The sequence below is a fragment of the Talpa europaea genome (genome assembly GCF_964194135.1).
Source record: "Talpa europaea genome assembly, chromosome: 8".
In the NCBI taxonomy this organism is placed as follows: Eukaryota; Metazoa; Chordata; class Mammalia; order Eulipotyphla; family Talpidae; genus Talpa; species Talpa europaea.
In genome coordinates this window covers 86,910,647-86,982,735 of record NC_140075.1, presented here as the reverse complement: position 1 = coordinate 86,982,735, position 72,089 = coordinate 86,910,647, and positions in this window count along the sequence as shown.

Genomic DNA, 72,089 nt, shown 5'->3' with positions numbered 1-72,089 from the left:
TTATATATATATATATATATATATATATAAAATATATATTTTACTCCTCTATTTACTGCCTTGCATTCACCATTTCTGCTTTTAGAGCAGTTAGTTTATCCCCATAGTATTCAGATATAGAGATGCACACATGTATTTTTTCTTGCATATCTAAAGTCTTGGTGATAACAGTTGAAGTAATACAATTGACACTATTGGCAGGAAATGAAAGGGAAAATGCCTAAGTATCATCTGCTTCTCTTTAACTACCTTTCACAAACTTTCAGAGGTGCAGTCTCATGCTTTCAACGGGGGTGTCCAGTAGCAATATAAGTGAGCAATTCTCTTACTGCCTTCTTTCTGTGCAAACCTTTCTCTTAAAAGTTTATGAATAAGCACCTCCACTGGTGTGCCATACAGCATCTCTTTATGGTTGCAGTACAATCACCCCTGGAACAAAGGAGGCACCCCCAAAACAAGTGAGGCTTGGGTACCCTGTTTGAATAACCAACTGCTGCCACTGTCTCAATACCCAGGAAGTCGTTGTTACAGCTTGCTCTCCACAATCACGGCTGAAACCCCCTCTACAGTCTTGGACAACTCTCCCACTCATGTAGTCTCCTTCCCACCTGTGGGTCACAATAGAGCTGACTGTAGGACCGCCACTGCTCTTCACGTGTCTCGGATTAGGACTGTTCTAGGTCCCCCGGCATTCCAAGCACCTTGTTACAGAGGGACAGATACAGGAAAAGTCTGGCTAATGACACGAAGTGGTTCAAACAAAGAAGAAATTTGGGGGTAAAGGATGGGAATCTGGAAGCCTTTCTCCTGCTCTAGTTTGATGTCTGGAGAGACCCTAAGTATGGTATAGACATGCATGTCAGTGCCCTTTTGCATAGAAACTAGGAAATAAATTCCAAACAATACTGGAAACAGCTGACCCTTTTAGCACAATGCTTAAATATGCTAGTGCTGAGCCAAGGCAGCATGTGCAGAGTAAATATTTTAATCCCTAATTAATCACTTTGGTTAGATTGGTAAAACACAAGTCTAATGAAAATAATTTGAAATTTCCTTCATGAATAATTGCCTTGTTCGGGGAATTGTGGGAAGAGTCAACTGACTGACCTTCCATTCTTACTCAGCTGTACTGCTCTGAGACTTAATTTGTGTCCTTCAACCTCTTCCAGTCACCGTCATGAGATTAGAAATACCTTCCGTGCAGTTTAGCGGCAACTCTGCAGCGTGACAGTTAAGTCAGCAGAGAGGTGAGGAGTCCAACACCTCCATGCTCTCTCATCGTGGAGCCTCACGGGACTCAGTGAGGGGAGAATGTCTTTGCGACCCTGCATTCTTTTATTAGGTTGTGAGCATGATGGATTGCTCCAGGTTATTGAACTGTTCCTGTTCCTTTTTAATTAAAAACTTGAATAATAAGGTGCCCAGGGTTTGGGCATTTACAAAGGAGAGAGAAAGAATTTTCCAGCATGGAGTGCTGATGAATGCTATCCTGATTAGTGCTGTGCCACCAGATTTAATTACTTCTTTGAATAAATCAAATCTTTCTTAGAGGGTAATGTTCCCGGGTGTGCGGAGACTAAAGGTTAAGCCACCTTACCAGTTACCTTTACAGACATGTTAGAACCTGTTAGAGTTGGACTGCCAGCGTGCTCTGTTCCATCCTGCTTGCCTGCCCGACCTCTTTAGCTTTCCCTTTGGTGCCCCTTAACCCCCTCCCAGCAATCAATGTATTGCTTATCTGGTTGGAATGTCACTAGAAGTGATGATTGGCAGTGTGCCATATGGCTGGTGCACTCTGGCTCACACTGCAATCATTGCTAAAAATTGCCCGGTCCACCAGTTGGTTTGGCCGGTTCTGTGGACTGTCAAGGTCCACCTGGTGGACCATCTGCCACTTCCCCCTGGAGGTTCCTTTTCTCTTTTGTTTTCCAGTCTGGTCCTCCTCCCCAATCTTGCTCTTTTATTTGGAAGATTCAAATATTTGGGGGAATTTTACTTTTGCGTCTCAGCAATCAAGAGGATGTGATGCTCTTGGGTTGCTGGAATGCATTTGGATAATAGCACCTTAACTCTTTGCTTTCCCACAGTTGCCTCACACAGTGATCAATAGCTGGCTTAAGCTTGGGTATAGGGCAAAAAAATACTGTTCAAATGCAGAAACAGAGAAGCAGGCAACATGTAACCCAGGTGATTATTGAAGCAAATTTTGGAACATATTTGGTGTTGCTGATCGCAAATAGAATTAATCACATCCCATGTCAAAATGACTAGGGAGGATGTCGTTTTTTGTTTTGTTTTTTTTTTTTTTCAGAGTTGGAGGTATAAAAATTGCTTCTCAGACCCTTGGTTTGCTACCATTGTGGGCATGTGGAGGGCTGACTGCATCCAACAGCATGGTATATGGTTAAGCATGACTAGTTGAATGTGTTCTTGTGCTGGTCATCATCTTCAAAACTAGCTCGAAAAGATCTTTCCCCTGAACTCCTATCAGACCTCTGAATCAAAAAGTTGCCAGCAACAAGTCTAATTCAGGAGGAATTGGCAGAAAGAGGACACTGACTGCACAAGGCAAACTTTGACATTTCATCACTGTGCAAGTTTGGGTCCTGCTGATCATATCTACACAGCATTTTCCCCCCACCCCCTCTGCACCCCAGATGTGTGCCAGGAAATAGCAAGAGTCTTTGCTCATTCTTCCATGCTCACCTTTATAACTCACCCACCTTGCATTCCAGCTACACTACCCTGGGCAGGAGCCCTTCATAATGCAGATCTAGAATAAATTTTGGGGATGGTTTGCCTGCACTCTTACTAGTTTTTCTGATTTAAGCAAGTTCTGAAGACTCACAGGATCCACAATATAAACACAAAAATGTCCCTGTGGTTGCCTGGCCTGTATTTCTAGAGTAATTGGATGGGATTTGAATCATGGTGGTGTTAACCCCCCCACACACACGCACCAACACACACAATTTAAACCTACACGAGAGCGTGTTCTAACCATTACCTCAGAGCCATCGTTTATAAGTGTTTCATTCATTCTGAATGTTAATTGAGCATTTACTAGAGCGATAAGTATTGTACAGGGTATTGCTCTAATTAAATGTACTTCCTGGCCTAATTAAGTTTTTCTTAACACCACAATTGAATTACTTCTACCTACCTCTTCCGCTGTTTTAAGATCTACCATCCAGTTACCATTCACTCATTTCTGCCATCTCTGCATTTCTACTTTAGTTTTAAAGCTCTCTGAACCTGGAAAGACAGTGAAACAGACCATACTTCATAGAGACAGATGTGGATGGGGACATATTAGGTAGAGAGAGAGAGGGACAGACAGAAGACAGATCTACCTTCTGTTGTGAGCTGTTATATGCCACAGAAGCATTGAACTGGAAAAAATGTAAGAGTCCCTATAGTCTTTCTCTCATAAAGGTTCACAGATGTATGTCACTTACTCAGGTTCGCTGTGTTAGAGTTGAGACTATACAACTGATTTCTGACAACTGGCTCTGGCTTTTTTCTAACATACAAACCTGAATAACATACATTCTCTAACACTAACCTGAATAACTCAGGGTCTGTACTCTAATTGCACCTACTTCCATCATTTAAAAAGTTATGAAATATCAAGAAGATTCAACATTTTAATGACAACAATAAAGCATGTATGAAACCTTCTAATTTAACCTCTCTAGTATGCCCAAAATGTATTTACAAAATGTTGGAACTTTCACTGCTGCTTCCTTGGGATGGCTGTTCCAGGCACCAGCCCATAACTTGGCTGTCATCAACACTGGAGAGATTTCAGCCCTTCCTGTCTCTTCTCCTATCATGTTAATTACTTTGGTGGCGTTTCTGTGCCAGTCGAGTTTGTACTTTAAGACTGAACGCCTGGGCTGGAGTCAGAGCTGGACGAGGTAAACTTTGGGTTTGGAGACCACTATGGAAGTCCTTGTTGTCCCCGCAGCCTCTCATAATGATAACTCCAGAAAAATGGGGAACTTTCTCCTTTAAAAAGATGCCTATTTTGCAGAAATCAGCCCGTCAAATCTGAAGCAACCTAAACTCATTGGGGGGCAGGTACCTCATTCCTTTTCTTTATCCAATTCTTAAAAACAGTTCATAATGATTTGATATTTTTATCACAGTGGCTATTTTTTTTTTTCAAAAATACTGCTGTGACAACACTAATGATAAAGGACTGATCACAAAAATCTGCAAATAGCTGATGAGACTCAACAACAACAAAGTAAACAACCCAGTTAAAAAATGGGCAGAAGAGCTAAAAAAAAACCTTCTCCAAAGAAATGCAAATGGCCAACAGACATATGAAAAAAATGTTCAACATCACTTGTAATCAAGAAAGTGCAAATCAAGACTACAATGAGATACCATCTTACACCAGTGAGAATGGCACATATTAAAAAAACTAGCAACAACAAATGTTGGCGAGGATGTGGAGAAAAAGGAACTCTCCTGCACTGTTGGTGGGAGTGCAAACTGGTCCAACCACTGTGGAGAGCTGTGTGGAGATTTCTGGACCTACTAAACATAGAGCTTCCATATGATCCAGCAATTCCACTCCTAGGTATTTATCCAAAGGACACAGGAACATTAATTCAAAAAGGCACCTGCACCCCTATGTTTATAGCAGCACTATTGACAATAGCTAAGCTTTGGAAACAACCCAAATGCCCAAAAATCGATGACTGGATCAAGAAGATGTGGTTCATATACACCATGGAATATTACTCAGCATTCAAAAAAGATCATCACATGCAATTTGCAGCAACATGGATGGAGCTGGAAGGGCTCATGCTCAGTGAAATAAGCCAGAAAGAAAAAGAAAAATACCGGATGGTCTCACTCATAGCAGGAATTTAGAAAACCTAAGTAAGGGACCAGGAAAAAGACTAATTATAATAAAGTAAAAATCAACAAGCAACTATAAACCAGAGACACACTACGGGGGTGGGGTGGGGGTGGGGGTGGGGAGAAAGGATGGGGGCAGGGAGACAGGTGTAGGATCAAAACAAGGGGGGTGGGAATTGTATGGGACCCATAACCAAGATGAAAATGCACACATTGTGTAAAAATGGAAAATGATGTAAAAATATATAAAATAAAATTTAAAAAAATATTGCTATGAGTTTTGGAAATACATACTGAACACCTTGAATTGTTTAGGTCTGTGAAGTCAAGTTGCCATTGGCACAATGAAACAGGTATCTAAGGTGCATGCATCCTACTTTTCATTTTTGTGAGTCATTGGTAGAAGCCAGGATTGGGGAAACAATGCAGTGAGGAAAAATTACACTGTCAAGGTCAGGGATGCTTTGAGTGTGAACTGGGGAATTGAGGGAAGATGATATGGCAGGTGGTTTGGGGGGATTGAAAACTACTCCCCGGAGTTAGGTACCCTAGTTTTGCCATTGCTTGAAAAATGGCAGAACTTAGCTACTTTGTCCTCAGAGCTACTGCCGGGGGCGGCCAGACTCCTCACCTTTCATATTCTGGCCCCTTGTTTCTCCTAGTCTGGCCTCCATGACGGTGCCCCTGAGAATATCATTATATTTGGAAAGGTCTGAGGGATGAAGGAAAATCAGCTCCCCTGTATTTTTTTATCCCAAATGCCTATTGGATTTATAGGGGAACAAATTTGCATTGAATATGAATAGAAAACATTTTAGCGAGCCTCCCTGGTGGTGCAAGGGGTTAAGACGCAGCACTCTGAAGCTATCTGCAACTACTGAAGCACAAGTTCAATCCCCGGCCAGGGAGCTACCCACATGGCGCAGCAGACCTCTCCTGTCTTGCCCGCTGCTACCCTCAGTAGTGTATTTCAGTGGATCCATCTGTTCTGTTCCCCACTCTGTTTCTGGTGATTCTCTGACCCTCCCCCCACACCTCTGGCCTGTACCCTAGTTCTTGTAGGCATAAATAAATAAATCTTAAAAAAATAATTAAAACATTTTAGCCATTAGTGAAGATACATCAGTGAGGGATGCAACGAGTTCTTTGGCACTGGAAGTAAGAGACTTAAAGACAATCTTTCAAGGATTTGGAAAGGGGAGGGGGGCCCCCTATTTTGGGTGGAAAGTTGGAATAGAAGACTTTGAAGATTCATATAACTGAAAGGATTGTTATTCCCTGAATATCTTTAACATAAACCTATATTAAAAGTTTATGATTGTTAAAATACATAGAAGGAAATATAGGTGAAACACTACGTGATTTGCATATCAAAGACATCTTTACAGACACATCACCCAAAGCAGTGATAGTGAAGGCAAAGATAAACAGCTGGGACTACATCAAATTAAAGAGCTTCTGCACAGCAAAAGAGACAATAACAAAAACAAAGAGAAACCCCACCAACTGGGAGAACATTTTTGCACCCAACACTAATGATAAAGGACTGATCACAAAAATCTGCAAAGAGCTGATGAGACTCAACAACAACAAAGAAAATAACCCAGTCAAAAAATGGGCAGAAGAGCTAAAAAGAAACTTCTCTGAAGAGGAAATGCAAATGGCCAACAGACATATGAAAAAATGTTCAACATCACTTGTAATCAGGGAAATGCAAATCAAAACTACCATGAGATACCATCTCACACCAGTGAGAATGGCACATATTAAAAAAACTAGCAACAACAAATGTTGGCGAGGATGTGGAGAAAAAGGAACTCTCCTGCACTGTTGGTGGGAATGCAAACTGGTCCAACCACTATGGAGAGCTGTGTGGAGATTTCTGGACCTACTAAACATAGAGCTTCCATATGATCCAGCAATTCCACTCCTAGGTATTTACCCAAAGGACACAGAAACATCAATTCCAAAGAGCACCTGCACCCCTATGTTTATAGCAGCACTATTTACAATAGCTAAGCTTTGGAAACAGCCCAAATGCCCAAAAATAGATGACTGGATCAAGAAGATGTGGTACATATATACCATGGAATATTACTCAGCATTCAAAAAAGATAAACACATGCAATTTGCAGCAACATGGATGGCACTGGAAGGGATCATGCTCAGCGAAATAAGCCAAAAAGAAAAAGAAAAATACCGGATGGTCTCACTCATAGCAGGAATCTAGAAAACTTAAATAAGGGACCAGGAAAATGAATATCTATAAGAAAGTGAAAATCAAAATCAACAAAAACTATGAACCAGAGACACTTTTTGGGGGGTGGGGGCCGGGAGGGGAGGGATTGGGGTCAGAATGGGGCATGTGCAGTTACATGGGGGAATATAAAAATAAAATTTATTATTTAAAAAAAATAAAAGTTTATGATTGTTGTTTAATTCCACCTCCAAGGAGACTTACTAGTGTATGTGAAGGCCAAATAGGCAGTTGTTTCTAGGATTAGGTTTCAAGGACCTCAGGAAGATTCCACTGAATAGAAATACACACAAGTACAGCCTCACTCTTTTGTGTAAGGCTACCCCCCTTAGTCGGAAGTGACCCATCTGTGAACAATGCATTGTTGTCAGTTGTCGTGTACCAATATACTGAGGCATAATGATCCTGGAGTTGAAGGATTAAGAAAAAAATCTTTGCAACAGGTCACCTGATGTTGGAATTCCCTTGTAAATTTTGGCAAATCCTTAGTCAGGTCTGTAGAATGGGGATAAGAAAGTTTATCATGTAGGGCTGCCAGGAATATTAAATGACAATACATATAAAATGCTTAGACTAGTGCATTATAGAAAGTAAGAGATCAGGGGAGGAGATACTACCTCATTACTCCTTCCTTAATTTGAAGGATTTGTACAGACTCTTGAGTTTGGCTCTGTGCAGGTAAAGGCAAGGAAGAATTTTTGCATTAGGGAGGGAGGTTCTTCGAAGGACTGGAGATGTGAGCAAAGAAGGAAAGAAGTTCAAAGAAGCAGAGAAGAGCACACGGAAAGCCAACATCTACTTCAGAGTGTTGCCTTCATAAGTCCAGCCCTGTCTGGTTTCCTGGGTCTCCATTTGAACGAATGAAATACAGGTAGAAGTTTGGAGAACTCAGTCACCTGTCAACTCATCAGACTTAATTTACATAAGACATCTACCAGATTTGAGTCTCTAAACTTTTCCAAGTAGAACAAGTCCAGAGAGAAACAAAGCCCCCAAACAGAACGCATTTACCATAAGGACCTAATCTACTTCCCCGAAAAATACCCACCGATTTTAATGAAGTTCTTCTAAAGATGGAGAAGCTAGAGGGCTCCCAAGGAAGAGGAAAGCAGCCTGCCAAGCATCCCCCAGCTCCATGACAGATGTAGTCAGGACCAAACCTGGAAGGCGTGAATGCAGTTCTTGGAAAACCCTGCCTTTCACCAGCTTCTTGCAGAGAAATTAGGGTGAGCATTCCCAGCCTTTGTGTTTCTGTGGCTGGACTCAGCTTTATCACAACATAAAGAAAACTCATGTCATGGGATGCAGGAGGTCTTTGAAGCCTCCTCCAGTAGTCGTTCTAATAACACAAGACAGCTGCCTTGCCCTTAGTTATTCCACTCACCCGCTCCACTCACCCCCTGCTTATGTGCAGTTTAAAAATTAATTTAGAGTACACGAGTTCAGCAAGACAGGGGCATTAAACAGTGTCCCCCAGAAATGGACCTCTTGTACTCTGAAAATGTTCTTAGAAACACATGTGAGTTTCTTTGCTCTCAAATTAAGGTGGATTAGAGCAGCTAGACAGTCGTTGCTCAGTTCCTTCAGATCATGTGGCCAAGGCTGGAAGCCGTAAGTTGCTGGCATGAGCCTAAGTCAGTTGCCTGATCTCCAAATTAATTTTTGAATTAAATGATTGTCCCCCTTCCCTTTAATTCTAATTGGGACTTCCATTGAAAAATGCTTAGCAAACAGATGGGAAAACGCCGAACAAAAGGTTGTTGAGAAATAATAAAGTGCAGGTCACTTGAAATAGTTTTAGGTTAGTGTTGGGGGTGCAATTAAATCTTTCTTTTAATCATGTTTTTATTAACTATAAAACACTATGAAATAAAGCATAGGCATTGTAGTCAGAACCTAAAGAATGGTTGGAAAATGCTTAGATCATTTCATAGCCCACTGTGTGAGCTTCTTGCCAGAGACCCAGGCAGAAATGCTTTGTGTTTAATTTTAAAATAACAACGATGTTCTCTTACAGATCTTAAACAGTTTTTATCTCAACACTTGTAAAATGTTTCTATAAGGCAAAGGAAAAAGAGATAACTTTAAATGCCCAAAATAAGAAAAATCCATGTACTTAAAAGCAGTGAGGACAGATAAATGTTTGAACAGGAGGTGATTTTCTGAAAGCAAAGGTTTGATTTTTAAAAAGATATGCAAAAATGTCAATTATGCCAAAGAGATAGATTCAAAATGTTCAGAAAAAATTGTCACCTTGAAAATAATGAAATATGCATAACCATTCAATACTGCCATATCTTAAAAAGTCAACGTGACCAAAACAGACAGTCTTAAAACTATTTGGAAATTCACAACTATCACAACCTCCACCCACCTTGTCTGCTCATAAAAATGTTAACATTCTTTTAGAAAATAATTTCAAAAAAGTTTTAAAGTCTATAAATATTGGCCAACAAGTGAAGTAAAACTTTTGCCCAAATAGACTAGTCACTTTTCATCAACCACAGTAAGACTCTGTGCAAAGAGTTTGAGGTTTTACACCCGAACGGTTTACCACCTGAAGACCCTCATTGAGGATTGGAAAAAAAAAAAAGAGATAAAGGAATAGGTGTGAACAAATACTCTTTGACTTAGTGTTGGAAGGACTTTCCATGGCACTGTGTGTTATAACAAAATTCTCCAAGCTCTTAGGATAGAACTCACCTACTAGATCACAGCAACTTTATTACAGAAGAGTCATGGAATGAGAGGGAGGGTTAAGTCCTTAGAACAGCATTTAAAAACAAGAGCTGCTCAATCTGAACATGACTCATCCAAGGTTCTTTACTTTTGGGTTTGGTTTTTTTTTTTTAAAGATTTATTTAGGGCCTCCCCGGTGGCGCAGCGGTTGAGTGCTGTGTTGCGAAGCTGCCTGCAGCCTCTGCAGCTCCAGTTCGATCCCTGGTCACCGGGTGAGAGTACCACATGGCACGTAGACCTCTCCTGCCGCCCGCTGCTCCCCTCAGCAGTGTACTTCCTCACTCTGCCTGTTCTCTCCGCTCTGGCTCTGGTGAATTCTCTTGCCCTCCCACGCTCCTGATTGTACCCAGTGCTTGTATAAATAAATAAATAAATCTTTAAAAAATAAATATTTATTTATGCATAGAAGATCTGGGGTGCAGGCCAGAGGTGCGGGGGGTGAGAGGATTCACCAGAGAGAGTGGGGAGCAGAACAGGCAGATGTACTGAAATACACTGCTGAGGGGAGCAGCAGGCAAGTTAGGAGAGGTCTGCTGCGCCATGTGGATCACCTCCCTGGCCGGGGATCGAACTGGTGCTTCATTGGCTGTGGATAGCTTCATAGGTTGCGTCTTAACCCCTTGTGCCACCAAGGAGGTCCTACTTTCAGTTTTTAAAATGTTAATTACAGATCCCTTTATGATTACTTTGCACACAGACTAGTAGATCCTTAATGATTAACTTTTTTTTGTCTTGCCATATTGAAGTTCTCTCTTTGCTGGCTCAGATGTAGGAATGATCTTTACCTGATTATCTCTTTTTGCAGGAGATGACACAAAAGAGAGCTGGAGATGGGTGAAGAAATGAAGAGAATAGCCAGTTGCTCTAAATAAGTTTATTAGTGTCCTGACCTGCATTCAAACAATGTTTTTTGCATATCTAGTATTTGCCTGAAACTGTTCTAAGTGCTGGGGGTACATTTATGAAAAAAAAAAAATTCTGCTCTCCTAGATTTTATAGTCTAGTGGGAGCAAGGAGAACAGACAATACTGAATCAGCAAATACTGATGTCAAGAATTGCTAAGTGCTATGGAAATGAGGAAGCAGAGAAAGGGGAAAAAGGGAGGCTACAGAGGAGACAGACATTTTGAACAGGAAAGGCTCGCTGAGCAGTGTGCCTTCAACAGAGGAGTATAGAAGTCATCCATGTAGACTTGTGGGACCAGAGCTGTCCAGGCAGAGGACAAAGGCCATGTGATGGGGTGTGCCTGGCATGGCCTAGGGAAATCTTAGCATAGCTCAACGGACAAACCCAAGAAAGAGGGAAATTTGACAGAGAACAACGGTGGAGGGATGGTGGATGAGGCTAGAGAGGTAGACAGGCCCATTTGTATAGGGATTTTAGGCTATTATAGGGACTATTTTAAAGCTCCCCTGAGAGATTGATCAACCGCTATTTGCTATGTAAGAGATAAAATAGAAAATGGAAGAGTGAAAAGACTAGAGATGGGAAATGTCTAATATTTAGAAGGTAGCGGTAGATTCTGCAAGTTATAGACCAACGTTTCGCTTTTGAAGTAAAGGATCAGATAATAAATATTTTAGACTTGGAGAGCCATCTGGTCTTTGTCTTAACAACTCCACTCTGCCTTTAATGTATGAAAGCAGCCACAGACGATACATAAATAAATGAGGATGTCTGTGTCCAATAAGGCTTTATTTACAATAACAGACAATGGACAGGATTTGTTCTGTGAGCTGTAGTTTGCTAACCCAAATATATAGATAAATGATTTGTGAGGACTTCAATGAGAAAACAAAGGATTACTGAGAAGTTATAGGAGAACAGCCTCACTTCTTCATGTAATGGCACTATTATTCTATTAGGGTAAGTCAGATGGGGTCAAGATTATAGATCTGGGCTTTCCCAGGACACTTAACAATTTCTTATCTTATTTTCTGAGGAGAAAGGCTGAGAAACTGTCATGGAGTTCAAAACAATCCATTTGCAACTGGCTAAGCAGCCCTACCCAAGGCCGGGTATGCCAATCCTGGGCCTGTGCATGCTCAGACCCCTTCTGTCCTCTGCTCTCCATCACAGGGGCTGCCCTGAGCTGGCTTGTTTCCCAAGTTCCTGTGTCAGCTGAATTCCAGCAGGGTTAGGCCAACAGCAGGGAGGGAGAAGTTGGGTTTTCCTCCCCCTCCCTCTGTGCCCCGGTGGCAGCTCTAGTCCAGTGGCTGCATTTCTTCTCTGGCTCCACTGTTACTGCTGTGCAGGTGCCACCAGCCCCGCTCTCTCCATCCGCTAGTCAATGAGTGACAGTGACTTCTTGCTGTGGCTTCTCTCAGCTCGGTTGCCTTATTGTCCCCTGGCTGAAGTCTCAAATTTTCCATCATCTGTGAAACAACCCCCTGAATTAAAATCTCTCTGTTTTAAATATGCAGGGTGGTTCTGTTTTCCTGACTGGTTAGGGGCTAGTTGATGCATGTCAGCTTAGAAGGAGGTTTAGATGTCAATCATCCAGTCTCTCTTCTCTGCTCTTACACCATTTTTTTTTTTTAAATATTCTTTTTTTTTTTTTAATAGAGGCATGTTCCATTTATTTATTTGTCTGCTTGTTTGTTTGTTTTGTTTATACATGCACTGGGTACAGTCAGAAGCGCGGGAGGGTGAGAGAATTCACCAGAGCCAGAGCGGGGAGCAGAGTAGGCAGAAGGACTGAAGTACACTGCTGAGGGGAGCAGCGGGCGGCAGGAGAGGTCTGCGCACCATGTGGGACCCTCCTCCGGTGGCCGGGGAGCAGCTGGGGATCGAACCGGCGCCGCAGAGGCCGCGGGCAGCTTCGCAACCCAGCGCTCAACCGCTGCGCCACCGGGGAGGCCCTGCTCTTACACCATTTTTATCACTAACTAGGATGATCATGTAACGGGTATGCTAGTCACATTTGCAAATGGCCTGGAGATGACTTGTAAAGCTGTTCCTTGTATGATGGAATCTGAATCTAAAAATATATAACTAGGCCAAATCTTACAAAGGGGACTGTCATAAGAAATGTAAAGTCCTCCGCTAGGGTCCAAAACGTCAAGTATGGGATGGGAAATGGTGACTTAATAGCACAAAACTGCTGCAGGTATATAGACTGACATCAAAACCGGCAAGTTTGGGCCTCCCCGGTGGCACAGCAATTGAGTGCTGGGTTGCGAGGCTACCCAAAACCTCTGCGGCGCCAGTTCGATCCCCAGCCACTGGAGGAGGGTCCCACATGGCGCGCAGACCTCTCCTGCCGCCCGCTGCTCCCCTCAGCAGTGTACTTCAGTCTGCCTGCCTGCTCTGCTCCCTGCTCTGGCTCTGGTGAATTCTCTCACCCTCCCGCACTTCTGACTGTACCCAGTGCTTGTATAAATAAATAAATAAATCTTAAAAAAAAAAAACTGGCAAGTTTACAAAAATATATAAAAGCCACAAGGTACACTGCCTATATTAATACTTCAGGGTCGAGGGAAAAAGGAATTGGCTGGACTATTCTGTCTCTATTGGTTAGACATTCTTGGAATGTTTCATCCACCCCAATATAGTAAATGCTGGGGCAGTATTTAATAACAATATTGATTAAGCAGTTTGAGACACAGGAGAATGACGGAACAATAAAAGAAAAGTGTCAGTTATTGAAGGAAAGTAGAAAAAGCAGTCAGAGATTTGGATGGAAATAAAGGATTTCCATATTCTAAAAAGGTGCCAGGTCAGCACTGGTTACATAGAGTGAACAAATTTGCTGACACCTCCTTTTTGAAAGGTTATTGTTTCCACATTCTCCTTTTCTGGCACACTCTGCTATTTCACATTAGGGACATTTCACTTCTCTTTTCAAATTATCTCACTCTAGTGAAGTCCTGATGCTATCATCGTTGAAATGAGAACTCAATTTTTGCATCTCATCAATGACTCAGGAATCGGACATATTCTGCTTTGAGCATTGATTCCTTCTGTGACCCTGGATAACTCACTCTTTAATTACCTCTATTTCCTCACCAAAAAAATGAGAAACTGCTAAGGAGGTTCTGTTGTACACTTAGCAAATATTGGGCTTCCAGAGCTTAGTAAAGCTTCTCTTTTTTTTTCTTTGCCCACTTTTTACTGCTTACATGTTATGCAGAAATCAGAAGCACCAACATCCTGGGGTTTCAACGCAGATGTGATGAAAAGAAATGAATAAGATGACATCTAGGACAAAGTAAGAATGGCTGCCTTGATTTTCCTTACAGGAGCTGGCACCCAGCCTCATTAGAACCACTGCCATTGTGGTTAGGTTGCCATAGGTCTCTCACATGTTTTCTTCTTCTTTTCTTGGGTCGGTAGACTTTTTTTGTAAACTTGAATATTTCATCTGCATTGTGCTCTAATAGAAGAAACCTCAGGGTCTGTTTTCATGTCAGTCTGAATACCCAGCTGTTTTTTCTTTGCACTCTGATTCTGAGCTATGGGATGCCTGTGGTCTGGGCTGCTTACCTGGTGACCAGCTCCTTCTCTTGCCTGTTTGGGAAGAAATTAAGAAATTGACACTTTTTTGCACAGACTCAACTCACAAAACAAATAACTTGGAGTCAGGAATCAGCTTCTCATGTTGCCTGATAATGCTCAACTCATTAGCACTTATGCTGCATACCTTGGTGTGTTTAGCATGGATAGTTTAAAAAAAATTAATAATGCTTAACCTGATATTTTGTGCTATTTTGACGGATTTAAGAAAGAACTGTATCACTGTTCTAACACACTGCTCTCTTTTATGTCTTTTAAGAAATATGAAATGTTAAATTTTCTTTGATACATACAGTTGCTGTGTTTGACAGATTCTGAAGCTATCAATATAGTTCTATAAGAAGAACACTAGATGAATATAGTATACGCCATTGTTAACTTTCAAAGTTTCACAAGCTGCATGGATCTTAGTGATTACGCAATTTCAATTACAGGTAAGGAAACTGAGGCCCAGGGAGGTGATTCCCCTAAGGTTGTTGCCAGTGAGACTGGGACATGGTATTAGAATCCTGAGCTTCATTCTAATAGGCTGATCTTTTCCACTCTACCATCCTGAGGAAGCTCCCACCGTCCCCGAGACATGACCTCATGTGTAGATATAAAATACAGATGGAGGTTGAGAAGAACAAAGAGAGAAGGAAGCATAGTAATCTATGGTGGTGGACTATGGGTGAGTGGGTGGTGAGTGTACTCCAGTGGTAATACCTGATGGGGGTACCCCAACATTTCCTCAGTTAAAGATAAATAAAAAAGGAGGCCATCTTCCCCAAGCTCTTTGGGGAAGGACATTTGCAAAACAAGAGAATGAGTAAGGCCCACAGATAGTAGAAAGTAAATCTGAATGAGATTGGATGCCATTTGCCTCTTGATTCAGCCATGCCTGAAGCTACCCTGAACTTGCCATTTAAGTGAGCCAACTAAATACCTTATAAGACTTAAACTAACTTGACCTGGCTCTCTTTCACTAGCACCCTTAACTAATACAGGGGGAAAACCCATCCATGTTTGAGGAATGTGTTATAGATTTAAACATTTACAAGACAGTAAAAAGAAAAGCACATTAACTTTAGCTGTAATGTCTCACAATTGTCTTCTTGAATGTGGACTAAAAAGAATATTGGGAAAGCAGAAAAAGGACCAAGACATATGACAGCATTTATTAAATAAAGCAAAAGTTTTTAAATTTAGCCCGACATGTGCACTCATAAACCAAAGCCTTGTTTGCCCTGTAGAACGGAGCTCCTTCCTTCTGCAGACGCTCCAACATGGTGGATTGGTGCAGCACACTGCAGCAGAGCATGCGCAAGGGCTCAGTCTTCGAGAGCATGCTTGCACAGACACTGTCACTTGTGGGGATGACACACACCTGAAACCTATTCGCCAGTCCTGGCTAATACATGGAAAGTGATTAACATGCCAACTTGCTTGCTTTCTTCTACTCCAATCACTGCAACAACTTAAGAGGAAAGATTAGCATCTAGTTCCTCCCATCCTTTTCACAGAAAATTGTTATATGCCCTCCCTAGGGTAGCTTGGGTAAGGTATGTCTTTAAGGAAAGGTCAGGAGTTGGCCTGATAGTGACACACACATGCGTGTACACATCATATATGTGCTCATACGTATGTGTCTACTCACAGGACAGTTAGGGTCACTATTTAATTTATCCTCCAAGCCAGGACATTTTTGAGACTGAAAGGGGCACTGGGATCAAATAGTGAAGAACAAGTGTATGGAATCTGTGAAGAACATTACCTTGGATAAATGTTTTATCATTCAATGGTCTTTCCCTCATTAGTCAGCTTCTGTCATCTTCTAAATGGAGAGTTTTGGGAGAATAGATCCAGAGCTTTGTGTCATGCTCACCACTATTCTGCCTTGTCACTGGGCTTCATGTAAGCTGTTCGTATGTCTTCCACACAGTTACTTCCGGCAGGAAAGTGCACTGAGATTTCCGCAGGTAGCTGCACCCAGATTCTGGCAAGGGTCGGAGAGGGTATCTCCTTTTTGTGAGGAGGGAATACCTGCCCCCTTGTTATTACTAGTTGGGACAGGGAAAAACCTGGGTTTTCAGACAGGTTGGCTTAAAGTATTCATCCTTTTCTTCCCCTTCCCTGTGAGGTCTTTATTCAAAGAAAGAAACCAGAATTAAGTGTCCTGGGCTTCAGAGCCAAGCACACAGGCAGAGGTGAGTGGAGGAGGGAGAAACAAGTGACACTGACCCATTCCTGTCACCATCCCTGGTGGGGGGGCTTAATGTTGGGGTAGCTCCTTCCCTCCCTTCTTCCCTTCAAAGTATACGACCTCTGAGACACTTTCTACTCTGGAAAATTAACATACTTTAATATTCTGTCCTTCAATCTTCTCTTGAACTTTTTTCTCTAAGAAGGAGAAAGTAAAGTCGACAGGAGCCAGAACAGAGACTGGTGGAAGTTTTGTGATAGTCACACTCTGACCCAGCCTCACCTGAAGACGGAACAGAAGGGAAGACTCAACTGCAGTTCCCACAAGAGATGCTGGTGCCTTGTTCTAGGCAGGGTCCCCTCTGTGAGCTGGAATGGGGTGAGGAGGGTATTTCCCCAGGCCAGCATGAGGTGACTTGGCTGGACCAGAGAAGGTTAGGCAGGGGGCCAAATGGGAGACTGCTACCTGAGGCCAACAGGAAACCCAGAATTGAAAGGGTGAACCAACCAGTGTTGGTAGAGAGCAGAGGGGCCAGAGAGAGGAAGATGTGAGAATAGGTATCATGGGACCAAGAATTTGGAGGCCATGAACAAGGGACTGAGGCACCAGTAGAAGGCAGGTAGATTCGAGGGAAAGGGGCTGGGTGCTGACTTTCCTTTGTGACTTTCCTTTACAGGCGAGGAGAATGGTTTGACTGGCTTTTAGGCCCACATTGAAGAGATAATGTTGAGGAAGTTAGGGTATAGAGAATGGGGAGGAAGCACAATTTGGAAACAGGTGATGTTTTCTTGAAGGCCTCACCTCCACATTTGGATATTCCTTCATAATGTTTCTAAGTATTCACTACCAAAGTAACCCTGCTGCTAAGAATCTTCCTGCTGCTAAGAATCTTCCTGCTGCCCTTCGAGGTTAGGGTCTTGCACAAAGTTCATCTCTCTACTACCTCACACCCACAAGAATGGTACATATTAAAATGATCAACAACAAGCACTGGAGAGGATGTGGAGAACGGGGGACGCTTGTACACTGTTGGTATAAACCAGTGCAACCATTGTGGAAAGCTCTGGATTTACCTTAAAAGACTAAAAGTAGAAATTCTGTTCAAGGCAGCTATCCTATTCCTGGGTATCCTTCCAAAGAATATGAAACTATCAGCACAAAGCCTAATGTTCCACAGGGTTCATAGCAGCATTTTTTTATAAAAGTTAGGACATGGAAGCAGCCTAAATGTTCATGAGTAGAAAACTAGATCAAGAAGATGTAGAATATCCACACCACAAGTAGTAGTCAGCCAAAAGAAAGGATGAAATGCAGACATTCGCTACAAAATGGAGAGAATCAGAATTGTTTAGTAAGCAAGTCAAAATGATAAAAACAAATACTGAACATTTACATAGCAGATAATTTGATAACGTAAAATGGTTCCAAAAATCAGTGGACATCAATAAATAACAAATGGTCTCAGAGGTTAAGGAGGGAGGAAGGGACAAGGGAATATAAGGGCTGGTGGTAGGGGTGGGAGGAAAAAAAGCAAATGCTAATACTAATTTCCTGTAGGGAAAAAAAAAACACTCTCAGTCCTGCCTCTCATTCGTCCTGTTCTCCCATATATATCTTCTGGTGGCAAAAGTGTATTCAGGTTACTTCATTTACAGTCAACATTTTTAACTTACTAACATTTAGCTCTCAAAATATTACCTGGAACATAAAGATACTTGGTAGTATAAATAATGAGTCGTGGTGGGCCTCCCTGGTGGCCCAAGGGGTTAAGCACTGCACTATGAAACAATCCGAAGCCTCTGCAGCACGAGTTCGATCCCCAGCGCACCAGGGAGCTACCCACATGGTGAAGCAGACCTCTTCTGACTTGCCCGCTGCTCCCTTCAGCAATGTATTTCAGTCAGTCTGCCTGTTCTGTTCCCCACTCTGTCTCTGGGGAATCCTCTAACCCCCGGCATCTCTGGCCTGTGCCCCAGCTCTTGTAAGTAAATAAATTAAAAAAAAGAGTCGTGGAATCCAGTTCACCTGGGTTCCTATCCCCATTGTAAGGTCCTGGGCACATTATCTTCTGTCTCAGATTCTGCATCTGTGTCACTGGGAAACTGATATCTTATCATGCAGAATTGTTGAGATGCTGCTTAGCATGTGCCTGCTGTGGACATGCTCAGTAATTATCCCTCCTTTTGTTCCTTTCAAATTCCTCAAAATCACAAATCATTTTGTTCCCCATTGAATGATCAGTAGATAGGTGTTTCCATTTAACTAGAAATTCGCTTCAATGAATGAGTAATGTTGAGCTTTGGAGTGATTTTTAAAATGAAATTATTGGCAATTCTGTTTCAAATGATATTATTTTGATTACTTGGAGTAAAGCAACAGTTAATATTTAGACTTGCACTTATGGAATGAAAAATAGAATATTCTGTTTCTAATAATTTTTAATAACAAAACAGTAATTAGCAGTGCCCCGTCATACAAAGGGCCATCTGGCTGCTCTGTAGCAAACAAGCAAGCAAGGAAGGCAGGACTGCCCCTCCATGGCACAGTTCTTTTTTTTTTTTTTTTTAAAGATTTATTTATTTATACAAGCACTGGGTACAGTCAGAAGCACGGGAGGGTGAGAGAATTCACCAGAGCCAGAGCGGGGAGCAGAGCAGGCGAAGGACCGAAGTACACTGCTGAGGGGAGCAGCAGGTGGCAGGAGAGGTCTGCGTGCCATGTGGGACCCTCCTCCAGTGGCTGGGGAGCAGCTGGGGATTGAACCAGCACTGCAGAGGCTGCGGGCAGCTTCGCAACCCAGCGCTCAACCGCTGGGCCACCAGCGAGGCCCTCAATGTCACTGTTCTTACTGGAAGGACGCAGAGCAGGAATAGTGCTTGGTTCACATTTGAAGAGTTTTAGAAAATTGAAGACGGGTATAAAAGTGGTTTTTAAGATATTTATTCACAAATGAAAAATTCAAGTTCTTCAGGCATATGGTAACAGAGACCCATGAGGTCTGAACCTACAGGCCAAGAACATCTTAGATTTGGCAGAACTTGATTTTGTTGGTGTTTGGTCTTGAAGAACTCCACATCCGTGGATATATAAGTTCATTGTAGTAAAAAGAGAAGAGGTAAATAATCACTCTCCTAGAGAATTGTTCAGTTTGCTTTTTTGAGTTCATATCTGAGAGTTGAGGGAAGCCAAGGAAAGAGAGAATAAGGAAATATCACCAGGAGAGTGGTAAGGGAGAAGGCTTTTCTTTTGCCTTTCTGCAGCAGCCCTCCCCAGATGGGGAGCGCAGAAAAGCCAATTCAGGGATGAGGAAATGTTTAATGAACTTCTCAGAATATCACCAGTGCCTGAATTAACCAAATGTGCACCAAGCTGATAATAGAGAAACCACCGGGTTTGGCGGTGAGAGGCCTTGGTTCTCACCCCTTCATGTAAAACAGTTTCTTTTTCCTATCACAGTTTCTTTCCTGAGAATGTTTTCAGTGGGAGATAATGCACAGAAGGTGTACAATACCACTGGTTGTCAAAGAAAAGAAGCTGGGGTCCCTTCTAGTGGGTGGTAGGTAAGAATTACTAATCCAATCTGCTTGAGTTAACTCAAAACAAGGATTAGTGTAAAGTTCCAGAATATGTTAATCTTCCTTTATAGAAGTAAACTTTAGCAGCGCCACCAACCCCATGGTTTATAGTTCCTGGGAACAATGAGCCAATTAAACTTGAGAGGGAAAAAGGATCTTGCCCAAGTTTACTGATTGTTACCTAATACTTTGAGTTGCTTTGATTCTTGATTATTTGGCTTTGTGTCTCAGAGACAGGAAATAAAACATCATTTATTATTCATTAGAATGTTCTTAAGTACAGTATACCTCCTAATTAAACACATACTGTTGTGTGCTGGTATTTTTCATCTCCTACCTTATTAAAGAGGCTATTTAAAATGGCTTTTGTGCATAGCTGATATTACTTTGCCAGATATGTCTGTCAATACAAACACACTTTTTTTTCAAAAACAAGCCTACAGCTTAGATGATTAGTGAATGGGGCAAGTTAGAAGTTATTTAGCTACAGACCCGCCTGCTAGAGATTTTCAGATGGAGCATAGATTCTTATTTTCCAAGTAAAAACATCATAGAAAAGGCAGGAAAAGTATCTCCCTGACTCCCCATCAATTCAGCACTCTCATTTGGACAAATGTTTGCATGTAAAATTGTTGACGTTAAGAGGATTTTGATGTTTGGAAACATTTTTAAAGTATTTTATTTGTTTTCTATAAGTAATGATTGGCTTATTTTATTGAAATACTGGCTCAGAATAGAAGTTTTAAAATATCCATTACTTTGAACATTAGCAATCAAATGTTTATCTAGAAATGACCTTTGTAAATACTTATTCATTATTTAACAACATTAATAACTTACCAACATTTGGTTAATACTAGGTACAAGTCAATTTATGTATTCATTTCCTTAATTGATAAATTGGAGTCAAAGTTTAAGTTTAAAATTAGTTTGAAGTTTGTCCTGGGAATAATACTCAAGTGACTTTCAAGTGATTTTAAGTTAGAATATGTTTTCATGGAGATTTTTCAAAAGCTTAATGGTAAACTGATTTTTTTTAATTAATGAAATTTGCAAGCAGATAAATGCATTTTGGAGTTCTATCACTTTCAGGAAATATTTTCATTATTAATCTAAATTTAAGCGACTAGTTCATTTAAAATTAGTTGTATTTAGACTTACATGATTCAGGTAATAGTTTAGTATCATTACCTGAATTTCCGCTCTTGTTTTTCAGTGTCAGAAAGTTAAAAAAAAATGAAAAATTGAAAACCTCACTATTTGAGTTTCAAATACTCAATTTCTGATCTCATCAGTAGCCATGTATAACTCAGTGCCCCACAAACATGCTTATATGAGTGCATTTCAAGAACTTGGGCCCTGTGGTACAGGCAGCCTAGCAATATTTTCGAAGAGATGAACATTGTTTACATCCCAAGTATGTGAAAACGTGTGGCTTTTAAAATTTTTTGAGATTTTATTTGCGGTCTCAATATGCAAATTTATTTATTATAAATTGAATCTCATTGAAATGAAAATGAAAAGGAAATACTATTTCTTTAATATGGTTCACTAACCCTGTTCACACTGAGTTACTGATGCTCAGTAGGAGTTTGCCATCCCTAGTTTGACTCAACCCTTGATGATTATGGAGGATTTAATTATAATTGAAAATGTAAAAAAAGAGAGAAAATCTAATCCAAAAATCAATTTTGCATAGAATTTAATAACAGATAAAAGCTCAAAATTCTATAACTAACAAATGAAAAATATCAGCACTAGGAAATAAGACTTTAGTTCCCAGCACCAATCCCGACACCTGTGTAGATGCTTCCTGACCTGGCTTCTCTCATCAACTTCATGACAAAGGAATTGGTCTCACACTGAGGCATGGTAAACACATTAGGAAATAAAGCTGGCATTATCAACAGTACAAAAACCATTGGAAACAAAGGCAAAAGAGGGCTGCCCACAGTTTCTCCCTCTCTTGCCTGGAAGCAGAGATGTCCCTGTGTCCCCCCTCTCTAGATTTTAGATTCTTCTTCGGTCAGCTGTGAAATGTCTGGGGAACAACCTGGAAGGTGAAAAACAGCTCAGGAAAGTCTTATCTCTCAGATGGGTTTTCTGAATTTTCCATCCATACCAACAGGAAAAACACAGGAGAGAGTAAGAGAAGCTCCCTCACGTTTTCTTGTTGCCTCAATCAGGGCTCAGGAGGGAAGGCCTGCTGCCTGTTTTGTTCATAATATGAACCTCATGATACATCATAGTAAAGAAGTTAGCAAATATATTCAAAATGTGGCATGCATTTCTATTATATTTTGGTGCAATAACCCATGTGCTGAGAAAGATGATTTTTGGTTGCGTTTTTAAAAAATGGGCAATGATAAAATATAGAGGTCTGTGAAATGGTGTCCATTTAAAGAAAAAAAGATACCGCTAAGATGTTACAGGAACGACGTCCAAATTGCAGGTGTGTCCTACACATTGAACCCATCAAATGCAATTTTCCCATCAGGAGGCCATTAGGATTTTGTTATTAAACAACAACGCGAATGTTCACCAGTCAGACCCCCTCACTAGGTTCTACTGCAAATAAATCAACAGTCGCCCTCCCAATAGCCTGGCTGTCCCCAGGGGAGGGGCCCCTGGACCTTGTGCCTGGACAGCTGACTGGCTGTTTGGGGTAACACTAGTAATAATGTAACTGTATTATGATGCTGGACTGAAGGGAGCATCAGATCATTTGCTTGAAAACATGACCTTTTAATTTAAACAAAAGGCTTGAAAAAATAAAAGTGGGTCTTAAAGGCAGTTTAATCAGTCAGGCGAGAGATGTCTAATGAAGCTGCCAGACGGATTTGTAGCCAGGCTGTCACTTCGGCCATCATGTTTACAGCTCTGGGAGTGAGATTAGCACGGTGTGAAGGCACAAACTCTGTCAAAATTTCCCGTGTCTGGGATGGCTGTAAATTTTGACAATTTGACAAATTATTTTGTTGCTTTGATGATGGTGAAAAACTGATATGTAAGAATTTAGTTCTTTTAAGTCCTTCCTCCTTTCCATTGGAGCTAGAGAGGATTATATGATTGGGGTAGCCTTCATTTCAATAGGTGTGTGTCTGTATACATACATCTACATAATATGTAAAATACATGTTATGTGTATGTTCAAAATCAAAACATAGGTAAATGAATGTTGTATACTTTCAAGGAAAAATTACCATTTGGCCGATACTTCAGATAAAAGTTCTTCCCAAAGATTATTTAAACGAGGAAATGTCACCTGTCTGTCAGTGCGATAACATCATGTCATAGTTAGTAAACAGTTCAACATCTGAATTTCCATTGCTGTGTGCCTTTGCCACCAGGGAAGATTTGAGTGTCAGTTTCCAAAAGTCCATCCTCTGTTGGAGGCCTTGGCTAAATGCTGGAGAGTTTCAGTAAGTCACGGTTTACTATACTGACATTGTTTTTTAGCACTGGTACATATGTGCAATGTTGTTTTTCTTCTGAAGCCAACACTCACTGAGTGTTTATTTGAAGACAGACAATTGAAAGTGATGTCAGAAAACTTAAAGAGAATATAAACTTTTTGATTGTTTTTGGTCATATTTTTAAAAACCAGAAAATGAAAGGAAATGGAGCTATTACTCTGCGAAAAAAATAGTGGTTGAGGGTTTTTTAATGTGCTGTTTTTGTTTGTTGAAAATGGCACACAGTTATGCATAAACACTAATATTATCCACTTTGTTTCCTCTTAATAATCTAGGGAAGCCTCAGCTTAATCTCTCACTCATTTCATGCCAAAAGCACAATTGTATTGCTCTTGTTTTACTACATGTTTCATTCCATCTGTTGGGAGCCTACTAAGTCAATATTTATCACATTTATAGATTCTGAACACTAGAGGGAAAAATCATATGGGGGGGGCCATGCATCCTTCTCCCTTGATTATTTTAAAGTTTAAAAGTGCTGTCTCTGCTATGTTAATTTAGCTCTTTGAGTTCAAATAATGCAGTTGGTGTGATTTTTTTTTTAATTAAAAAATTTTTAACTCTGTGTTTTCAAAGTTTTTCATTTCCTCCAAACCTCTCCATAATTGCCTTGTCATGATTATCATTTTCTTTCACCCTTCCTTTCTATGGAAGCCCCAGGAAAGAGTTCCTAAAAATTAAATTTCATGCTTGCATGTGTTTCTGTGATCTGCAGCGTGTATGATCTTTGAGTGGAAAACTTCTCTAAAAATAAATGGATTACCCTTTTCACTACACTGTCTGATGTCTCGTCAACAGATAGCCCTGCTTCCCTGTGATCTCTAACCCACCACAATTGAAATGACAAGCGTTGAAATGGGAGCCTCACGGTGGCGCCCTCTACCTTCGCCGGCCACTTCTGCAGCCCGCAGCGGGTCAGGCCGCTGGGCGCCAGTTCTCAAACCCAAATGCCAGGACCACCTTTAAAAGAACAGACTAATAATTTTCACACGCTCTTCTTCGGAGTCCACTTTGGGAAAGCCTGCCTTAAAAATAAGGGTCTTATTCTATAACAATGTCTTTCAGTTGAGAATTTTAACTGGCCCAAAAGTTCTAGCTCTGTAATTTGGCAAAAGGTTTACTTTCTAAATCTTTCTTCTGTTATTGAAAACAAAAAAATTTAATTTCATCTTAAACACCCTACAAGTCTCAGAATCCTGCACCGCACATCGAAGGACTCTGGGTGGGCATCTGCTGGCTTCTTGCTTTTCCTGGGTGGGAGCTGCGGCATCACTCTTTTGGCAGAAGATGGGCATTTGACCTTTTATAAACTGCTCTGCAAATATCATCGTTGCTTAGTTTGTGAAAGACTAATGTGTTTCCACTAACAAAACTGTCTTTCCAGGGTGGCTGCTCTCTCGAATAATACTTGTTTTCCTACTGGGCTTTCTATTGCTGGCGTTTTTTAAAGGCAACTAAATTTGTCTAAGGGATTGCACTTTGAGACAATCCAAGGAATTTTAATCAAGATCCAATGAGAAAGCCAACATTTCTAATGAAAAAAAAAAAAAAATGCGACAAAGTAGCAGACCTCAAGAATACTAACCACATAGATATTCTAGTATTTGATATTTCAACATGAGGTGAACTGTTTTCTAAAACATATTTTTAAACAAATGCTAAAAGTAAGGGTTTTTCCCCTGGAATAATATCAACAGGCAATAGAGTTGATTTCTCTCTCCTAATAGTAATCAACAAGTTGGGCTTTCTTATTCCAGAAGAAATTATGTCTCTAAAGGATCTATTCACTCAAAAAGGGTGAATTACCAGGAGATAACAAAGAAACTAAGTTTAGAACATTGGCATTGTCATAATATAACTTATCTCTTCTTGTTTATGGCAGAGAAGGAGACAAACCAGTTAACAGTGCTATTAATAAGTGAACTTTAAAGTTTTTGGTTAGGAACATCAGGCCATATTACTCAAAGGTAGTAGGGCCTCCTTTGGTCTTTACGGTTCTTGGAATTCTAATAAGCTTACCCAGGAGGCTAGCACTGTTGTCTATCTCTGAGCCAAATCACACACCTCAAACAAATATATATAGTTACTCCTGTGCCACCGTGGGAATGTACCATAAAACCAACAGCAAGAAAAATAATAAACATGTCATACAATAAGCGCATGCTATGATGTGTAGCGTTGGGTTTTTAATAGCTCAGCTTTATTCCAATAACCACAACATGAAAGGCTTTGAGAAACAACAGTAAGGTCAACCAACATGTAGGCCAAAAGAATCCATCACTCAAATAGTCTTCTTTTCCAGATCTGTGCTGAACTAGAGTTAAGTGCCTGGCACTGTGAGACTTTGTTCATCCACAGATAAATATAAAACTGGTAAACCTAAATTGAAACTCATTTTCAATAGGTTATGTAAGTAAATTTGTTGCTATTGATCTTAGAAAAAAGTTCTATTTTACTGAACCTGGTATGGAATCAGGCTATTTGTTGTAGAAGAGCCCAAATAACCTGTCATAAAAGCCTAAATACTAAGAAAATGTGCATTTCCTAACAGACTCAATGTGCTCCTTATCTAAGAATAAATAGTGGTTCTTTTATATGATTATTATTTGGTATTATTGCACCAAGAAAATATTTTAGACTTTTTTGTATAATGTGACAATTATGTCCTCCGTTTGCTAGAGTGTTAATTTTAATTATTCAACAATTTTCCAGAAAAAAAACATAGCACCTTAGCAGTTTATTTCAGTTAAAAAATGTAATGCTTTTGGGTTGGTACTATTTTTATTAAACCAAAACATTGTTGCTGGGGACAGGGATGTTGTTTCCTCTTCTCATGTGTCCTCAGTGCCTAGATCAGTGCCTATGTATAGTATGGGCTCAATAAATATTTGTTGATTTTGAGTGACATCTATGGTGATCTGATAAAAGGCACACACTTTATATAATTATGTCTGTGTCATTGTGGCTGCAATTACGGTCACCACAGTAAGAACAGAAATTGCTTTTGATGTTTGTATTTTCCTAAATGTGACCAAGCAGCATTGAAACTTTTTTTTTTTTTTTGAAAGATTTATTTTATGCATACAAGAAGATGCGGGGGGTGAGAGGATTCACCAGAGACAGAGTGGGGAACAGAACAGGCAGACTAACCAAAATACACTGATAAGGGGAGCAGCGGGCGAGACAGGAGAGGTCTGCTTCGCCATGTGGGTTTCTCTCTGGCTGGCCAGCAATGAAACCCATGTTTCAGAGGCTGTGGACAGCTTCACAGAACAGTGCTCAGCCTGCTGCACCACTGGGGAGGCCCAAGCCTTTTTGTTCTTTTTTTTTTTTTAAGATTTTATTTATTTATTTTTGCATAGAAGAACTGGGACATAGGCCAGAGGTACAGGGTGGGGGGGAGAGGATTCACCAGAGACAGAGTAGGGAACTGAACAGGAAGATCTACTGAAATACACTGCTAAGAGGAGCAACAGGTGAGATAGGAGAGGTCTGCTGTGCCATATGGGTTAGCTCCCTTTGCAGGGTGGGGGGATGGGGGGGGCTGGCGGCAGTGGGAATCGAACTCAGGCTATCTCAGTGGTAGTGCTGAGACTTAACCCTTAGGTCACCAGGAAGGTCCTGAGCCCTTTTAAATGTTGTTGCATCTAACACAGGAACAGATTCTTCTCTGACTCAGAAAGGTTTCTGCTTTATAAAAGGATTTCTTTGAAATGAGTGCTCATCAGGAAAATGTGCATTGTATTTTTCTATTTCAAATTGAGGTGTAACATTATGTTAGTTTCAGGTGCACAAAATAATAAATAACTTGATATTAAAATGATCTCCATACTAAATCTAGTTAATAACATTTGTCACCTCAAATAGTTTTTTCTTGTTTTGAAAACTTTCATTCTCTTAGCAATTTTGAAATATTCAATACTGTATTAACTATAGTCATCATACTATAAATTATATTCCATTCAGTATTTTATTACTGAATGTTTATACTTTTTTGACACACTTTACTCATTTCACTACCAACCCTTATCCTCGGCTCCCAACACATACACACACTCCCTGCCTTTGGCAACCACCAGTCTGTTCTTATACCTATAAACTTGACTTTTGTTTTTAGATTCCACATCTAAAGGAGGTGATATATTTGTCATTCTCTGCAGACAAATACTTCATTTAACATAACATCCTCAAAGTATATCCATGTTGTTACAAATGCATGATTTCACTTTTTTATAGCTGAATAGTATTCTAGTGCATGTGTATGTATGTGTCTGTGTGTGCACACATGTATATGTATCACATTTTCTTTATCTTGGTTTTTATAAATAGTGCTACATTGAACATGGGTCTGCAGTTGGTGCTTTTGTTTTCAAGTTAGTGCTTTTGTTTCCTTCAAATAGATTCCCAGAAGTGGAATTGCTCAATCAGATGGTAGTTCTATTTATAACTTTTTGAGGAATCTCCATACTGTTTTCCATAGTAGTTGCATCCAATTTACATTCTCACCAATAGTACACAACACAAGAGTTCCCTTTTCTCTACATCTTCACCAACACGCATTTCTTGTCTTTTTGTAATAGTTGTTCTAACAGGTGTGAGGCGATAGCTCATTGTAGTTTTGATTTGTATTTCCCTAATGATTAGAGATCATGGGCAACTTTGCAAATATCTGTTGGCCCTCTGTATGTCTTCTCTGGAAAAATGTCTCTTCAGATCTTTTGTCCATTTTCAAATTGGATTGCTTGGTTTGACAATGAGTTAATTCATGATGTTGAATATATAAAGAATATGATTTGCAAACATCTTCTGTTCAGCAGATTGCCTTTTCATTTTATTGATGAGCTCCTTTGTTGAGCAGAAGTTTTAGAGTATGTTCAGTTTCTTTATTTTTGCTTTTGTTGCCTTTGCTTTTGGTGTTAGATCCAAAAAAAGCATTGCTAAGACCAATGTCTAGGAGCTTACTGCCGATGTTTTTCTTCAAGCGGTTTTGTGATTTGAGGCCTTACAGTCAAGTCTTTAATCCATTTTGAATTCATTTTTGTGTATGGTGAAAGATAGTGATCCAGTTTCATTCGTTCACAAATGACTGTTCTGTTTTCTCAATACTATTTGTTAGAGATTGTTCTTTCTCCACTGTGATTATTCTTGACTCCTTTGTCATAAATTGACCATATATGCATGGGTTTAGAAAGTCTATTTTTAAGTAAATCACAGGGAATCTATGCAGTTCATATGATTCTTGTTGTCTTTCTCATATTTGTTTAAATGAGAAATAGGAAACATGGTTTTACTGATGATCTACAGAATTAAAGTTTGTTTGTGTTTGATGTGTAAGAGCTTCAGCTTGAAGGTGGTGTGCCACCAGCCTTTACATAAATGTAAAAGTTTGCTGGCAAAAAGCAAATTCTCTACCAAAAGAATCAAGTATTGATTGTTTTTGAAATTCATTCTATTGCAAAATCTTAACATTGAAATATTTCTAACTGAATTTTTCTGAAAAGTAGAAAAGCATACAGACTAGGGCAAATGTACTATTGGTATTGCTTAAAATATTTGATGGTGTGGTCCAGACAGAAGAGAGACATTTCATCAACAAGTATTTTTAAGCACCCACTGTGTCTAGACCTGTATAAGGCACTTTAGGAATTCAAAGCAGGAAAATAAAAAATCTGACACAGGACTTATAGTCAATTGAAGAAATAAAGCACACAAGCACGTACACATACACACAAATTAATAAAAGTGTAATTAAAAACAACACATGAATAATAATAATTGCAAGATGGCAAGATTAAAAGCTTATATAGAAATCCATGAGTACAAAGTGCCTTCTGAGAGTGGGATTCGTCAGGAAAAGCCCTCTGAAGTAGTGGGATTTGAGCAGAGCTTGTTAGATGCAATATTTTATGTTGCTTTCATTCAACAAACACTTATGAGGGGCCTCTGTGGGCTGTGTTCTGGGTTAGCTGAAGTCTGTGATGTCAAGACGAGCGAGACAAGGTCGTAGCTGCAAGTCTTACTGTTCCTTTTGACCCTAATATGTGTATCATATTAGAATTTTCACTTGACCTTGGAGCTGATATTGCTTTCCTGGTCACTGCAAGAGCTGGGAAATTAAAGGAGTAAGGGAAACTGTTAGCTAAGGTGAATCAACAGAGTTAATGAATAAAGGAACTCCAAAACGTCTGCACCAAAAGGAGCATAATTATGGCACTCCTTAAAAAAGGTATCCAAATGAGCTATTTGCAATTTTGCTTACAAAAGAGTTGCTTTATTGAACTTTCAGTTACTGGTGGGCTTTGTGATAGAAATGTGGATGTAAATTCCTTCCCAATTTTTGCTGGTATTTTCAATTTCTAATACCTGTGATATTGTATCAAAGATTTTTTGGATTTCAATTTTTTTTCATGGAGGCAGTTTTCTTTAAGCTTTGCAATTGCTACATTTAAAAAAATTTAAATTAACTTTGTCCTCCCACACCTCTCCCTGATCACCCTCTGTATGTATTTCCTGACTCATCTCCCTGCTTCTGTTGATGCATTTACTTTGCATTTCCCATCCCATATGTCATTGTTCCACATCACAAAATCCATGTACCCAATATGGAATTTACTATCTTCTCTCCCAAGAGAAGAATTTACTATCTTCTCTCTCCTACTGTCTTTGGCCTTGCCCGTATTACCATTTTTTCAACCTTCTAACAGGTTACCACACTTTCCTGGCTTTCTCCCTGCTTGCTGACACTAACTTCTCAGCCTTGTGTAGATTCTCACTGTCTCTCACACCCTGAACATGAATGTTTTTAGGTTGCTTTCCTAGCTTCACCTCTCTAGTCACCCCACATGGCCTCCCATGGTGAGCTCCCTCAAACCTGTTTCTCCATCCCTGATCCCTGAATCAGTATGCCCAATTGTACTTATGAAACCCTCTCCTGATTCACCACATGCTGCCCCTTCTGTCGTCAGTGAGCACAGACATATCTAGCCATCCATTGCCCAAATCTGGGTTCCCCCCTGCCTCTGCATCTTCCTCACTTTCCACACTCAATAACATATTCATTCAGTCTCACACTCTACTGCGTTACCATTGCTTTCCTTCACCTGGATTTACAAGGGTTAGCTAATATCTATAACACTTCCATTTTCCAAAAGAAAAAATGAAGGTTTAGTTAGATTTAATCACTATTGCTAGTGAGGACAATGACTGGTACCAGAATTTGAACCACAATCTGACTGCCTTTTGCTTTGCTCCTCTTCAGTGTGGTCCCACAATATTAGAGTACCAGGGATCTAGTTAGAAATCCTGAGTCTCAGGCTACTCCAGGCCCAGTAAATCAGAACCTGCATTTACAGCACATCCAGATAATGTGTTTGGGAAGCTCTGTTCTGTAGCAGATGCTGAAATAACGTACTGGTACAGATAATTAAATCCAATGCTTGCCTTCATGTCCCTATTCTTTAGTTTCCTTTCATCTGGGCTTATCTATGGATTGAGGTAAAAATTTTAATTTTTAAGACAGAAATACTTGCAACCAATGGCACTGTATCTTTCTAACATAGTTTGAGAAAGCTTTGGGTCACAGCTGCATTACCTGGAGAACATGTGCTCACTCTGGGGTGGCAACTTCATGCTTGACTGTGCCCTCACTACTTCTAACCATGCTAACAGGAAAAGGCTTAAGTCAAGGTATTTCTGAGAGGCTAGATAACGTGGAGGGAGAACAGCCTCTCCCATAGGTTTATTGCACTGACTGAGCCCTCCTCCTTTAGAGTCATAAAAGGCGTGGGGAGAGGATAACGAAGACTCAAGTGCACAGTGAGTTGGCAGTGGATGCAATCACAAGACCAAGAATTCCTCGCTTTTATTCCCTGGCTCTGGCAGCGGGACCACACACATGAAATCATCTTTTGTACTGATCATTGAGTCCTCATTTATAAAAACCTTGCCCTGGGAACTCTTGTCTCCATTTCTGAGGCCATGCACGTGGAGGAAATCTTGAATACCACCTCCTCTGCTTGCGTAGGGGAGATTTACTTTCTGTATTTGCACTGACATCTATAGCTTGCATTACTCTTCTTTGATCCTCAGAACTATATCCAAAGATGGTTATTAGCTTACTGCTTATATAAGAAAATCCTGATCTTGGCTTTACTATTAAACATAGAAGTGCTAAATGGCAACATGGATGAGTTGGAGAACCAGAAGTAAAAGGAAAAATATGAATGAGTTCCTTTTTTTTTTTAAAAAGGCAGACAGTGAAATTTATTGCAGTGAATCCAATCCCATTAAAACGGGTTGTAAAAAAATTTAAGTTTCCATGCTGCTAAGCTGCTTTTATGTGGCGGTGGCATCTCTGCATGCAGCGTATATGTTTGTGATGCTTTGGTTCCAAATCAAGTAGTGCAAAGGTAGGCCTCAGATCTGCTGTCTTCACGGAGGAGTCTTCCTACAGAAACACCTGCCAACTCAATCTCTCCCTGACTAAAAGACACTTGGAATCTTCAGAAAGGGAAAAAGGAAAAGTTTAATGTAGCATAATTCATAAATACCTGTGACTTATTGTGAGTTTTCCACTACAGAAAACTGACAGCAGGAAAAGATGATGCTGACCCAGTTTGCCAGAACAAAGATAGGATTTACTTTTTTGGGTTGTTGTGAATTTTTCCTTTTTTTTATTTTAAGATTTATTTATGCATACAAGAACTGGGGTACAGGCCAAAGGTGTGGGGGGTGAGGATTCACCAGAGACAGAGGGGGGAACAGAACAGGCAGATTGACTGAAATACACTGCTGAGGGGAGCAGCAGGTGAGTCGAGAGAGGTCTGCTGCACCATGTGGTTATCTCCCTGGCTGGGGATTAAACTTGTGCTGCAAAGGCTGCAGATAGCTTCATAAGTTGCGTCTTAACCCCTTCCGCCACCAGGGAGGCCCGAATTTTCCTTTTTTTAATAAGGAAGAGGTATTTAATGATCGTTTATTCTTAAGGAAGCCAAAGGCAGATAACTGAGGAGGGTGGAGCCTGGACTCCTTTATCCTGTCTTCCCTGCCTGGCCCAGCCACCGGCCTCAGAAGCAACATTCAAAATCCTTATCTGTCCACTGAAGTGGCAGACTTCTTTAACCTTTGACCTAAATTGTGTTTGAACCTTCATCCTGAGGAAGCAAAGTTTTGAACATTAAGCCACTAAAGACTTCAAAAGCCTCTGGATTTAGGCCTGTCCTTTGGCAAGAATTCCATACCCTTGTCTTTGACCAGCAAATAAAATGGAAGCTGATCATCCTAATGGGGTCGTGATGTGCGAGAGGAAGGATTGGAATCAGGAGGAGGGCATTTTCTTTGGTTTTTTAAATTTCTTTTCACAAAATAAATGTGAACATATCTTAAGAAGCACTTTTATTCCTGCTTCCCTGAAATGGGAGGAATTTTAAAGTAAGTAAGGCTAGGATTTTAGGGTCCAAATTTAGAAAGTCCAAAAATTATATCTCGAAATTACTTTAGAACAGGTTGCAGGGGAAACAACAATAGCTATTTTAATGGACTGCCCTCTCTATTCCCAACAAAATTCATGGGCGATTTCTCTTAACCACAAGCACAACCAGATGAGGATATATTCAAAGAGAATATCGGAAGGGCAAAGTAACTCTGAGAGGATTAACGGCAGAATAAAACCCAGATTAAATCAAATAACCAAAGAAAAATTAGTAGAAGAACAAGAAAGGCTTTCATGTCTGTAACAGGGAAATGCCAACCTCAGCCCATTGAAAAGGGAGGGATACCCAGCAGACTTAAATCAAAGTCTGAAACTAACTTTGATTTATATTTGTAGCTCTTGTGACTTGCTCTTTAAAAAAATAATTTACGTTAGTTTTATTTGTCCTGTCAGTTAAAGTCACGGAGGCTGCCAAAACACTGTCATTTCTTATAACTGATTACTGCCCCCTCCCCATGGCTGTCATATGTGTCTCAAGAGCATTTGTCTTTGGAATGTTGTTCCTTTATTGCCTTTTGTAGGACCTGTCTTGCTCTGGCATTTTTACTGTGGTAGACACATTGCTGTATTGCAGTAGGCCAAAGGTCATCTACACAGCCATCAATTCTAAGAACGATTTTTTGGTTAATAAAACTAATTTTCTTAGCTGAGGGCTGCTTGCTGTGAGAAGGATTTATATTTGCCAGGCCATATTTTCTAGAAAGTGATAGAATGCCAAGCACTAAACTATAATTTATGATGCTATAGTAGTTTGTCAAAAACCAAATTTCCCTCTTAGAACATGAGAATTTTGAGGACAATGGGAAATTTGAGGTTATGTGTTAAGTGATATGAAGCAAATATATATTTGGGGGGAATGTGTAACAAGTGTTATTTTCCTCCTGGCTCAGAAATAACCTAGGCAAAGAGAACAGAGGTAGAATGCTGATTAAGAGCCAGGGTTTGAGCTATAGAGACACGGAATAGTGACAAAATAAATGTCAAGAAGATGTAATGTGTAGCATGGAGATAGTAATCAGTAATATGACATTGCAAATTGAAATTTTCTGTAAAAATGTTAAGTAGACTTATTGTGATGATCGTTTCACAATGTATGTAAATGTCAAGCCATTATGTTTTATACCTGAAAATTAAAATAATATTGTATGGGGCCTCCCCTGGTAGTGCAGCAGTTGAGCGCTGGGTTGTGAGGCTGCCCGTGGCCTCTGCAGCGCCAGTTCGATCCCTGGCCACTGGCGAGGGTCCCACAAAAAATAATAATAATAATATTGTATGCCAATTATGCTTTAATATAAAAGAGGACAAAAAGAAAACTGCCCTCTGAATTGATCTTAGACAACTTAAGTCCTCTCAGCTTAAGTCTTTTGAACAATTTTTTAAAAAGCATGACAATAGTCCCTGCTTGTAGATTTGGAAGATGAAATAGGATAAATAGGATAAACACAAAAAGTGCTTGAGTCTGTGAAGTATATCAGTCAGGTTAGGCTGGCTTGATACTACATAACAAACAGCCCCAACCACTCACAGCTAAGTATTTCCTGTTGATGCTACATGTCTATTCTAAGTTATCTGGGTGGGGAATAAAGACTGTCTATGACAGTTTACAGGAATCCGGATGATGAAGCATCTCAGATCCTGATGGTTACATGCAGAGGGAAGAAGAGCCCTAAGTGCTTCATGTCAGCAGTTAAAGTCTCAACCTAGAAGTGACACTTCTGGTGACATCACTTCTCATCACACACATTGACCAGAAGCAGTCATATGAACCCACCTGCAAACAAATTGGTGAAGAAGTATATGTTTAGGGAACAGAGATCTAGTCATTGTGATCTTGTCACAAGAGATCTTGTCATTGGGCAAACAGGAGATCTTGTCATTGTGCAAACATCATGTTGTAATTACACAAATCTAGATGAAATAGTCTACTACATACTGAGGCTGAATGGTCTAGCCTATTGGAAGCACTGTGGTATATGCCTTTTGCCATTGACCAAAATGTGGTTAAGGGACATAGGAATATATACACTGTGTTTGCATGGGGGGGTGTGTGTGTGTGTGTGCACGCGCGCGCGCATGCATGCAGAGAGAGAGCACCCAATTTGCTCTCTTTAACCAAGTGAGACAGGACACATACTTGAATACTGTAGTAAAGCACCATAGTCCTGTCCAAACAACCAGATAAGCCCCCTTTGGGAGGGGCCAACTTACAAACTAACCCAAACAATTTAAGAAAAAAGGCGAATGAGCTCAAAAGGAAATCTGAGGCATTTGGACCCTTTTTCAAGGGAAGACTTTCTCCAACTCTATAAGGAAGATTCCTTTCTATCCTTTGTACTAGATATTCAGAGGAACCGTGTTCCTTGAAACACCTTTTCTAATCAGTAAGTCTATGCTGTACACATGAAACAATTGGCAAGAAAGAGAAAGTTTTGTGTGGGTGCCCTTATCCATCAAGCAAAATGCCTGTAGAGTGGCAGCTGCTGGGTAATAGGGCATTCAGTCCTAGCCAGGGGACTGTGGCAAAATCCATATCTGGGCTGACAACGGGTAAGTCAGTTCAACTCTTAGATCCAGAGTAAAATGATTTCTTACCCTGGATGTGGGGATCAAACCCCACACCAGCATGAGGTTTGGATCACCAAGCTTAGATGACATAGCACTGAGAACTCCAAAAGCACATTGCAGAGCTGTAAGGGCAAAATAGAAGCTCAGTAGTCTCCCTTCCTCTTCCTCTCCCTCCATTCATCAGGAATCACAGACCTTTCTCTCTGCAATCTTTAGAAAAGGCAATGTTTCTCTCAATTCTAATCATGAAATCCTCATCAGAGCAGTTCCCCAAAAGAATTCTGCCCTGGTTTATGGTATTGTGCTTAGTAGAGTGAAATGCCTAATGCCTTACCGGCAGGCCCAGGCACAAAGATCTGATGTGATAAAGTATCCCAGGACTCTTGATCATGGGTCGAAGTCGCATCTCAGAGCAGCTGGTGTGTGTGTCTGAACAAGTGAGGGAGGCCCTGGCTGATGGCAAGGGGGCAACCTAACCACCCGCTCTACCATGTCCCCACCTGTCTGAGCCACGGTGCTCCTCCCGGCACAGCCATTTCTCTGGTTCCCCCTATGACTGGAGGCTTGAAAGAAAGAAGCCCACCTTGGGCTGGAAGTTGGCAAGACCCAGGTCTGGTCCTGACTGCTGCTGAATGACCTCAACCCACTTAAACTTTCTGCCCCTCAGTTTCCTTTAGTGGAAAATGTGGGGCCTGAATTAGGATGGTGGTTTTCAAACTTTTCCCCCTCATCTTCAGAACCAAGGGAAATCTTGTAGTTCCCAAGATATAACAAATACCAGCTGAGCTGCTCTGAGGTCCCTGAGGGACACACTTCAGAGTCGCTTCCTACCTTAGACACGTTCTCACTCTGTGAAAAACTTCTTCAGCTCTCTAAGAGTTCCTTTCACACCAACGCTGGTGCCTGAAGCCCGAGTACACTCATTGGAGGGCGAACATGGAAACATTTAAGACTATTAGGATGTAAGAGGGTTCACACCCACCTAAGTTAATCCACTGTCCACTTCTTTGGCAACTAATTGGTTAGCTTGCCTTCAGCCACCTCTGTAGAACTTGAGGGAACAGAACTGAGACAGAAAAGGTCCGGATGGGGAGGAGCCCTGCCAGGAGCTGTTGCTGGGAGCCCCTGGCAGGAGAGTGGGAGAGCAGCTTCCCCAATCTTGCCTGCTTCAGGGCCACGGCAAGCAGGCCTCTAGAATCAGGGAGTCACCGAGAGGGGGCTCCTGGTAATGTCCACACACCACGATTTTGCAGGAAGCTTATCCTTCCCTCACCAATAGCCCTCCAGCTGTTATTCTCGAAAGCCCACTTAATGCAGGAGAAAAGCAAAAGGAATATTGCCTAATTGTGGCTGGGAGCAGGGTGGCCTCAGTAAAGACCAGTTGGTCTCACCTGGCCACTGCAAGTCCCAGCAGCCTTGCTTTTATCCAGGAGCAGCCTGGGGCGGTGGGGAGGGGAGAGGCACGCAACAGCTAATGTGCTTTCAACACTTCCCTTGGGCGGTCACTGTGCTTGGCAATTGGCACCCATCATTTAGTTAATTATTAGCAACCCTCTGAGGAGTGTAAAAGGTGGTTACAGCTCCCTCACCCCAACATTTCTACGTGAGGAAACAGTTCTATAAATTTAGAATTCAGAAAACCCACACAGAGCCAAAATTCAAACCTCGCATATGTCCAACTTTAACACCTTTTATATATTTTTTTTTAATTACTCAACTCTCTTATCCATTTCCCCATTCTTCATTATCCCAATGCAGTCCTTGGTGGGGAAAATATTTAACTTAAGAAAAAGAACATTCAGAAAAATAAAGAATTTCTGCTTTATCACTGATTCTGCCATATGCATCTACTTATGTTTCTCCTTTGACTTTGTAACAACTGCAGAGGGAAGACTAATCTTCGTTTTCTTTTCCAAGATCTTTACAATCTGATGTCACAACATTACACAGCACCCAAGCACATTACTGACTCTGTAACTCCCTGCTATTTCCAAAACACAATATGTGCCCTCAGACTTCTGAGTCGTTTTTTCCTGCTGTTCCTTTTGCCTGGAATTCCTTTTCCTTGTTTATTTGTCGAGTCCGCATATATTGAACTCCTACTATGTGCCAGGCCCTGAGACTATAAAAGAGAATAAATCCAGGTCTCTGACCTTCAGCTTATAGACTGGTCAGACCCAGATGGGGATGAACTGAAAGTGGGGTGGGCAATTATGGCAGCTTCTGGGAGAATCTAACCCAAATTTGGGGGTGAAGGAGGGAGGGCCAGGAAATGATTTGTCAAGGGGCTTCTCAAAAAGGAGGCGATACCTGAGCTAGCACTTGAAGGATGGAAAGAAGGGGAGGTTTTCCTAGATATGCAATGGAATGAGAGATCTGGGGGACACAACACATCCTCAAGTAATCCTGTTTCTTTAGTATGTTGATGAAGACAAACAAATCAATTTCCAGGCAGAGCCTCTGTGTGTATGGAGTTTGCAACCCTCCCCCTCACTGGATGGATTTTCTCTGGGTGCTGGTTTCCTCCCACAGGCCACAGATGTGCACATTAACCTCATTGGGGGTCTGCATTGTTCCAGTCAGAGTGTGGGGAGTGTGAGTGATAGAAGGGTGTCCTGGCCTTGTGCTTTGAGTTCCCACGATGGGCTCCTACCACCCAACACCCCAAACTGAAGTATGAGTGAATTAATACATGAATGACAGAATGCAAATTACTGCTTAGTATAGAAGTGATTTTGGATCTTTATTCATTTAGAAGTTTAGAAGTTTAGTGATGTTCGGGCCTTTATATATTTAGAAGCTTGGTGATGTTTGTGACTAGAAATATGCTATAGAAAATAAACTCTTGTTTCTGTCAATAAATAATATTTTCCATTATCCTCCCCTTCCATAGACATACTGGGATATATTTATCCACATAGGTATTTTCAGAAATTTAAGAACGAATATAATTTCCTTAAATTATAAAAGATTCCAAAGGCTTATTTGTTTTCAGATGATGAGGACAGTTGAAACAATACTCGGAAATATTTGATTGCATTTGACACAACAAAATATCTTTAAGAGTAAATTGTCAATATTTAAAATTTTCTTTTGAAGGTATTTAGTTCTTATTAAAAAGCATTAATTTTAAGGATGAAGACTTAAACACGAGTCTTCTTGGATATTCAGCAAGTCACCAGCTTTGTTAGGTTAGACTCTCTTTACAGTGAAATGAAAAAGAGAGCACATCTGAAAATCCAGATAATATAATGAATAAGACATTTGGTAAATAAGAGCAATTAAAAATAAAAAATTGCACACATCTGAAAAAACAGATAATAGAGCAGGTAAGACATTTGGTAAATATGACCCAATAATGATGAAAACCTCAACCTGAGTCAGCTATTCAGGATGAGATTCTATGTCAAGTAATTTTTTTCCCCTTTACTGGGTCTATCTGGTTTTTGGGAAAATCAAGGTAACTTTAAAGGTCAAAAAGTAGATGCCTTGAAGTATTGTCTTCATTATATTGAGGCTAGAAAAGATGGAAGAATGTACAGTTATTTTAAGGACCCAGGGTTTGTGTCAGTGAAAAGGAGGATCTTTCCTTAGCACAGCTCACTCCATTTCTGGGGTGGGGACCCTGTAAAGTAGAAATGGGAGAGCACAGAGTTTAAATAGAGAATGTGAGGGGCAGAGGCAATGGGAGGGCATGTTCTCCTATGCAGTTTTCTCCCTGTTTGGTGGTGGGGATGAGGTTACATTTTATGTTGTTACTATTTATTCTCTGTTCACTTGCAAGGCTATCAGATCTCTTTCCTTTTGCCCTTGAAAATGGTATTAAATGATTCTGTGTGTGTGCATTTGAGGAAGTCAGTGCAATATCCTATTAATCCGCTGAGCCACTTCAACAACTTGAAAATGATCAAAGCATGGTTGATGACCGCATTGGTCAGTCTGCAAGAGCTTTACAGAAGGGCCACACGAGTCATTCCATTTAAGGGATCTTCCCTTCTGTGGTCACCCAAACCTCCTCTGCCCGACAGCTCAGCAGCCTCCCTGTGGCCCATTGTAGCCATCCTTCCGGGACAAGGGTCAGTGCAGGGGGTGAACGGTGCCTTCTTCTCTCTCCAGGGAGCAACTTCTCTTCGTAAGGATTCTTTTTCCCAGCAAGCAAAGATGACCTGGAAATTTCATAGTGCCAGAGTTACAAACTATACTTTCTCAAGAGAGGAATATTACCTTATAGAAACTAGCTTTTATCCTGCTGAGAAACTGTATGTGCTGTGGGGATTGTCTCTTATTAGAGCCGTGAGAGCTGAGGAAAGCATGTAGGGCTATCTTCCACACACCAAAAAGGCTGCTGGAATCGTGTATGACCCTGAAAGAAAACTGCAGTGTTACTTGGGGGGGAGGTGGGGAAAGACAAAAATGTCAACATAAGCCAGTACATTCCTTGTGCAGATTGAGTCTGAATACTTCTTAAACACACCAGGGGAAAAGTTCTCAAGGTTTCAAAACTCCTAGGTGATGGTGGAGTTCTTGGCTAACTTCCTAGAGCAATATTAGGAATTATAAATGTCCTTCAAATTCACACAGCCCCATAACAGCAACAAAAATTGTTATGGGGATTTTAGTATTTACTCCCCAGGGGATCTAAAACCTTTATTTGCCATTTCTCAATAAAAAGGACCCTTTATCATATAGAAGAGGGTAGTGAAGACTGGAAAGTAATTTTATAACAAAAAAGATTCCTTCTTTAATTAGTCAGATAGAATTCATTGAGCACTCACTGTGTGCCTGGCATTATAGACAAACAGGGTTAGGGAGCAGCTCTGCAGGTAGGGCCCCTGCACACAAGACTCTTCACTTGTAGGCGGGACAGGTAGAGAGCAGTTTGATGACCTAGTCATGCCTCCATGTGAGGTTAGAGTTTGCAGTCTCCAATTTCAGAGGTAACCGAGGACATCTCCTAGTGGAATTTTCACATCCAGTAAACTGGGAAGAATATGGCCAAAAAATGCTCATGATTCCTTCTTTTCCACTATGCTACCTTTGAGCATGCAGAAGTTGAACCATCCTTACTTCTTCAGGAATCTGAAGGCCTCAGTCATTGTTATGCAAGATACTGTGTCAGAAGAGATCCTATATTTTCTCTTTTGGTTTTTCAGATGTTTTTTTTTTTCCCAGAACATTTTTTCACAATCTGTTTTTACCCAGTGATTTTGAAAATCTATATGTCTGCAGATTAAACTAAGAATCCCCAAATATCTGTTCTGTTTGTCCCATAGATAAGATCTTAACTTCTAAAGAATAAATGCTGAGATCGCAAACTTGGACAATGTTTACTCATATTGTTACAAGAAAACCCCAAGCAGAAAATGGTTGAGCTGGGTGTGTGTCCTCACCTGTGGCTTAAGAGTTCAGGACAGGGCCTGAACTGTGTTAAGCACCACACTATGAAGCAATCCTCAGCCTCTGCAGCACGAGTTCGATCCCCAGTCCAACAGGGAGCAACCCACATGGCGAAGCAGACCTCTCCTGACTCACCCGCTGCTTCCCTCAGCAGTGTATTTCAGTCAATCTGCCTGTTCTGTTCCCCACTCTGTCTGTGGTGAATCCTCTCACTCCCAGACTTCTGGCCTGTACCCCAGCTCTTGTATGCATAAATAAATAAATCTTTTTTTTCTTTTTTTAAACTCAGGGTAGGACTCAAGAACAGGCATGCAGAGAAAAGTTAATAAAAGGTTTATTTAGGATGGAAATGACAAGAGGGGAGAGAAACAGAGAGAGAGAGAGATAGTTTTGTGCCAACCATGGTTGCTTAACTCCAACCTTAATTCCCAGCAACTTCCCTGCAGGAGTCAGTCATGGTGGATTCATGGCATGATGGGAATTGTAATCCTCAGCACCTGAGATCTCTTTGGTATGGAGATGGGGGTGTAGTCTGTAAAACATCAATGGGTAGAGTTCATTGAGGATATATTGCCTCTCCTAGGATATCAAAGCAGCAGAAACATTTAAGATAAAATTAGGCGCTAATAATTTTAATACTTTACCTTTTCATTTTGATTTTGGATATTTTCAGATAGCCACAAAAGTGGAAAGGATAGTCAAATCGCAGTGTGCTCCTCATTAAGCTTCAAGAATTTTTATTTTATTTCATCAATATAGTATTCCCAAACATTATTAGAAAACTTGAAAAAGATTCTAGCATTTAAAATAAAATTCCAGAGAGCATTCAGTGTCACTGAAAAATACTTCCATATTCATAGCTAATAAGTAAGGATATTCTAAATATAATATGCCTTTATAGCAACTAACCAAATTATGAAAATTCCATAGTATCATTTAACATGGCCCATAATCAAGTTCCCCCAAGTAACCTAAAATACCTTTTTATTGCTTGCTCAGATCAGGATCCAAAAAAGAACCATATATCATCATCTTTGCTGTTATATTTCTCAAATTTCTTTCATTTTTAAAAATTGAATTTTTTATTGAGGCAACATTGGTGTGTAACACTGTTTATGATTTAGAGGCATATGGTCACACTTCTCCTGATGTATGTTAACACTGTGCTAGTCTTCCACCACAGTCCATTAGGCCCACTTCCTCAAATTTCTTTTAAAATATAATGCCATATGGCCTTCTGGATGATGCAGGGGTTTAGACGCAACCTATGAAGCTGTCCACAGCCACTGCAGCACGAGTTCAATCACTGGCTAGGTTGCTACCCACATGGTGTGGCAGACCTCTCCTGTCTCGCCCGCTGCTCCCCTCAGCAGTGTATTTCAGTAGATCTGCCTGTTCTTCTCCCCACTCTGTCTCTGGTGAAGCCTCTCACCCCCCCACACACACCTCTGGCCAGTACCCCAGTTCTTGTATGCATAAATAAATAAATCTTTAAAAAAATAAAATAAAAATATAATGCATCCCTTCTTTTGCTATTAACATTTATTTTATGAAAGGACCAGGTCACTTAGCTTGCTGAATTTCTCACAATCTGGATTGGATTATTAGCTTCTTTGAAGCAGCTCTTCTTCTATGCCCCTTTATTTTCTGTCAACTTGTAGGTCCGTAACTTGATCGGACTTGGGTTCATTCTTCCTCTTCCTCTCTCCTTCTCTTCTTACATCCTTCTACTAGATGTATACTAAATTGTACTTTAATTTCAATTTATTTATTTTTTTTAATAGAGGCATGTTTTATTTATTTGTTAGTTTGTTTGTTTATACAAGCACTGGGTACAGTCAGAAGCGCGGGAGGGTGAGAGAATTCACCAGAGCCAGAGCAGGGAGCAGAGCAGGGAGAAGGACCGAAGTACACTGCTGAGGGGAGCAGCGGGCGGCAGGAGAGGTCTGCGCGCCATGTGGGACCCTCCTCCGGTGGCCGGGGAGCAGCCGGGGATCGAACTGGGGCGGCAGAGGCCACGGGCAGCTTCGCAACCCAGCGCTCAACCGCTGCGCCTCCGGGGAGGCCCTAATTTCAATTTAAATGTTTTATAATAGGATATATGTTCATATAGAACTTTTGGAAAATGTGAAGTACAAATTTGAAAATAACAATCATCCCAAATTTTTCCACAAGGGGTAGTTGTACGTATGGTTTTGACATATTTCTTTTTTTCATTTTCCTTTCAGATAACATGTTTAAACAAAATTAAAACCAGAGTATTGTAACTTTTGTCTCTTATCTTTTATTCTCTTCAGACATCTTTTCACATTAAAAAGTTTAGATCAGGGCCTCCCCGGTGGCGCAGCCGTTGAGCACTGGGTTGCGAAGCTGCCCGCAGCCTCTGCAGCACCGGTTCGATCCCCAGCTGCTCCCCGGCCACTGGAGGAGGGTCCTGCATGGCTCGCAGACCTCTCCTGCCGCCCGCTGCTCCCCTCAGCAGTGTACTTCGTCCATCTGCCTGTTCTGTTCCCCGCTCTGGCTCTGGTGAATTCTCTCACCCTCCCACGCTTCTGAGTGTACACCGTGCTTGTATGAATAAATATTTTAAAAATTAAAAAAAAAATAGTCTGAAAAATTAAATCCTTGGAATTAAAAATATTTAAAAATTAAAGCTTCATATGTATTTCCAAAACTCTAGGAAATTTTCCCACTTATGATGTAATACAACTAGTAATTTTCCTACATATTTAGTAAGAATGAATATTAAAATTTTTTGATTATTGTAATGGCATAGGAAATGTTATTTACCAAGTCGTATCTTTGATTAATTATGAGAGATTAAAAATCATTCATGTTTAATATTTTGTGTTTTTCTTTCATGAATTTTTGTTCATTTTTCCTGCCAATCCTTCTATTCACATGATTGAACTTTTCAAATTTTCAATGTTCAGAAGCTTAACTTTTTTATGTTGTCAAATGTATTTATTTTTTCCTTTGTGATTTGATTTTTCATGACTTTAATCTTTAGTAAGCTCTTCTCCATCACAAGAGCTTTTTAAATATTTGCCCATATTTCCTTCAACACCTCTTGCTTTTTTTGTTTCATATTTTACTTTTAACTCCTTAATCTATCTTGAATTTATTTTGGCTATACCGTAATTAAGAGTCTAACTGCATACCACCTTCACCAAAATTCTAGACCGTTTTCCCCAGCTCCGTTGCTTGCTTGAATAATCTAATTCTTCCCCATATGCTCTTATATGCATTAATTTCTGTTTTCTGAACTGTTTCTTGATCAGTCAGACAATTCTTACAAAGTAACACACTTTTAAATGTGGTGGTTGTCATGTCTTTAGATCTAAAGAAGGGCTTCATTTTCATTATACCTGTTTTATTAGATTAAATATCTACTGATATCTGGTCCTAATTTCCAGACTGTTGTTGCTACATCTTTATTCGACACATCATCTTGAATGTGTAATGTGTAATATTCATTCATTCATTCATCACTATTTTTTGAGCATCCCGTCTGTTTCAGACACTAGTCTAGAAGCTTGAGATACACAATGATCTGTCAAGTAAATTTTTGATTCTCACAATAATTCTGTGAAGTGGATAAATTTTCATTTGCATTTTATGCATGAAGAAAATCACACCCAGAAAGGTTGAGTGGGTTAAGCAGGCCATACAGCTGGAAAGTGGTGAATCTGGAATTCAAACTCTGTCTGCATGGTACAAAATCCCATTCTTGGTATCACTCATAGCAGGAATCTAGAAAACTTAAATAAGGGACCAGGAAAATGAATAACTATAAGAAAGTGAAAATCAAAATCAACAAAAAACTATGAACCAGAGACACTCTATGGGGGTGGGGAGCGGGAAGGGGGGAGGGATTAGGGTCAAAATAAGGGGATTGCAATTGTATGGGGAATATAAAAATAAAATTTATTTTAAAAAAAATTACGTTAAAAAAAAAACCCCACAAAATCCCATTCTTCAGCCACTGTCTCAAATTCAACATGTCCAAAGAAAAGCTCTTAATTTCTCTCACCAATCTACTTTCCAAACTTCTCCCATTTTAATAAACAATAAGTTGACTATTCTGAACTATTGATACTTCCTTTAATCAAAAACCTAGGAATCACTGGTAACTCTTCCTTGCCATATCAGCAAGTTCTCTCAATTTACCCTCAATGTACTCCCAGTTCAAACACTTTGCATCTCTCTATTTCATTTTCTTCTCTTATTGTATTTTCTCAAATAATATTGAATAAAAGTGATGATAGTTGGCTTTTTTCTGATTTTAGTAGGATTATCTTTTAGCATTTCATCAACTAGAATGTTTGCATTCAATTTTTACCAGTCGTGATTTTGTTGATGTAGTTTTGCTCTATTCTGTTTTACACAAAGATTTTAAAATTAGAATAGAATATTACATTTTATTAAAGACTATTTAACATTTCATTGATTGACAAAGTATTATTTTTCTCCTTTATTAGTATAATACACTATCTGTATTTATATAGTCCTGATGTTGCATTATCCTTACATTCTTGGATATCCGTATTACATTATTCCGTTAATATTCTATTGGATTCAGTTCATTTATATTTTGTTTAGAATTTCTGCATTTAAACCACAAATTAGATTAATACCTCCTCCCCCACTCATCACTTTTTCTCAACTATTTTTATTAGAATTTAGAATTAAAGTTATATTGGCATCGCAAAATTTATTGGGCAGCTTCTTGTCCTTTATTATAATTTCAAATAATACAAATGTTATTGCTCTAAAAGTTAGATTGAACCCTACTATAAAATCATCTGAAAACTTTTTTAAAATGATATTGTGTCAACTATAAAATTATCTTACGGTTTCTAAAAAAATTCAATCACCTTTATAATCTTTTATATGGTGTTTATACTTTTCAAATTCTTCATTTCTTCTTGGGTCAGTTTTGGTATTTATTTTGTTAGTGTATGATCCATTTCTTGTAGATTATCAAATTATTGCTATAGAGTTTCAAATATATCTTATAGATATTTTCTCATATTAGTGACTAATCTAACATATTTCCTTTGTTTTTCTCTAGTCAGGCTAATGAAAGTTTATTATATTATTGTTTTCATAGGATTGATTTTTTTTCTTATGGTTTTGCATTTGTCATTTTATTAATTTCATCTTGTCTTTGTTAAGTCCACTGCAGCTTTCTTTTTTGTTAACTAATTCTTTAGACCACTGAATTAATTTGCCAAAGTTACCATAACACAATACCACGAGGTAACTAAAACACAGAAATTTATTTTCTCACAGTTCAAGAGGGCAGAAGTCCAAGATCACTGTATCCACAGGTTTGGTTTCTTCTGAGAATTTCTCTTTTCTTTGCTGATGGCTGACCACTTGTGGGTCCTCTCATAGTCACCACTTGGTCTGTCTGAATCTCTTCTTAAAAGAGCACCAGTCATATTGGATTAGGACTCACCCATATTATGTCTTTTTACTTTAATTACCACTTTGAGGACTGTATATCCAAAGTCACATTCTGAGGTACTAGGTATTAGGATTTCAATGTATGAAAGTTGGGGAAAGGAATACATAATTAAGCCCTTAACAATATATCTAAATTATTACATTTTAAATTTTCTTCTAATGCAAAGGAATTTGAGATTCTATATTTCTCCCTGACTACAAATTATATTATTTTAAAGTAGAGTATTTAAGGGAAACTAGTCACCTCTTCATGCTTTCCAATCATGTATAATTTCAGTTTCAAATTTCTTTCATTAAGAAATTCTTTAGCAAAATGTTTCTTTATTTCCAAAATGTTAAGGTGCTTTTAGTTATTAATTTTTTGTTCATTTCCAATTTTCTTGTGGTCTGTGAGTACTCTATTAAAGAAAATTTAAGACTTTATTGCATTCTAGTGTATCAATTTCTATGATTTTCATTACACAAAAATTCATATTCTGTATCATTAGGATACAAATTACATGTAATTTTAATGAATGCATTTTATTGCTTATATTATTGAATTCCTCTATGTCCTTATTTATTCTCTTATGTGATAAATCTCTCAACTTCTAAAGGAGATTTTTTTAAGATTTATTCATTTACACAAGAGCTGGGGTACAGGCCAGATGGTGCGGAAGGATGAGAGCATTCACCAGAGATAGAGCAGGGAACAGAACAGGCAGAGTGACTGAAATACACTGCTGAGGGGAGCAGCAGGCGAGACAGGAGAGGTCTGCCATGCCATGTGGGACCCTCACTGGCTGGCCAGGATCGAACCAGTGCTGCAGAGGCTGTAGACAGCTTCACAGTGCAGCGCTCAACCACCTGCGCCACCAGGGGAGACCCTAAAAGAGATGTTTTTTAAAATTTTAATTGGAGCAATGGAATCTTACCCAGCTTTAAAAGAAAGAAAAGTCAAGCCTATGCTACAACATGGATCAATCTTGAGACTATTATGCTGAATGAAATAAACTAGTCAGAAAGAGACAAGTATGATATGTCTTATTATTAGATCATGTTCCATGAGAAAATGCATAGCACAGAATTTAGAAATCTAAGAAGAATGTCAGGAGTCAGACTACTTTTAATTCATTTGCTTTCTGACATAAGTTCTGATGCTAGTTCCTAAGATTTGGGGAAAGGTTAAAGTAGATAAACATTAAGAAACATGTCCACAACTGGAACTGGATGGTGCAGTGAAGGGACATGTATTGCCTGCAATACTATGAGGTATATTATTTTAGCAAATATTTAGATCAAGTTTTCACAAACTTTTCTATAAAGAGAAAAATGGTATATATTTTAGGCTTTGTAGGCTATATATTTTAGGCTTTGTTGGCTCTTGCAATTTTTTTAAGATTTATTTATTTATGCATATAAGAACTGGGGTACAGGCTAGAGGTGTGGAGGGCAAGAGGATTCACCAGAGACAGTGGGGAGCAGAACAGGCAGACGTACTGAAATACACTGCTGAGGGGAGCAGCGGGTGAGACAGGAGAGGTCTGCTATGGCTTGTAGGTGAGTTCCCTGACCAGAATCTAACTCATGCTGCAGTGGCTATGGACAGCTTCATAGTGCTAAGATTTAACCCCTTACACCAACAAGGAGGTCTCCTCTGTTGCAATTCTGCCACTGTATGAAAAAGCAATTATTAACAATATATAAGTAAATGAATATGGCTATGTTCCAATAAAACTTTATTTACAAAAAAGTTAGCAGGCTGGATCTGGCCCACAGGCCATAATTTGCTGTTCGTCAATCTCCAAAATTGAAGAAGGCATTTTTTTTTTATACCTCCTCCTACCAAAATAAATAAATAAATAAATTGCGATCTATGGCTTCAGCAATTTAACACTTTTAATCTTATGTCTGTGAATAGTTTAGACTCCTTTCAGCAGTCAGGTAAAAATGTATTTGCAATGATATTGTAATGATTGGAAATGTATATAAAAATTTCATTGTGGCTTGCTAGAAATCCTCCAAATCTTGACACAGCGCTAGGCAAGCAATGCCTCTTTCTCACAGGACTGAGTCTTGTCTTCAACAACTCCATCTTTAAGGTTCTAATTTTTATTTCTGACCTCCTCATTTCCCCAGTCCTAGTAGCTATAGCTGCTTCCTGCAGTTGCTATGTCTGTGAGAGCACATACTTCTCCTTTTCTTGTTTAGTCACCAAATTAATAATTTTGTATAGCTAACAATTCCTTGTCTTAAATTCTCTCTGTTCAAATACTAATGTGGTTTTTGTCTCCTAGTGGACCCTGATAGATAGACATTCTGAAATGAAACTTATAGATAAGAAAATGTATTTGCAAATATAATTTTAAAAAAATAAAGTCTGTATAAATTCCTGTGTAGAAGAGGCTTTTAAAAGATAATATGTATTTCAAGACTTTGACTTGTAACCAAGATGGAGTAACAAGGAGAGAATTTACCCTCATACATGAAATAGCATTTTTTTAAGGCAAAATATCCAAACTAATGAAAATAAAAACACTGGACATTAAGTAATAAAGGACCTTTAGTGTCTATGCATATTGATTTTAATGAAACTTATAATGCAATGTTACTTCAATAAAAAAAATTTAAGTCTGTTCTTTGAAAGAAAATCTTAAGAGAATGAAGACAAAACCTCTGAATCATATAAAGTGTTTTAAGCTAATGTTACCTCAATAAAAACAAAAAAGCATTGAGATAAAGCATTTGTGTATCATACACCTAATAAGACTTATAACCTGAATACATGGATTCTCCAAATTATGTCATAAAAAATAATCTTTAAGAGTAAAATATTTTGACATATTTCACCAAAAAAGATATACTGGTGGGAAATTATCACATGAAAAAGGGAAAACCATAATAATATAGCTAAGTGGTTGGAGAGAGATGTGACAATAAAAATGGGCTAGAAAGATGCAATGTTGCTGGTTTGAAAGACAGGAACACAATACAATTACTGCAGGCATCCTCTGGAAGAAGGAAATTAGTTCTCTTCTAGAGCTTCTAAGAAGAGATGTTGTCCTGTAGACACCTTGAATTTAGCCTATTGAAACTCACAGGAGAAGGTGGGCCCTCAGAAATGTAGAGTAACAAATTTGTGTAGTTGGAAGCAAGTTTGTGATAATTTGTTATGGCCACAGTAGAAAATTAGTACAGTAAGAAACCTTAAAACCACAAAAGAAATTGCTCACATATGGTTTACTTTAACTATGCCACATCGGAATGACTTCAAAATCCCACTAGAAAGCAGAGTCTGATTTTGTGCTAGTCAGTGCAGTAAATAGCAACTAACTACATGAGGAAACTGAATGTGCTTATTGTGACAGAGGAACTAGAATGTGATTTTGCATACTTTGGATTAGTTTACATTTACGTTTAAAAACTGATAAGTTACTGGAAAATTATTAAATATTTTTGGAACAATGGAGGCATGTGATTCTACTTTTTCAACAACTGTAAATTTTGTAAAAATCTAAATTAAAATTCTAGCCTTACTGAAATGTGCTGTTAAGTATAAAAAGAATGTAAAATATATCCTTAATTTTTTAGTGATTATATGTTGAAATGATAACATTTTGGATATGTTAGGCTAAATAAAACATGATGTGTGAAAGTTTCTTTCACCTATTTTTATTTAATGTGTTATAGAAAATTAAAAATTTGCCTATTTCGTTCTCACTGTATATCAATTCAATAGTGCTGTTGAAACAAACCAAATTGCAATTTTATAGTCTCTAGCACACATTAAATAAAGCCAGCACCTTGGCCATACTGTCACTATAACCATTTATTTTCCTGTCTATTCAGCATTATTTCCCTAGGTCTACTGGGGAGGATGGTGTTGTCCAAGTGTATTATATTTCAGGGCACTTATTCCTTGATAGTAAATGCATAGAATTGTTTCCATAAACACTTCAAAGGCAGTACTAAATGGCAAGTTCCCCTTCCTTTAAAAAGTACTTACACAGTAGAATATTACTCAGCATTCAAAAAAGATAAACACATGCAATTTGCAGCAACATGGATGGCGCTGGAAGGGATCATGCTCAGTGAAATAAGCCAGAAAGAAAAAGAAAAATACCGGATGGTCTCACTCATAGCAGGAATCTAGAAAACTTAAATAAGGGACCAGGAAAAAGAATAACCATAAGAAAGTGAAAATCAAAATCAATAAAAAACTATGAACCAGAGACACTCTATGGGGGGTGAGGGGCAGGGAAAGGAGGGATTGGGGTCAAAATAAGGGAGTTGCAATTGTATGGGAAATATAAAAATAAAATTAAAATAAAAAAAAAAAACAGAAAAAAAAAGTACTTACAAGACTCAAGCGCAATGCATGTCTTCCTACTCCAACTTGATGGGTACTTCATTCATTTCCTGAGACTGTCCTATCGTCAGGCAGTAATTGCAAATATGAATCTGTGGGCTTCTTTTTCTAGGATTCTGAAGGCATGAGGCTACCAATGTTCAGAAAATAGAGTAGTTGTTTCACTCTGGCTTTAATTCCACATGGAATTAAATTAAATTTCATGGAAGTACAGAGCAGTAGGAAAATGTTTGAATCCAGATTAGGCCTACTGCAACATGAATGAAGAGACAGATAGACAGACAGCTAAGACACCCTTCTTCAAAGATACTAAAGAATTTCGAGATGGCAACAGCAGAGCATTAAACCAAGCACAGGACCCTTCTAAGCACAGGGTCCTGTGTAATTGCCCCATTACAGACCCATGAAGCCAGCCCTAGCTAAATCAAGAGCCAGTTAATCTCTTGCCTTAATTTACTCCTCTGTAGAATGAGAGGCAAAACTTCTTTTTTAATATAACAAATATTAAGTGAGTTGTTTGTGAATTTGTGAAGCTCCAAATACATAGTGGCACTTCCAGGTATGAGGTGCGCTCACTCCAGGACCAGTGGGATCTCTGGAGTCAGCCAGATGTGGACTCAGATGTTGGCCCTATAACTTCCTGTGGCTAGTTACCTAATGTCTCCAAATCTCTGATTCCTCACTTGTGAAGAAGAGATAATGAATGAATCTACTCCTGAAAGATTAGTTTGAGGATTAGGTGAAATAATCTATTTTTTAAAAGATTTATTTATTTATGCATACAAGAACTGGGGTACAGGCCAGAAGTGTGGGGGGTGAGAGGATTCACCAGAGTGAGGAGCAGAACAGGCAGATCTACTGAACTACACTGCTGAGGGGAGAGCAGCAGGTGAGACAGGAGAGGTCTGCTGCACCATGTGAGTTGCTCCCTGGCTGGTTGGGATCGAACTTGTGTTGCGGTGGCTGCTGATAGCTTGATAGTGCTGTGTTTAATCCCTGCTCCACCAGGGAGGCCCAGGTGAAATAATCTATTAAGAGTATTTAGCACCACCCCTGGCACATAGGGCTCACTAAATGCTGGCTATCATGTCTATGTGCCATGTCCAGGCACATGTTAACTGTTTTGCATATACTAATTTAATCCTTGCAACAGGAGGGAATTTAGATATCATTACATTAAGTAGAATGAAACTGGGTCCATGAATAACCTACCAAATGTCACATGTTACCAGGTAAATAATTGAGGTGCCAGGTCTCTCTGATTCTAACACCTGTGCTCTTAGCTACTAAGCACATTGTCTTTAGTGTGTAATCTTCCTTCTCCCCATTCATTCCCAAGTTCTTAATGTCTGTCTGCCTTCCTGTAGCTGCCAATGATGAGGTCTGTAACACTTACAAAAAAGTTTTTTAAAAACATTAATATAGTTGGTCATCTGCTAATGGACATTTAGGTTGGTTTCATGTCTTGGTTATTGTGAATGATGCTGCTATGAATTTAGAAGTGCAATAACCTTTTTGTATTAGTGTTTTCATATTCTTTAGGTAAATACCTAGATGTGGTATTGCTAAGATCATTGATATTTCCATTTTTATTTTTTTGTAGAATATTTATACCATTTCCATAGAGAATGCACCAAATTACATCCCTACCAACAATGGAAGAGAGTTCCTTTTTCTCCACATCCTAACCAACATTTGTTGTTTCAGTGGACTCTGGTGGTGGACTATGTGTGATTTGGTGTCAGGTGATTATGGTGGGCACACCAGAGGAAGGGGATCCTATACTTCAAAAATACCAGTGTTACCTCAGAAAAAGTTTATATATATATATATATATATATATATATATATATATATATATATAAAGCCAGTTTATGGCTTACATATGTATGGGGGGGGGGTCCTATACTTCAAAAATACCAGTGTTACATCAAAAAAAAATTTCATATATATTAAGCCAGTTTATGGCATATATATATGTGCCTTTTTCACAGGTGTGAGTTGGTATCTCACTATGATTTTGATTTTCATTTCTTCATCATAAGTGATATTGAATATTTTTTTCACTTGCCTGTGGGCCACCTGGATGTCTTCTTTGGAGAAATGTCTATTTAGGTATTTTGCCAATTTTTGGACTGGTTTGTTTTTGTTGTTGTTGAGTTATATAATTTCTTACATATTTTGTCAGTGTGTGATGTGCAAATATATTCTCCTAGTCTGTAGGTTATCTTTTTGTTTTGTTTTGTTGTTCTTTTGAAGTACAAAATGTTTTTGCTTGATTTGGTCACACCTGTTTATTTTTGCTTTTGTTTCTCATGTAATTGGAGATGTGTCTCTAAATACATCCATGCAACTGAAGTCCCGGAGTACCATCTTTATTTTTCAAATGTATTTTTACGGTTGCAGATCCTAAATCCAAGTATTTAATTTATTTTAAACTAATTTGTTATGGAATTAAGTAATGATCTAGTTTCTTTCTTCTTCTTCTTCCTCTTCTTTTTTTTTTTTTTGCTTGTGTTTATCCAAGTTTCCTACCACTATTCATTGAAGAAGTTTTCCTTTCCCCAAGGTGTGGTCATGTTTCCTATCTATGTGGGCTTGTTTTTGAGCTTTCTATTTTATTTCATTGGTCTGTATTTCTGTTTTTGTTCCAATACCACATAGTTTTGATTACCAGGGAGAATGAAAGCCCCATTTTCTATTCTCTCAGAATTGTTTAGGCATGGCATTTTGTGGTTCCAGACAAATTTTATAATTTTTTATTCTATTTCCTTGAAGAATGTCATTAGAATTTTTATAGGTATTGCAATGGATTTGTAAATTGCTTTAGGTCGTATGGCTATATATGAACAACACTGATTCTTCCAGTCCATGAACACTGGATATCTTTCCACTTCTTTGTGTTTTCTTTATTTCCTTCAGCAATGTCTTATATTTTTCATTGCATAGTTCCTTTGCTTACTTAATGGAATACTATGCAGCTATTAAAAATGAAAGTGGCACCACCACCTCACACCATACACAAAAATCAACTCAAAATGGATTAAAGAACTAGACATAAGACCTGAAACCATAAAATATATAGAAGGAAATATAGGCGAAACACTACGTGATTTGCACATCAAAGACATCTTTACAGACACATCACCCAAAGCAGTGATAGTGAAGGCAAAGATAAACAGCTGGGACTACATCAAATTAAAGAGCTTTTGCACAGCAAAAGAGACAATAACAAAAACAAAGAGAAACCCCACCAACTGGGAGAACATTTTTGCACCCAACACTAATGATAAAGGACTGATCACAAAAATCTGCAAAGAGCTGATGAGACTCAACAACAACAAAGAAAATAATCCAGTCAAAAAATGGGCAGAAGAGCTTAAAACAAACTTCTCTGAAGAGGAAATGCAAATGGCCAACAGGCATATGAAAAAATGTTCAACATCACTTGTCATCAGGGAAATGCAAATCAAAACTACCATGAGATACCATCTTACACCAGTGAGAATGGCACATATTAAAAAAACTAGCAACAACAAATGCTGGCGAAGGTGTGGAGAAAAAGGAACTCTTCTGCACTGTTGGTGGGAGTGCAAACTGGCCCAACCACTATGGAGAGCTGTGTGGAGATTTCTGGACCTACTAAACATAGAGCTTCCATATGATCCAGCAATTCCACTCCTAGGTATTTACCCAAAGGACACAGAAACATCAATTCCAAAGAACACCTGCACCCCTATGTTTATAGCAGCACTGTTTACAATAGCTAAGCTTTGGAAACAACCCAAATGCCCAAAAATAGATGAGTGGATCAAGAAGATGTGGTACATATATACCATGGAATATTACTCAGCATTCAAAAAAGATAAACACATGCAATTTGCTGCAACATGGATGGCGCTGGAAGGGATCATGCTCAGCGAAATAAGCCAAAAAGAAAAAGAAAAATACCGGATGGTCTCACTCATAGCAGGAATCTAGAAAACTTAAATAAGGGACCAGGAAAATGAATAACTATAAGAAAGTGAAAATCAAAATCAACAAAAAACTATGAACCAGAGACACCTTTAGGGGGGCGGGGGCGGGAGGGGAGGGATTGGGGTCAGAATGGGGGGCTGCAATTGTATGGGGAATATAACAATAAAATTTATAAAAAAAAAAAAAATGAAAGTGGCTCTTTTGACCAAACAAATGGATCTTGTGATTATGCTAAGGTTGACATGTCAGAAAATGAAAGGCAGTTATAAGATGGTCTCACTCACTTGCAAGATATAAATATCCAACCAGAGCAAAATAGTAAAGCAACAAGAATAATTCTGAGACTCTATGAGTAATGCACTGGTTTCCAGAGGGAAGGGAGAACCAGGAAGAGCAGAAGACAAGGAATGGTGTTGGTGTTGTGGCACTGGAGCTCTGATAGAGGGTGAATGAGGCAGTTCACATAATAGAGATGTGAAGTCATACTCCCCAAATTATATAGTTATGTAAATTAGTAACAAATCAATAAAACTTAATAAATAAATTTTAAAGTTCATATATTTGAATGGACATTGTAGGTTCCTCTCTGCCTGAGTCTCTGCCCAACAGTCTCATGAGAAGCAAAGAAGCACTGGTCACATAGGCAATGACAGATTTAATGAAATGTGAACACTTGAGGGCTGGCTTGAGATTTAGAGATGTTTATCAAACTTCAGGCAGAGCTGGTTTTGTTTACCCCTAATTATACAGCCTTCATTTGGGTGTTTCTGAAACAATACTAAGAAGAGCCTTTTATGTTGTTGTTTTTTTTTTTTTCTTCCACTGAGCAATTATCATTTTTCTCTTGAATGGATGCTGCTAATTTCTTATGCAAGACTGAGGTAACACCAGTCACACCCCTGTGTGTAGCCGTGACACAAAGGCAGTTAAAACTGCATGAAGCTAGGATCAGTCTCTGCTTGTTCACCCTTTGTTTTCTGACTAGCAGGGGTGTTGCTGTTTTATTTTGCTTTCATGCTGGTGCTAGAGTTTGGCTTTATGTTCAAGACCTGAAGAAAGTAGGAGGGGAGATGATTTTACTTCTGGTTTTGCCACCTCTGGAACACTCAAAGTACTTTTGTACCCTGAAAACCAACTCTAAGGTGGCTTTGAAATGCTTCACTAATAAGTAATTTTCAGGGTTTTTTCTAGATCAGGATTTTTCTTGTTCTGAAGTGAGTTAAACTAGGTGATAGCACCCACAGAAGACTTAAAATAAACGCGCCTTTCGTATCTTTTAATTAATTAAATAACAAACCTTTTTATTAAATATCTGCTATAAGCCTGACTGCATGAGGATTAGCGAGAGGACTATACATACATTTATCTTCAATAAATGAAACAAAACTATAAAATAAAGTTGCCTTTGTGCCCTTCACTCTTTCTCCTGTCAGTGCTTTTTGCTGCCTTCATCTCTTGAACAGCATTTCTTCCTCCTAAAATCCCCAAAATGTGTATTCTGGGAGGTGTTCAATAGGTGATTTGTACTTAATAGGTGCAGTTCAGTAAGCTTAGAACAGTTTTAATAATATAAACAAATTTTATTAAGTGTTTTGATGTGCTCTTCGGGTGCTAAGTTCTTTGTATTCATTGCCTTATTTAATTCTTCCAACAACCCAATGAGGCAGGGACTATTATGCTCATTTGTCTTAGTCACACAGCTAGTGGCGGGTAGAACCATAGTGCTAAACCAGATGGTGGCCCTGATGAGCATGCCGTCCTCTACGCCACCAAAGCCAGTGGAAGTGGGTCTCTTTACCATTCCTTCAGAACCTTTAGGGGTCTCCCTGATGGCCTAGGGGTTAAGTCTCAGCACTATCACCCCTAAGCCCTGAATTCTATCCCCAGTCAGGGAGCTCACCCACACATGGTGCAGCAGACCTCTCCTGTCTCACCACTGCTCCCCTCAGCAGTGTATTTCAGTAGATTCGCTTGCTCCCTACTCTGTTTCTGGTGAATCCTCTCACCCTCCACACTTCTAGGCTACACCCTAGTTCTTCTACCCAAAAATAAATATCTTAAAAAAAAAATAGAAACTTTAGAATGCTACAGTGTCCGTGAGTCTCCAAATGAGTAGACAGATACTGTGGCTCCCAACTTATTTGTCTCTCTCACTTTTTTCATGGAATATCTTGAGAGAGAAATTCTATAGAACTTACAGAAAAACTGGTAAGGATATCTCACCAGAAGAATAAAATGATTTCAGATCAATTCTAATAGAATTTCAGAGGCCCACAAGTTAAGGAAGAGACATGGATGGCTCTGAGCCCTTCTGGTTGCCCTCAAAATGACTCTGTGCTCAACAGTTCCACTTACTTGTAAGACTGGTGGGTTTTTTGAATTTGTTTTTCTGTTGTTAAGCATAGCAGAGTTATTCTAAGAATGAGTGAGAATTTACAGTAGAAAACATTTTAAAGGTAGAAAGTTTGTGGTAGAAAACGTTTGAAAGTAAAAAGAAAATGGCCAGTTACAGCTATAAATTTTAACCAAGTTGTTGAAGCCCTACTCTGTGCTAAACACTGGCTCTCTTGGGACATCTACAGTGTAAATAAGCTACCGAGGCTGCTCTCACACAACTGAGATATATGCTGTTCTTAAAGCCTTTTTGTTTGCAGGCAACATAAATCCACTGAAGCTAGCACAAATACAAGCAATTTATTGTAAAGAGCCAGTTCTCACAGAATCTAAGGACAGGAAATAAAGCTGAGCATGGTATTTAAGTTCTAGAAAGTCCTCAAGAGTGAAATCTTCTGTCTCTCTTGGGGGCTACAAGAGTTCTTGCCTTTATTTCTCTCTAGCATCTTCTTCTCCTCAGTTTGACTGCTTCTCTCTATTGACTGACTTTCTGTGTCTCCTCACCTCACTAGTGGCAAAACCTGGCCACCACTCTAGTGTCCACACGGCCTACTATTGCTAATGACATCTCTCAATTCAAATTCCCAAGGTGAAGAATTTGCTTGCCTTGATATAACCCTGGGGCCTAACCCTGGTCATCAGTTATGACCAGGGGTTTAGGTCAAGTCACTTATGGTTCCCCAAGCAGGGACCATGCCAGGAAAGGTAATTATAAATATGTCCAGTGCAAGTTTTCAAAGAAACAAGGATTAAGAGTGAGGATTATAGATAGTAAGTCTAATATTTTCTCATTTGATGACATTTTTATGAGTCTCCATAGGAAACAGCTACATCTAGAGGTATATCATAAATAGAATTATTATTTTACATAAAAGATAAGATTCTGTAGAATTAGCAATTACAGATCATTCTGGAACCTTCAAGGAACATCCCACAGTCCAGATTCATAACATGTTGAAAGTTTAAAAAAATATATACAACATTTACTCTGTGGAGTGGGTTCAATGTCTAAATAGAGATATGGATGAGCCTTTTTGGATTCCTCTACTAAGAGCTCAAGAATCTAAGGGATTAGAAGGAATTTAAGAAGTACCAAATTAAATTGGTCTTCATAGGACCGTATCTTCATAAATGATTATATGACAAGGTGATTTTCAGAAGTTGGTAGTAAATGTCCAGGGATGTCAACAGACTGGACATCCCATGACGGCCTGAAGCCCCTAGAATGGGAATGGTCATAGCAAAATCTGGAACCTCGTATCCATCTCCCCTCATCTCCCCATATGGTATAAAGGCAGATGGGCATAAAGGCAGAGTGATCCACTTTTTGATAAATTGTGGCTGAACTATTTTTCACTAATATAATACAGACGGTTATTAACAAAGTTAATGAAGAGGTAGGTAGCATCTTACTGCTGAATAGCATCTTTGACTTAGTTCTTTTGACGCCTCCAAGGGAACACTCTGAAGTGAAAAATGGAAAACCATAATAAGGTTTTTATTCGTTTTCTAGAGGATGGAGTCTTCTCATAATAGCTCTACCTGAAGCGATTTAAGCTGCTTCTTCCACTGAGAAAGAGTTGTGTCCTGCTCAGCAGTTGATGAAGTTAATAAGCTAAGAGAGAGATGTCTAGCAACCTATAGATTGCATATGGCAAAGGGACCATGGGGCGTAGAAAGAGAAGCAGAACCAGAGGACACTTTTGCTGTCAGGGCAGCAAACTTCTGTACTATCATTGAACATGGAGCAATTTACACAGGAAGTCAGTAAAGCCCTACAACCTCTAGGCAACTACAAGGAGTACCCCAGCAGAAGACTCCAACTACTCACCTAAGATGGCATGGGACCTAAAAGGAAGACACCTCAGGGCAGGATGGAAAGGAACAAAGCAGAAAACTGGAAGAACATTGGAGCAGGGCCCTAGTATATGTGGCTACAAACCCACTATCAACTCCCTAGAAAAGGAGAATTTGTACTGAAATGAGACCATCTAAGTTCATCTAAGTTAACTATAATTTTGTATATAAAATCTCCTATAAAATAATTCAGATATTTTGCAATGGTTTATTTGTAAAAGAACCTCATTTAGATTTCATTGTAGTATGCTGTCTACAGTGGGGAAGACCTTAATTGTGCCCACTCAGGCAGAGCATTAAAAAAATCCTATCAGAAACAAAATTATAATGTAAATTATGACCTTGATTAAAGAAGGGACTCCAGCTCTAGGGTTGAGGCATGGAGAGGGAGATCGTGAAAATAACTGTAGATAAGACTGGCCATGCATGCAGCAGAAGAACACATGATGGGAGAGCAGCCCCACTTCTGGTTCCAAGGGACCGGTCATGGCAATTGCTTTAAAAAGGCATGCCTATTACTTACTTTATAAGCACTTAAAGATCATTTGTTATATGTCAGCACCTTTTATTAATGTTTCAAATGTATTAATTTTCTTAATTCTTTTAACAACCCTACAAAGTTGGTGTTGTTATTATCCTATTTTACAAATGAAAAAACAGATTAAAAAGTGACTTAGTCTTTTGCCTGAGGTTACATAGCTGGTAAATGATGGGGAGCTGGGATTCAAATCTAAGCAGTCTGGCTCCAGAGCACACAATCTTTCTGTGTCTCATTTCAGTTGGAAAGCCAGTTTGCTATTTTCCTTGAGGTCTCTCTCCAAATCCTATGTATTTGAAGAAATCTACCAAAATCCATCCTAGACAAGTAGTCAAAAGACAAACTAAGAGAAAAAAGACAAGATAGCTTTTCTCATGGAATTTACATAACAGTGGGAGAAATAGATCATAAGCAAATAAACAAGTAAATATATAGTATGTGGGCAGTGCTGAGTGCTATGAGGAAAAATAAGATATGTTAAACTGAGACTGGTGAATAGGTAGTATTGCAGTATGTAGAGTGATCAGGGAAGTTTTCACACTAAGATTTCACACTTAATTTTCATCCTATGATTGTTAACTTTGCACAAGATCTTGCTCTTTCACTTCTATACAACTTTGAACTGGGGGGCTTAGCCATTACAATAAGGCAAGACAAGTAAGTAAAAGTCATAAACATTGGCTAGTCATGCTACATGACCATGACATGCAACAAAGTCATGCTAAAGACATGACTATTTATGCAGAAAATCCTAAGTCATCTAAAATAAAACTATTAGAACAAATTGTAAATTTTATAAGATAACAATATAGCAAAGTTAAATATTTTTATACAGATCACAAGCAATTGGAAAATTAAATTTTAAAAATAGCATCTAGTACCAAAATACACTTGGGAAATCATCAGAAGATGTGCAAAGACCTCACTAAAAACCTCAGAATATTACTGAGAGAAATTTTTAAGTCCTAAATGAATGGAAATATATATCATGACCATGAATGGGAAGAATTTGCATTCTTAGGATGTCTATTATCCCCAAAATGATTTATAGACTCAAAACAATAACAATCAAAATCTCAGTAGGCAGTCTTATAGAAATTGGCAAGATGGTTTTTTGGAGTTATAGTTGACATATAACATTATCTTAATTTCAGGTATAAAACATAATGATTTGATATGTGTATATATTGTGAAATGATCACACAAATTAGTTAACATCCATCACCACACATTGTTATAATTTATTTTTTTGTGATAAATTTTAAGATCTAGTCTTTTATACAGCTAGAGGGGGGGAAGGCAGGGAGAGTAGGAACAGAGGGAGGAGGAGGCCCAATGACCTAGGGTAAAGGACTATGATGCTTGGAAGGTTAGGGGTGGTGTGGTAACAGACATCTAAGGATGTGTGATCTTATTCCACTAAATATGTACAGTGCTGTAAACCAATATTTCCTCAATAAAGAAAAAAAAAAAACCCTGGAAAAAATAGTCTAGTTCAGCAACTTTCAAATACGGGATCCACTATTACCAAATATAATCACATGGTGTATGTTATATTCCCAGGACTTACTAATTTAGAACTGGAAGCTTATACCTTTTGACTACTTTTATCCATTTTTAAAAATAAGAACACAATGGGAGGATATTACTACCTAATTTTCAACTTACTATAAAATTATAAAAATCAAATAGGGTGGTATTGATGAAAGACTATATGCACATAGACCAATAGAACAGACAAGAGAGTCAGAAATAGACTGAGACATATGGCTAATTGATGCTTCATCAAAGGTATTAGAAAAGTTCAATAGGAGAAGAAGATGTCTTTTTCAACAAACAGTGCTGGAACAGTTTGATATCTGTATGATTAAAAAAATAGATTTTTATCTTTTATATGAAATTAACCACATAGATACACTAAAAGTAACCACAAATAGATCTAAATGTAAAAGGCAAAACTATACATCTTCTAAAACAACAAAGAGGAGAAAAAAATCTTTGCATGGTTTAAATAGGCAAATATTTTTTTAGCCACAAAAAAGCACAAACTATAAAACAGAATTGACAAATTAGACTTCATAAAATTAAAATCTTCTGTTCTTCAAAATATACCAGTAAATAAACAAGAAAAGTAAGTCACAGAATAGAAGAAAATTTTCAATAGCTAGCTAAATGGGTTATTTATGTCTTTATATCTATGTCTCCAAATAATTATCTAACAAAAGTCTAGCATCCAGAATACATAAACAGCTCTTACAAGTCAATAAAACAAAAAATTCTTTTTTTAAATAGGCAAAAGACTTGAAGAAACATTTCACAAAATAGGATATAAGAATCATGAATAAACATTTCATTTATCAGAGGGAAATGCAAAAAAAAAGAAACCACAATAAGATACATCTACATTAGAGTGACTAAAATTTAAAAGACTGACAATATGAAGGGTTGGAAAGGACAGGACAACCAGAACTTCTCACACACTACTGATGGAAAAGTAAAATGGTACAACCACTTTAGAAACATTTTTAGCAGTGTTTTTTTAAATATCTGCTTACCATGTGACCCTGCCAATCTACTACTAAATGCTTACCCAAAAGTAAAGAAATGTATGTTCACACAGAGATTTTACGTGGATATTTATTGCATCTTCACAATTGTTAGATACTGGTAAAAGAATAAACATCCATTAACCATGAAATTGATGCCAAAAAATATGGCCTATCCAACAGAGGGACCCTACTTAGTAATAAAAAGAAATGAGCTACTTGTATACACAACTAAATGGGTAATCTGGAAATCTTTATACTGAATCAAAGTCAGACCCCAAAATGTTTGTAATGTATGATTCCATTTATATAAAATTCAAGAAAGTGTGCAAATCAAATTAGCAGTAGCCCAGGGCAGGGTAGAGGCAAGATGGGGTGGGGGTGGGGGTATCAACAGCAAAGGAGCACAAAGAAACCTTTGAGATTGATGAACATATTCTTTTTCCTACTTCTGGTGATAGTGCACAGATAGACACATCTGTCAAAACCCACTTTAAATGGGTGCAGTGTTATTATCTGTCAATTAGTCCTCAATAAATTTGAAAAGAATAATACCATTTCATTCTTTTGCAAACTATCTTATCTTTGAGTCTCTATTGTTGGCTCATTTTAGTGATGTTAACTTTAATTTTTAACAGTATTGTATGCATGTTTCTATCTGATAAATTCCAATCATTTGGTTCTACAAGATTTAAGGTGTGTTTATTGCTTCCACTGACTCAGAAGATTATTTCCTTGTGTAACTGATCTTTGATTGGAAGCTTATATTTCATTCATTTGAATCCTTTATAAACTTGGGGGTCTGACCTGGTGATACTTTACTCCTGAAAGGATTTGGGTTTGCTTTACAGAGCTGAGAGCACACACAGCTTCTTTCCAGCAGATTCTGACTTTCTGATGGGGCTCAGGTTCAGCCACCCAGCTAGTCTCCATCCCAAATGCAGTCCTGCTCAGCCCTGCCCTCCTAGAAACCATACAACTTCTTCCTACTCAAATGCTCCAGTTCCAACTCATGGATTTTCTTCCTCCCCAACATCCAGAGGTTTCCCTTGCTCCCTGCAAGCTCAGCAACATGATATAAATTATGGTACAGACAGAATCAGTTATTCTACCACAGAAGTTATTTCAATGCATCTGTTGAAAGAGCCTGGCATCCTTATGCTTCTCTTCTTGAGTCTCAGAAAAAAAGTAAATAAGCCCTAAAATGTAAAATGATAGCCTTGTTTTTTTAAGGGATTGAACTGAAAAATAAATGTGACGGTATATATCCTATCCCCAAATCCAGTTTCTTTCTCTAGATTACATCAGCAAAGCTAAGTGCTCGTTACATATAGCTAAACATACCTAGCTATCCCTTCTGTGCTGAGGGTGAGGAGAGACGTGTATGGGGCAGGGAGAACAAAACAACTTTGCAATAGAACGTCACAGAGAACAACGGAACCTGGGCAGATCCACGGCATCACGTTTAACCTGACTGAAATAACTTAAGAAAGAGGATGACCTTCGCTTCTCACAATTGCCAATAATTCTTTTTTTCTCTGAATTTTTACCTAGATTATACTTTATCCTTTGTCATTAAATGAGGGTAAGTTTAATTATTTGGATATGGACTATTCACTCTGTTTTGAATGTAATAGACTACTTAGCATGACTAGCTCAACCACGGGGAGGGGGAATTGAGGTTGATAGTGGTAGAGAGCTGTGTCTAATTCAAGAGTTCAGTTCTCTTCTCTTTCCATAAGAAATGGTGAAAAAAGTTCATTGAATGTTTTAATTAGCATGCAGGCTGAGTCTTAAATTCAAAGGAGGACCTAATACTACTTTTAATTGTCTCTAACACCAGGTGATAAATGAATACCATTTTGGAATAGTACAGGGGGCAAGAGTATTATTATTGCTGTAATAATATCGTTTATTAAGCCCCCACCATGTGCTAGAAGCTCAAAGAACATTTTCTTTTTTTCTGATTAACTCGTTTCCACAGTGGAGGGTTGAAGCTGTTTATTGTTCTGGTTTATGATCTTGGTCTGAATTCAGAATAAAGCAGCAATGTGCCAGCTTCAGGCCCTCAAATACACTTTCCTTATAACCTGATGATGAACAGGGATGTCGGTCAGGATTTTTTTTTTCCCCTCCGTTTGAAGTGTGTAACTAACTGGCTCAAAAACACTGCTTTAGTTAGCCAATCAGGAAACAGAAATTAAGGGAATGCCTTGTCCCGCTCTGTTTTACTGAATGAACTTGACTGAATCACTTGGAGACCGAATTCCTCCTGGTTACTGTCCATATCACATACAAACACTGGCTGCTGGGTTTCCTTGGCTGGGGAGGTGGGGGTGGCTCATGACGACAGGCATATCCAAATCCCAGCAAGCTTCCTCAGGCTATGCACTAAACTTTGGGATGTGACAGGACCTGGCAAAAATGGAAATACCTTCCCTGACATTTTTGCTCATGTTTTCTGAATTCACTTTCAGATAAGGGCAGTGAGTCTGCTAGAGTGGGAAGTGCTGACAGACCAAGTGTAGTCTGCTACAAAATTCTTCCTGGCACTCTAATTATCCTTTCCTTCTCTACTTCAGTATCACATGTAGCCATGTGTAGAATCATAAAATAATTATGCAGTGTACAAGCTTTCTGGGAGCATGTACCACTGTTTTCCTAATTCTTTATCTCTCCCATTGATCGTGGCGTGTGTGCATTGATCCAAGTCGGCCATCTGGTTAGGCAAGATAAGCGTGCTAGTGTCTTTGCATTGCACTGTCACTAGGGGAGGGGGCACATTTTGGCTGTAGGGAATTACGGGGGCAGGATTAGCCCTCTTCCTATGAGGAAACTGAATTTTAAATGCAATGTTGCAGCTGCGTGGACCATGTTGCTAACTTCTGTTTTTGCCATGAACTGGGTAGATTTTTCTTCTTGTGCATATTGTCTCCAAAGGTATAGCGAAGCCTTGTATTAAATGGGGAGTGAAGATGGGGCAGGAGAGATTCATTTTTTGCACATATTAGACTTGTAAGTGACCGAGACCTTACGTGATTTCTAAATGGCAAAACTGCCTTTTAAATGGCTACAAAAGGTTGCTGGATAGAAAGCATTTAAAACCGAGACTCTTCGGGCTCCACCAAAGAAAATGATTTGAGAGAGGGGAACAGTCATTGTATTAGTCCATGCAAAAGAAAAATTAAAAGCACATGAAAAAAAATGTTGCACGTATCAGAGCCAAAGGAATTACTTACTGCATGAAGCGCAGACCAGAGCTGGGAGAGCCTCTGCATGTGTTTCTCTCTGTCTTTCACGTATTGAAATTAATGTTTGCCCCAAGTTTATGACCACTGGGACCGACTGACTCTGCTTTTTAATTCAAAGAGACTTTTTTCCAGCCCTGTGGGCCACTGTTGTTTTTAAAATTTGATTGCAGCCATTGTTGTCTCATATTCTGCAAATGTGTGGAAGACTCAAAAGCTTTTCCTCTAAAATTGAACAATTCTGTCAAAAAAGATTAGTTCTATTTTGTCTGCTGGGTGCTGACTATTCATGAATGTAAAGAGAGAGGGCTTGGGTGTCATACTAAGTTGCTAAGGTGGCTGGATCCCGGCTATTGACTTGAGGATACCAAACTGCAGTCTACAAAAGAACAGCAGAAGGAGAGGGAGAGCCGGCCTGCCATGTGTTTCGGCTATACCTTCTTTAGCTGCCCATTTATTTCTTTTGTTGCCAGAACTTTTATTGTCATACAGTTGAAAAAAATGTTAGACACAAGCTTCAGGCAGCACCAAGCAGAAAAAGGGATTAGCATATCACTAGGATCATCTTGCACTGAACCAAATTCTTTTCAGGATGTATAATTAGCGAATACAGTCCTCTTTTTTTTTTTTTTTTTAGGAGCCTATGGACAGAAAAAAATGAGCTCAGATCTTTGGCTAGAATATTAGGGGAAATAAAAGACAGTTGCCAATTTCCGAGAGATGTACACATATTAACTGTTTCTTTGCAGTCTTCGCAATTCCCTCAAGAAATATCTGACTGAATGGGAAAACTTACTATGAATTCCTGTCATTGTCTCAGGTTTTCTAAGAGGGAAACACTATGTGGTTGAACACGTTCAAAATTTTAGGCAGATGAAATCAGGTTCAGGATTAAATGAGTAGAACTTTTCTAAACGGGTACTAAAAGGAAATGTGTGCTTTTTATGAGATGACATTTTACTCGGCAGAAGGTACTTTGTAATTGTAACTGGGAAGTTAAAGGCAGTAAAATGTACATTTTGGATTTATTAGTGAATAATTCTGTGGGATTTGCTTAGAGCTGTCTAAAACTTCCCTTATAATTGGGGGTATTAAATATGTTGATCTGGGAGTAAAAATATAGAAGCCTTGGATAGCTTCCATTTAAGCCCCTCTCCCCTTCCCTGAGAATTCTGCATGCAAGCAGTTTTACATTCAGTGTGCAGGTAAAAGCAGATTTGTCTAATTAACTCACATTTCACTAAAAATATCTATATTTCCAGATATGCAAGTTTTTAGAGGAATACAGGAGAGTGAAGGGAAAGAAGAGCCTTTATTTCAAAAGTATATTTTTAAGAATTAATAGAATATTCACTAAAAGAAAATGTGCTTATCAGCATGTGTCTCCTTTTAAATTTCTTGACAAGGCTGATTTTTTTGTTGTTGTTGTTTGTTTACTGAATAAGGGTTTGTTTTTTGGTTTGTGTTCTTTGGGATTCTTTTGAACAGTTAATACTTATCAGCATTTTGCTCACCCTCCTGTGGATAGCGTCCTCTGCTTACACAGCTCTACCCCCAAACAAAACACCCACGAAATACACCCCCAGTCTTGATCCTAGTCACCTTCATTTCATTTTTTTCTAAGAATGCTCTTAAATGTCTTTGTAGCAATAATTTTAAAATATTACCTCCTTTTAACTATTAGCAAGTGGAAATGGAGAGTGTGTTGCACAGAAAACAGTTATTTTGACTTTCACCAGCCTTGAGATACTGGGGAACACATTCATTTAGTTTTTCCTTGGAGTGGAGAACGTAACTCTGAATGGTCCGTTATGTTTATAATTCTTCAGGTTTGGAATTTTTGGCCATAAATCTCCCTGTTGGCTAAAAATAAATCATGACGCTAGGTGGTATGGAGGATGCAATTGTTTTGTCTCCATTTAGGGAAAATCACTTTGGTTTACATTGTTATCTCTCCACGGAAGAGATAACATGGAAAGGAAGAAAGAATAAAAATGAGCCTTCCACTATAAAGATGGAATTAGAGAGATATCGTTCTTTAATTATGTCCTTCCATTATCCTAGTACTATTTTTTTTTTAAATCACTGTTTGCTCTTGCAGTATTTGTAATTTTTATTAATTTGGAATCTCTGGATTTTTCTCTGCCATTTACTTGTGGACAGAAGTATTACTACCTGAAGGAGCATATGTTCCTTCCACATATGTTCCACATATGTTCCTAGCCACCTATGTAGTTGCTCACGAATTTACATAGCTAGCTAACTTTCTAATCAAACTTGTGGTTTGTTGTCTACAAATCATTAGCTATTTAATTATGCACATAAGTTTGACCATCTTCCATCTGCTCAGGTACATGATTGTAATCTTCTGTTGAACACACACTTACACCCACACAGATCAGAGACCTATATTCCTTTCAGGGGCCCAGCCCCCTGAAGTATGGATCTTCATAGTCTTGATAATAAGAGACTACTTACATCTAGAGTTCAGATCATTGAATTCAGAGAAATGTGATGTCACACACATACCAGATGTCCACTGCTAGGTACACTGAAAGTAAGATCAGGAGGTTTTGCTTTTTTTTTTTTTTTTTTTTAAAGCACTTGGAATGGAGGGATGGAGGGTTTCCTCTAAAACAACATCTATGTTATTTTTGGACCCCAGGGAGACACGATGTTGGCAGTGGGCAGGGAAAGGAAGGATGGGACCCCAAGGGAAGTCCCCGCAGGACTGAGAATTCCCAGAGGTAACATCATAGAGGGAGTGGTGATAAACTTTCCATTTTACGGTAAAAACCAAAACCAGAGAAACAGCCAAAATATTTTTCTATATATCAAGTTGGAGTTTCAAAAAAAAGCAGTTTGTGATTAATCAAAACATATTGCTCACTAATCTTTTTTTTTTTTTAAAGATTTATTTATATAAGAGCTGGGATACAGGCCAGATGTATGGGAGGGCGAGAGAATTCACCAGAGGCAGAGTGGGGAACAGAACAGCCAGACAGACTGGAAACACTGCTGAGGGGAGCAGTGGGCAAGACAGGAGAGGTCTGCTGCACCATGTGGGTATCTCCCCAGGCAGCATTGAACCTGCGCTGCAGAGACTGCAGACAGTTTCACAGCACTGTGCTCAACCACCTGCACCACCAGGGAGGCTCTTGCTTGCTAATCTTAACAGGATCTTTAATGTTGTTTAGTTCATCACTAGCAGGATACTTTTTACTTACACTGTAGGTTGCATTAGCATGTTATTCAGGTGAACTAACAGGACCTTTCTGTGATGTACCAACAATATCACTTCTAAACTTTAACCTCCGTAATGGCACGAGCTATTGTATAAACATAACATGTCATGAAGTCAGCACCACACATTCATGAAATACTATTAACTAAATAATTGAGGGTAACTGTGATTAGACAGAAAAAAAAAATGTAAGTCTCCAAAATCTGAGTATGCTAAATATAACTTGAATCTAACAAGCCCTGGATCTCCTATTAGGGAAGAACAAAGAGACAGCATTTTAAACTTAGGATAATGCCATAGTTTCCATTTTCAAACCATCTTTTTATTTTAGTGTATACTACTAGGATTTTTAAACTGCTTTTCGAAGTGCTATCCAGTATAAATTATTTCAATTTTTCTAAATGGATCATTGACTCTGTATGACTAAATTAACTGGCTTTCTTGACAGTGTACATGTCACTATTAAGAAGAGATCTTTTGCTCTTACAAGTAGAAATCATTATGCTGAAGATAAGATAAGCATGTACACATTTTTTATGATAAGACAAAAGCTGAGTTCCCTGTGAGAAATAACTCTAAAGTCAAGTGTTATAGCAAATGTAAAGATAATATAATGAATGATTTGTGTCCAATAAGTTCTCATATGTTTTACTAAATAATCTGTAATGTGAAAAATAAGGGCCTTTCATTTTAATGATGAATACTCATTGACCCTTAACCAAGGTATAGGCACTATCCTAAGGGCTTTACAACCAACATCTCACCTAGTCATTCTAATGCTATGGTATTATGATGATGATGTCCCCTTTATAGATGGAGAAACTGAGATCAGAGGAGTTCAAGTAGCATGCCAAGGTCATACGCTGTTAAGTAGTAAAGCTGGGTTCAATGCCAAGTAATCTGACTTGAGTTTGTTTTACCCACACTATACTTGCCTTTCTCATATTCAAGAGAATGGACAATATCAAGTTACATATAGGCTTTCAGGGTTATTTTGATGGGGAGCATTCACCTAGGGAAAAAGAGGAAGATGAAGAGTTAGTGGGGCCAGCAATAGACAGCAATGGTCATAAAGCCCCAAAATCCTCTTCAGAGTTTTAATGCAGCCCTCCAGAGTCATGGGATGTGAGTACTAGAACAGAGTTCATGGTTCACTAAGTTTAACCCTTTATTTCACAGATGAGGGAATGAGGCACAGACAAGTGATAAGGTTTATGCTATCAATGGCAAAACTGGGACAAAAATGCCCAGTTCTTTTAAGTTCCAAACCTGGCTCCTTCCCAGTGTTCAAAATCAATGAGCTACTTCAGGACTCTTCAGGAAAGAACAAAGTGGGTCAAAATATGCATGAAGATGAGCCTTCTCCCACTAGTAGGCATAGGGATGGTGAAATATCTTAAAATTGTGAAAGGAGTATCTATAGGATTGAATTGGTAATGCTGTCGGTATGCACAATAAGGGAAAAAAAGACTTCAAATTAAATTTCAAGACAATGATTACCTGAGAAGAAGATGTGAACTGAAAATTAATTTTTGGGTTTCTTAGCATACTTGCTTTTAATTGGAAACTGGATCTCCAGGTAGAGATGCCACAGTGCTGTTGAGAAGTCTGCAAATGGAGGAGAGAAAATCTAGGTCTGGTACATGCATGTATACAAGAGCCAATGGGAAACAAAAATTGGCATCAGAAATTCCAGTTAATCTTTTCACATGAACACACACACACATACACACACACGCACATCTTTGCCTTTTATTCTTCTTCAAGAATTTTCAGGACGGGAACATAATCACCTTTGCTGAGTATAAGGTTCCCACTTAGAGAAACCAAGTTGATCTGGAAAAGTCTCCATAGTCCTGAGATGAGAATAGTTGAGAAAATGACACAATATGACAAGACAGAGGCAGGGCTTTGGAAGGAGGTCATATGTTTTTCCATTTTATAAGCTCTCATCACTATTTTTCAGGGTCACATTTCTTGGGAAATGAAGGCTGTTGGATATTTATGTAAGCCGTGTTTTGGACTGGCATTTGCAAAACCTTTAGTTCTAAAGCTGCTGCCACTAAATTAGGTCTTGTTCAAATAAAAAAAGTTAATTGCAGCATGCATTTTCCCCTCATATTTTCAATTTTAATTATTATAAAGCTTCATAAAGAAAACAACTATGTGGCAATCTTTTGCAAAAGATAACACCTGAATTATAGAACGGTTCAGTCAGGCCCCCATCTGTATGTACCTGCTCTAAACATTCCCACAGTAGTTTAGTGTTGAAAGTTAGCATCTGATCACACCCATCCCTAGTACACACAACTCCCTCACACACTGACACATTCCACTTACATATTCCCTGAGTGTCTCCCATGATATTATTAGTAACATCTATTCACATGGTAATACTTATGGTAGAGTCATAAAAAGTGAGAGATTTCTAAAATATTATTTCTGAGAATCTTGACCTTTATAATTTTATAAGGAACAGTAACTTTTTAATTTATCCATTTTCTAGAATGTAATCTGGTGTTATTTGAGAATATTTCATAAAGCTAAACGGCCATATAAAAATGTAAAATACAATACAATAATCTTTAATTGTTCCTTGAGTAATTGATGATGTTTTCAGTATTTCACTATTTTCTATTACATATATTGTGTTGATTTCAAGTAAGTACACATCAGGAGATGTAAGCTATTTCTAGTTTTAGTTTACTTAAAGTATTTATAATAAATAGAATTCTGATGCTATCAAAAAAAAAGAGAGAGTTAGCATTTGCAGGAGAGGAAAGTAGGCTGGTCACCAAGGAAGGGAGTTCTGTTTTTACTGTGGGGAGAATGCTGTCTTAATTAGGTAAACAAAGAGGTTTTTCATTACATTGTAAACACATTTCACAAAAAGACCCATTTAAGTTTCTTTTTAAAAGAAACTGGAAAATATTAAGAAAGTTAATTGGAGGGCACTCAAATGACAATTAACGAACAGGCACAATTATCTTCTGACTAGTGTGTAGCTTAGGGATGTTTTCATCTTTTTTTATGGTACTATTTTAAAATGTGGGAATGCCAACCCAAGCAGAGACAGGCTCAGTATTAAACAACACATTTCTCTATTTATATTTAAATAACCATCTGCATGAAATTATGCACAAATCATGGAATAATTCCTAGCAGAAATTACTGTTTAGAAAATAAAAAAAAAATCTGAGACATGGTGTGCTTTTCATATTAAATTGCCCATTTCCAGAACATCACATACATTTGCACAATGTAAAGATGCTGCATAGCAGGCCAATACAAATTGCTCACAATGTTAATGAAGATGGATAGGAAAGGCTGAAAAACATTCATTTACAAGCCAGAGAGGAAAAGAGAACAGTGGTGTTCACAATCTCTACCTT